Source organism: Cetorhinus maximus, chromosome 5 (assembly GCF_964194155.1).
Source record: "Cetorhinus maximus chromosome 5, sCetMax3.hap1.1, whole genome shotgun sequence".
Lineage (NCBI taxonomy): Eukaryota > Metazoa > Chordata > Chondrichthyes > Lamniformes > Cetorhinidae > Cetorhinus > Cetorhinus maximus.
Window position 1 is genome coordinate 104520759 of NC_135883.1, and position 72089 is coordinate 104592847.

Here is a 72089-nt window from a genome sequence, read left to right on the forward strand (position 1 = left end):
GCAACACGAGTGGTATTCTCCACTAACAGTATTCTTCCTTCAAGCCAAAAATATGTTCTACCTATCACACAAGTTAGTAATGTGGTATATGAATTTCAGTGCCGGTGTGATGCCAGATATGTAGGCCGTACATCCCAATGACTAGCAGATTGTATCAAATAGCTGTTCGCAAAGGCAAAGTGCTGACTGTACCCAGCCAGCATGTGCTTGCAAAACTCAAAACAATGTGTCCAACATTTGATGTGATTCCACGATTGGACAACACTTGCTAAACAATCAAGCTTGTGCAAAGAATTACACTGAAATCAATTTAAGATTATCAGTTGGGCTTACAGAGTGGCTCACTTAGACATGCTAGAAGCCACATAAATTCACACACATGGCTCTATCCTTTGCAGACAGAAAGAGCATGTTCACAGATTGCATCTTTATCAATTAAACAAAAGCTTGGGGAACAGCCATTCCCTGGTTCATTCCCCATGGCAATGCCTTGACCAATTAGAATCGACCTGCCTGGTTTGAAATTGAGCAATTATTCATTTGTTCAGCTTTTAAAAGCTTGGCAGTTAACTGTTCTCTGCTTCATTCTCCATGGCAATGCCTCTACCAGAGTCCACTTGCCAACTAATTAACACTATCTTCTCATGCAGTTTAAACTGTTGTTCCTTTTACTGTTGGTTTATCTTGTGCACTGTCCTGATGAGTGCATGGCAAAAAGCTTCAATAGCATGACTCTTTTATCGGCAATACTCTAGTTCTGTACTACTAAACGACTAAGTGAACATTTATTAACACTATTTACAGAGATGGACTTTAGCAGGACTCTATTAGAACCTTCTTCCCTCAAGTTCCAATTACATGTGGCCTGACATCATCCGATGATGATGCACTCTGGCTATTAGCCTAGTTATTAACCCTTCATACTACACCTCACCCCCCAAGTCTTCTGTTCTAATCATTAACATTAACTATTTATGCATTCATTGTACTCCTACTCCACCACCCCACCCCACCCCAAACCACCCCCCCCCACCCCCCCACCGCCCCCCCCGCCAAACCCCCCAGACCTAGGACAACTCCTTATCACCCTGCATGAAAAGCTTTCTTTGCTTGCAAAATTCAGCCTGCCTGGCTAACTGTACTGCTCTGGACAAAGTGAGATCTTCTCTGATCTGCAAGAAGTCTGACATTGTTTCATCGATGACCCGCAATACGATGTAATCTCTGATAAGCGCCCCTCTCAATGGCCCCTATTCACAGTTCACTGCTAAGAAATCAAGGTCAATTATAAATGAACCAATATTCTCTCCAGATTCCTGGCTATGCCAGTTGAATTCTGCCCACTCTATTAAAATATTGCACCATAGACTAAAAGAGGAATCAAAGACTTTGTTGACCTCCTCGTATTTAGTAGTTATTTCCGCAACCGGTCTAGGATGTCATCTTGCAGTTGGCCATTTGTGTACCTGTCTCCCACTTCATCTATCTTTTCCTTGAAGAGAAATGATCGACAATATACATCTCTGGTTATAAGGATGGAGTTTTGTGTATGAAGACTGATTCACAGTGTTTTGAGTCAACTGGAGCTGCTTCTGCAACTGGTGAATAAAGAAGATGCAAAGCTTTACAAGTTTATCTGCTCAACAAACAACGATGTTGATTAGGAGTGACATATAGAGTATTGGTGAGCTCTATACCATTATACCAAAATGTAGCAGCCATCTCTCCTCATACCTTGATTGGAACATCTCCTGTGCTGTGAGGTCGATTGCTAGATGGCTGGAGAAATTCAGACTTCAGCCAACATGTGGTATCGGAAAGAATAGACACTCCTGCTCTTGTGTTCAGTTTAAAATTCATCTTCCGGCCATTAACCATGATATCTTAACAAGGGGGTGAAAGGATATTAGGGGAGGCAGGAATGTGGAGCTGAGGTTACATTCAGATCCGCCATGATCTTATTGAATGGCTGAGCAGACTCGAGGGACCAAGTGGCCTACTCTTGCTTCTAATTCATATGTTCGTATTTTCATGGTAGATGGCTGTTTTCCAGCCTGGAGGATGGTAGACAGAGGTGTTCCCAAAGGTCAGTGATCACTACTCTTTTTGCTGTATATTAATGACTTGGGTCTTTGAATGCAGAGGTAAATTTCAAAATTTGCCAGTTACTAAACTTGGAGGAGTGGCAAACAGTGAGGATTATATGAATTGCCTACAACAGGACATAGATAAGTTGACAGAATAGGCAGATAAGTGGCAGATGGAATTTAATACACAGAAGTGTGAGGTGAAGCAATATAGACTTAATGGTACAATTCTAAAGAGTGTGCAGGAACAGAGGTAGCTGGGAATGTATGGGTATCAATTTTTGAAGGTGGCAGAGTATATTGAGAGAGTGTTTAGCAAAACATGGGATTTTAGGCTTCATAAATAGAGTACAAAAGCAGGCAAGCTATGGTGAACCTTTAAAAAGCTCTGCTTAGGCTGCAACTAGAATATTGTGACTAATTATGGTCACCACACTTTAGAAAAGACGTGAAGGACCTTGAGAGTGAGCAGATGAGATTTATCAGAATAATTCCAGGGATGGAGGGTTTTGATTCAAGGTTAGATTGGAAATGCTGTGGTTGTTATCCTTGGAGCAAAGGAGATTGAGGGGAGATTTGATAGAGGTGCATAAGATTATGGCAGGCTTAGATAAGGTAGACAAGGAAAACTCCTCCTATTAATCTCAGCTGATGGTACAAGGACTAGATAACACAGAGTTAAGATTTTGGGCAAGAGATGCAGGGGAAATGTGTGGAACGATTTTTACACACAGCGAGTGGTAATGACCTGGCACTCAATTCCCACAAAGGTGGTCGGAGTGGAAATAATCACTGATTTCAAAAGGAAACTGAATGGGAACTTGAAGGAAATAAACTTGCAGGACTATAGGGATCGAGCAGGGGAGTCCATCTTTATAACCACAGAAGGATTGATTGAATTGCTCCCCGAGGAGCCGGCATGGACTCGATAGGCCAAATGACCTCCATCTGTGCCATAAATGGCTCTATGGCCCAGACTTTTGTGGAGTCATGGAGAAACCACAGAGCTGCCAAAATGGCAGGCAGGGCCCAGATGCAGAATTCCACCCCCATTTCCAATGGATCCGATTTTTGCTGGTAAGGAAATGGAGGCCTTGTGTGACTCACACATAAGGAAAACCTGAACTCTGTAGAGCCATTTGAACTCAGCGCTGAGTTCAAACAGATCCCATTTTGACTGTTGTAAGGCACTTAATCACAGTATAGGAGTCACAAATTTATGGAGTACATGTAAACACTCTTGAAGGGCAAGTAAGTTCTGTATAACTGTCATGACATTGTTATTTAAGCCCCCAGCCCTTAAAAAATGAGAAGCACAGGCTGCAGGTGTCAGTGGGAGTTACATAAAACTGTTCTAACAGTTTCAATATCTGTGCGGTGACATTTTCCTAAGCGCTCTTTATGAAAGCTTGGCTGATTTCCAAAAACTACAATTATCTCAACAGAGGATCCTGAGTTCACAGTATGATTGTCAGATTGAACAGGCTATTAAGGGATTAGCTGTCTTTGATGTGCAATATGAATCCAAGATTGTTTTTATAAGAGATTAACCACTTGAGATTTAAAAGGCTTGAATGGGATTTCAAGATTTTTTTTAATATAGTGAAGGCTGTATTAGGTTTTTTAAACTTTATTTTATTTCATCTCAACAGGGTTCCTGCAATTTGCCCATGGCGGACACTGGGTGAGTTGGCATGGGGGGTATAATGGACAAAGTGGTGTGGATGGATTGACATGAGTTGGCAAGGGTTGGAATGAGTTGGTATGGAGAGTATAAGGGGCCATGGGGGTGTTGATGGGGGACTTACTCTTTGTGGAGAATGTTGTCTTATACTCTTGCTTGCAATTGGAGAAATAAGAAATTAGGAGAAACTGTGTTGGGCTGATGCCTTTGGTGGGCAATTATTCAAAATAAGAATTTCTATTAATATATTTTTAAAAGCTTTTCTTGGCATGCGTGTAAGCAGCAAAGATGGTTTTAGTATCTTTGGTGAGGGGTAGAGGGCTTAAAATCTCACAATACAACTGGGATGAAGTCTCAGAGAACCGAGGTAGACCCGGTAATCAGTCCGCCTCAGCACTCTGCCATCCCTGTGGCCACCTATGCTCCATCCCAACTCCATCCCGCATCCACCACTCACTCCCTACACCTAAGACTCTATGATGAATTGTCCCTGACCTAAGAAATTGGGCTTGGGTCACAGAGCATATGTGTGGTGGTCCTGCCTATACTCTCCTAAAACTGATTCAGGTAAGTCAGTTTTAAAGCAACACAAACTAAAACTGCAAAGCTCTAAAGCAAAGAGCTAATATTATGGAAGGACAAATAATTAAAAGGTAATGCAAGTACATTGACAAAAAATGCCTTCTTTAAGAAACCTACACAAACATTTTAGATTGAAATTCCTTTGCAACTTCTGTTTCAAATGGGCTCTGAACACCTTGAGCACTGTTTAGGTACTTTAGGAGCATAATGGGGTTTTATTGCTAGTTGAGTGAAACTGAGGGCCTTTGTGAATTTTGCACAGAATCATTGCACAGGCTCAAAGCACTTCAAGAATCCTAGATCATATTCTATATGGTCTCCATGACTTGCCCTCCATGCTTCAAAGGACATAACCAACCCTTATATGCATTAACCTTAGTTGGTATCCAACTCTGTTTCACATTATAAGTCTGAATATATAGAATATATATATTTTCACGTATGTGAAATGTTGACTTGGAAACCTGTAGGTATTACAGGTAGCGGTGAATGTAACTTTAGAGTATTCATGTGAGCTCACTGTCAAGAACAATCACTGTATCTGCTGCTTTATAATTGCATAATAATGACTATTGCAAAAATGAATGACTATTCTGGAAGTTCGTTGATAACATTTGGCAATTGGAGAATCCATGAGTGTTCCTGCAAAATGGCCCCTCAGGGTAAATTGAATCAAGAAAGTATAAATCTGTTTCTGCATGGTTTCATGAGTCAAATGACTTATTTATATTCCATGCTTTTTTACCTTCCAAATGTGAAGAAAATTCTGTTTCAGGTTACATTAAAGATATCTTAAATGAATACGTGCAAACATCATGTGTACCGTGCACCCAAAGTTGAAACACGGCTTTGGACATGAAGGCCGGGATTTTCTGGCCCCACCTGCCATGGGACTGGAAATACCTGCCCAAAGTCAACAGACCTTTAGCTAGTCCATCAAAATTTCCCTCTCGCCCATGATGATTCCCGCCATAGGCGAGACCTGAAAATCTCGGCCAAAGAGTCTGAAAAGTTTAAATATTTGATTCCTGTAATTTGGGGCTAAAACAAAAACAGAGGACAGGGTGGAAAGTTATATCTGTGAGGTCCTTCAGGCAGATGTCAACTGCTCAGTTACTAAACTGATGATGGAAGATGCCATCAACTTCACCATCTTCCAAATGAGAACAAAAAAGACTTGCACTTATAAAGCACTGCTCAAAGCTACAGGATGTTCCAAAGTGCTTCACAGCCAATTAAGTACTTCTGAAATGTAGGACAGAATTTAATCCAGCCCATCATGGCAGGAACATGGCGGCCGGGCCCATTTAATCTTGGGAAAGGCAGCACGCCAGGCTCCCGCAGGTGGGAAACCTTCTGCAATTAGTTTGATGGCAGGAACGGACCCATGTGGGGAACTGACCTGCTCCTGGCGGGATGTCAATTAGGCTCATTATTGAGCCAATTGACACCAATTACCCCAGAGCCTGCTGGAATTTAGAGATGGCTCAGAGATTAAATGCAAGTGGCACTGCATTCCTGCGCCTTACGAAAGCCACCCTGTTGGTTTTACCTCAGTCCTTCTGTGAAGGGGTTCCCTCTTTCAAATACATTAAGTGCCCATTCAGGGGACCTGACATTGGGAAGAATAGAGTCATAGAGTCATAGAGGTCTACAGCACCGAAAAAGGCCCTTCGGCCCATCGAGTCTGCGCCAGTTGAACAAGTACCCAACTATTCTAATCCCATTTTCCAGCACTAGGCCCATAGCCTTGCATGCCATGGCATTGCAAGTGCACATCCAAATACTTCTTAAATGTTATGAGGGTATCTGCCTCTGCCACCCTTTCAGGCAGTGAGTTCCAGATTCCCACCACCTTCCTGGTGAAAAAATTCTTCCTCCCTCTAAACTTCCTGACCCTTGCCTTAAATCTATGCCCGCTGGTTATTGATCCCTCCACCAAGGGGAAAAGTTCCTTCCTGTCTACACTATCCATGCCTCTTATAATTTTATACACCTCAATCATGTCCCCCCTCAATCTCCTCTGCTCCAGGGAAACTAACCCTAGTCTATCCAATCTCACCTCGTAACTAAGACTCTCCAACTCAGGCAACATCCTGGTAAATCTCCTCTGCATTTTCTCCACTGTAACCACATCCTTCCTATAATGCGGATTCTAGAACTGCATGCAATACTCTAGCTGTGGCCTAACCAGCGTTTTATACAGTTCCAGCATAACCTCCCTGCTCTTAAATTCTATGCCTCGGCTAATAAAGGCAAATATCCCATATGCCTTCTCAACCACCTTATCTACCTGGCCCACTACCTTAAGGGACCGGTGGACATGCACACCAAGATACTTCCCAGGGTCCTACCATTCATCTTGTATTCTCGTGCCTTGTTTGTCCTGCCCAAGTGCATCACCTCACACTTATCCGGATTAAAATCCATTTTCCACGGATCTCACCAGCCCGTCTATATCCTCCTGTAGTCTAAGGCTATCTTCCTCACTATTTGCCACCCCGCAAATTCTCATTTCATCCGCGAACTTACTGATCAACCCTCTTACATTCAAGTCTCAATCGTTTACATATACCACAAACAGCAAGGGACCCAACACCAATCCCTGTGGAACCCCACTGGACACAGGCATCCAGTCACAAAAACACCCTTCGACCATCACCCTCTGCTTCCTGCCACTCAGCCAATTCTGGATCCAATTTGCCAAATAGCCTTAAAAACACCCTTCGACCATCACCCTCTGCTTCCTGCCACTCAGCCAATTCTGGATCCAATTTGCCAAATTGCCTTGGATCCCGTGGGCTCTTACCTTAGTTATTAGTCTCCCCTGTGGGAGCTTATCAAAAGCCTTGCTGAAGTCCAAGTAGACTATGTCAAATTCATTGCCCTCATCTACACACCTGGGGCAGAATTTTGCCTTCAGCGAGCAGGGGGCGTGGTCCGCTCACCGACGCGTAAAATGACGTGGGATAACGTCAGGCAGAACCCCCGACGTCATCCCGCCCCATTTAAATTTTCAGGAGGGTGGGGGTGCAGCAAAATTATCTGTGGGCCCGCCGACCTGTCAATGGCTAATTGAGGCCATTGACAGGATATTTTAACCAATTAAAGGACCTGCCCATCCAACCTTAAGGTTGGCGGGCAGGCCAGGAGCCCCAGCGGTAAATAGAGAAAACATGAAACCTCATCCAGCGGTGGGATGAGGTTTCATACAGGGTTTTTAAAATTTTAGTAAAGTTATGCAGTAAATTATGATCATGTCCCAACTCATGTGACACTGTCACATGAGGGGGACATGTAAGAGATTTTTTTTTTCTATTTTTAATATTTTTCAAAGTCCAGGTGATCTACCTGAAGCTGCACTTAGCCTCAGGGAGATGTGTGCTCTTTCGTGCGCATGCGCTCCCCGCCCGCTGGAGATTGGGTCGGACCCGTCCGCCCGACAGGCAGAAAATTCTGCCCCGGTCACCTCTTCAAAAAATTCAATTAAATTGGTCAGATATGAACACCCCTTAACAAAACCATGCTGACTGTCCTTCATTAATCCCCGCTTCTCCAAGTGTAGATTAATTTTATCCCTCAGAATTGCTTCCAATAGTTTCCCCACCACTGAGGTTAAACTGACTGGCTTGTACTTCCCTGGCTATCCCTTCCTCCCTTCTTGAATAATGGTACCACATTGGCTGTCCTACAGTCCTCTGGCACCTCTCCTGTGGGCAGAGAGGTATTGAAAATTATTGTCAGCACCCTTGCTATCTCCTCCCTTGCCTCATTCAACAATCTGTGATACATTTCATCCGCGCCTGGAGATTTGTCTACTTTTAAGCCTGCCAGACCACTTAGAGCCTCCTCCCTTTCTATGCTAATTTCTTTAATTATATCACAGTCCTTCCGCCTGATTTCCATACCCACATCATCCCACTCACTTGTGAACACCAACTCAAAGTATTCATTTAGGACCCGACCTATGTCTTCTGGCTCCACACACAAATTATCACTATGGTCCTTAATGGGCCCTACTCTTTCCCTCGTTATCCTCTTACACTTAATGTACTTGTAAAATAACTTTGGATTTTCCTTTATTTTACCTGCCAATGTATTTTCATGCCCCATTTTTGCTCTTCTAATTTCATTTTTACGTTCCCCCCTACACATTCTATACTCCTCTAAGGCTTTCGATGCTTTTAGCCCTGGGTATCTGCCATAAGCCTCCCTTTTTCTCTTTATCCAATCCTGTATATCCCTTGACACCAGAATTCCATGGATTTGTTGGTCCCACCCTTTGTCTTTACTGGAATATGTTGGCCCTGTATTCTCCCTATTTCCTTCTTGAATGAGTCCCACTGCTCTGACACAGATTTACCTAAAAGTAGCTGCTCCCAGTCCACTCTGGCCAAATCATATCTGATCTTATTAAAATCGGCCTTCCCCCAATTTAGAACTCTGATATCTGGCCCATCCTTGTCCTTTTCCATAACAACCTTGAATCTAACGGAGTTATGATCACTATCTGCGAAATGCTCCTCCATTGATACCTCTACCACTTGCCCAACTTTATTCCCTATTGCAGGACCGCCCCCTCACCTGCAGGACCTTCAACTTACTGGCTTTAAAAGCTCTCCTGGATGCATTTTAAGAATTCAGCTCCCTCTACACCTATCACAGTCTGACTAACCCAGTTAATGTTGGGGAAGTTGAAATCCCCCACTATTACTACCCTATTATTTTTACACTTCTCTGAAATTTGCCTACATATCTGCTCTTCTATATCTCTCTGACTGTTTGGGGGCCTATAGTACACTCCTGTTTGATTGCTCCTGTTTTGTTTATACGTTTTACCCATATGGCTTCATTTGAGGAGCCTTCTAAGAAGTCATCCCTCCTTAGTGCTGTAATTGATTGCTTGATCAATATTGCGATACTCCTTCCTCTTTTACTTCCTTTCCTGTCTCGCCTGAAGACCCTATATCCTGGAATATTGAGCTGCCAATCCTGCACCTCTCTCAACCATGTCTCTGTGACAGCAATTACATCATATTTCCATGTGTTAATTTGTGTCCTCAAATCATCTGCCTTATTCGTCAGACTCAGTGCATTAAAATAAATACCATCCAACCTTGCCAAACTCCCTTGTGCCTTAACTGACCTATAATTTCTATGCCTTCCAGACTCTCTTGCTCTCTCTTCCAATTTTGGCTGTGCTTCTCCCCCTGCTGAACCTCCTCTCAGGATCCCATCCCCCTGCCAAAATTGGTTTAAACCCTCCCCAACAGCACTAGCAAACCTCCCCACAAGGATGTTGGTCTCATTCCGGTTCAGGTGCAACCCGTCCGCCTTGTACAGGTCCCACTGCCCCCAGAAATGGCCCCAGTGTCCCAGAAATCTAAAGCCCTCCCTCTTGCACCATCTGTCCAGCCACGCATTCATCTGGACTAACCTCCTATTTCTATACTCACTAGCGCGTGGCACCGGCAGTAATCCAGAGATTGCTAACTTTGAGGTTCTGTTTTTTAATCTGCTTCCTAGCTCCCTAAATTCTGCTTGCAGGACCTCGTCCCTCTTTCTACCTATGTTTTTGGTACCAATATGTACCACAATCTCTGTCTGTTTGCCCTCCCCCTTTAGAATGCCCTGCAGCCGTTCAGTGACATCCTTGACCCTGGCACCAAGGAGGCAACATACCATCCCAGAGTCGCGTCTATGGCCGCAGAAATGCCAGTCTGTTCCCCTTACTGTCGAGTCTCCTATCACTATTGCTCTTCCTCTCTTTTTCCTACACCCCCCCCACCCTGTGCAGCTGAACCACTCTCAGTGCCATGAGTGTGGCTGCACTCCCCAGAGGAACCGTCACTCTCACTGTTCTACAGCACAGAAAAACAGTTCTTGAGTGAGATGTACCTTGGGGATTTCCTGACTACATGCCTGACACCTTTCTTCTAACTGATGGTCACCCATTCCCTCTCTGTCTGCACTTCCGTAAGCTGTAGGGTGACCACATCTGAAAACATGCTATCCACGAAAGTCTCAGCCTCACGGATGCACCTCAGTGCTCCCAGCTGCCGCTCAAGCTCTAAATCTCAGAGGTCAAGTAGCTGCAGCTGGTGATACTTCATGTACACATGGTCGGACAGGGCGCAAGGTGCGTCTAGGACTTCCTACATGTTGCAGGTGGTACATAACATGGGACTGAGCTGCCCTGCCATCCCTCTAGTTGGGAAAAAACCCTTACTTTAAGTTAAAGACAGTAAAAAATAGTTAAATTATTTATTAAATATAAACTAGAACTCTTATCTTTTCTTAGCTTAATCTATTTTAAACTGGAGAAAAACACTTACCCTACTCACCAATCAGCTCTCACCTTTGTGCTGACATCACTTTTTGAAGATTCCCCGCACTCACACTGGTTCTGATCTCTCCGCTGCTCTCTCGCGCTGTCTTGTGATGTCACTTGTTATTTTCAACATGAACTGACTGCAGGACACTCTTCCCAGATTGCTTCAACATGATGCTGACTGCAGGACACTCTTCCCAGACTGCTTCACCGTGATGCTGACTGCAGGACACTCTTCCCAGACTGCTTCACCATCATGCTGACTGTAGGACACTCTTCCCAGGCTGCTTCACCACAATGCTGACTGCAAGACACTCTTCCCGGCCAAGAAGGTTGGCCATTGAAAGCCAACCCCTTGCCCTTGCCTCTGACACCCCCATCCCCCCTGTCCCACAATCCCCTATGAATGACCCCATCCCACCCTCACTCACCTGAGTCCAACAATCCAGCTAAGATCCCTAATGAAGAGCCTGGAGCACTACCAGCAGCAGCCACCACTTTTGGTGGCACTGCCAGAAATAGACAGCTGACAGCCTCTAATTGGCCAGCAGTACTTGGTGGATGGGACCTCTGTCCCTGGGGTCCTAAATCCTAGAGAAGGTCCGACGTTAGCCCGTTAAGTGCCTGACAAGCGTTTAATTCGGCCGGGGCACACCACAGAAGTGACAAAGGTTTCCAACCAGTTCTCCAATTATTGGGCTGGACCTGTGTCAGGAACATTAAATTCTGTCCATAGTCACTGTTGTAATTTAGGAAACGTGACAGCCAATTTGCACACAGCAAATTACCTCAAACAACAATACGATAATCACCAGATATTCTGTTCTTTTTTAGTGATGCTTTTTGAGGGCTAGACATTAGCTAATATTAACATTGGGGTAACTCCACTGCTCTTTTTGACAGGGAAGATGGACCTTGTTTTAATGTCCTATCCAAAAGGCAGCACCTCCAATGGCACAGCATTGGAATAACAACATTGATCTTTCTGCTCAAGTCCTGGAATAGGACTTAAACTGAAAACCTTGTGCCTCAGAGACAAGAATGCTATCAACTGAGCCAGAGCTGCTGCGCATGGACTATTCCACAAAGCGAGTGAGTCATATAAGGCTGGGAATGCCCTTTCAGTGATCTGCCTTTGGTGGGCATAATACATCAAATTGTCCAGCAAGAAACCTGTGTAAATGAAGGGTGAGGTGACGAGTGCGTGCCAAGTAGCAAGGGGCGTTACATAATAAAAGATGTGATCGTACAAAGTATTAAACTAAAGGATAATACTTTCAGGTTGTGCATGCTGTGCTGTACATATCCCTCCAGGTAACACATTCCTGTGAAGCTTGTTGGAAAATACATCCAGCAGTCCATGCCATTGACCTTCACCCTCTTCAAGAAGGGCTTCGAGATCTAGATCAGCAAAGCTTTGTGTTTTTCTTTTGGCCGAGACCATGTCCTACTGCCCTCTGGGTACATTATTCTGTGAAGGCATGATAAAATATTGATAAGAAATGCAGTGATGTTATTAGCGAGTGAAGTGAAAGAGCCGAACACTGATTCTCTGTTACCAGTTTGCTGAAAATTGCAGCCTGAATTTTCTTTTTAATTGCTGCACAGGAGTTTCCAGATGGTTCAATTGGCTGCATCGATTTTACATAGGTTCCCAAGTATACCATGTGGGTAAGTTTCCACAAGGGATTGTTCACTGTAACTTAAGGAGAAGAGCTACATAAACCCTGGAAGAATGGTGTAAACAAGGTTTCTGCAATTCCTCTATTGAAGAACGCCCATGGAAATTTCCCCCTTATAATAATTACATTGGAACCACATGATTTTCAGAGAATCTGTAAATTTGCCAGGCTATTATCATCAATGGGGGAGCCAAATGTAACATCATTGAGCCACTCTGCACCAGGCATAATTCATGGTTCATTACTGAGCATATCAGTGGTGATGAAAGAAAGCATTATTACAATAAATATAACAATTAAGTTTTAATCAATTCCAATCGCCTAAGTTTCCTGTTAAATTAGATCAGCATAACATTTCATAAAACTATCTGAAAGTTGTCAGGAACTAATTTCATTTGTATCTGCTTTATTTTTCAGGGTAATGATCAAATCCCTGTAAGGGTGGTGAGATCATTTCCAATCCTCGATATTTGAAGTTAGTGTTACAATTGTTGCTGGATAGTAGAACTGAAGCTGACAGATATCCAAAGATATGTACTGTTGAAAGCACAATATTCATTTGCAGTAAGGATGGATTTAAAGGTGGTGCTTTGAACTACATTAGTTTCTCACCAGCAAGGAACATGTGGCATTGATGAGTTGTACTGGAAGATCTGCTTCTGCCATGAGACTGATATCAGATTACAGAGCATGCTCTCTTAAATGAAAATGTGACACTTGAAATAAAATTAACTTTGATGCAAAATACTGCGGATGCTGGAAATCTGAGCCAAAAACAGAAAATGCTGGAAAAACTCAGCAGATCCAGTAGTATCTGTGGAGAGAGAAACAAAATCGATGTTTCGAATCCGTATGACCATATGGACTCGAAACGTCAACTCTGTTTCTCTCTCCACGGATACTGCTGGCCTGCTGAGTTTTTTCAGCATTTTCTGTTTTTGACTTTATTTTTAACTTTGATGTGGACAATAATCAGTTGAATACAATGGGATGAATATTTGGCTCGTTGGGTGGGCTTGTGCCCAACCCGAAAGAGCATAAAATGATGCACGATGACGTCAGGCGAGCGTCCTAACGTCATCACGCACTTGTGCACCCCCGACAATTAAGCAGCCTATTAAGGCCCTTAATGAACTAATTGATTGAAATTTTTGGCTGCCTGTCCAACCGTTCAATTGGCGGGTGAGCAAAAGGCCAAGCGGCCATTGCATTTTCAGCAAAATCTCATCCACGGGCGGGATGAGGTTTCGACCAGTGTTTTTTAAAACATTTAAAACTTTTCAAACTGGTCTCTAACATATCCCTGCTCATGTGACAGAGTCACATGTGAAGACATGTTTTTAACATTTCTAATTTCTTTATTTTTTATTGTAAAAATCTTCAACTCCCTGAGGTAGCTCTGTGCCTCAGGGAGCTTTTACTGTGCGCAACTGCACGCACACGTGAACTTCAGCGCTCGCGCTCCTCCTGCCCCCACACCAGCAGCGCTGAGCACTACAGCGCGTGTTTCCGTGCTGGCTGGCTGTTAATTGGCTAGCCAGCATGTAATCGTGGTCAAGGCCCGATTGCGGGCGGCGGTCCGTTTCATGGCCGCTCCTGCTCGCACCCACCGAGCCCGCCCGACGGCCGGAAAACCCTGGCCAATGCAATTTAGATTTTGGGTTTCTTTCCACTTTCTTAGCCACTGACTGACCTGCAACTTGAAGCTTTGTAGTTTGCCTTCTTGTAACCTCTGTTGGACACCATAGGCTCACAAGTATTAGGAGCAGGAATAGGCCATTTGGCCCCTCGAACATGCTCCAATGTTTGATAAGATCATGTGGCCTCAACTCCACTTTCCTATCTGCCTCCGATAACTCTTGACTCCCTTGTTGATCAAAAAACTTTCTAACTCAGCCTTGAATCTATTTGATGACCCAGCCTCCACTGCTCTCTGAGGAAGAGAATTCCACACACTACGGCCTTCTGAGAGAAAAAAAATTCTCCTCATCGCAGTCTGTGTTGGGGGGAGGAGGGTGAGCACGAACTTCGCGCATGCGTGCGGGTGCGCATTGAAAAACTCCCCGAGGCATGGAGCTGCCTCAGGGAGATGAAGAGTTTTGAAAATTAAAAATAAAGACTCTAAAATGTTATAAAACACATCCCCTCATGTGACTCTGTCACAAGAGCAGGGACATGTTATTAATTAAGTTTTAACATTTTTATGTTACTTTTATTTGCTGTTGGAAGCCTCACCCCGCCCATGGATGAGGTTTCTGAAAAAATACAAAGGCCGCTTGGCCTTTTCACCTGCCCGCCAACCGCAAGGCTGGACAGGCAGCAAAAAATGTCATTCAATTACCCTTTTGATGGCCTTAATAGGCCTTTTAATTGTCGGTGGACACGCTGCAGACTCCGGCACATGCCCACTGACTGAAATATTGCATGAGTGCATGATGACTTCGGGATGCTTGCCCGACATCGATGCGTGTCATTTTACGCTCAGTTGGTCAGGCGCCTGCCCAGCTGATGTGCAGAAAATTCTCCCCAAAGAATCTACGGAGGGATATAGATAGGTTAAGTTGGAGCAAACATTTGGCAGATTGGGTATAATGTGTAAAAATGTGAGGTTATCCACTTTGTCAGAAAGAATAAAAAAGCAGCATTTTACTTAAATGGGGAGTGATTGCAGAACTCATTAGTACAGAGGGATCTGGGAGTCCTGGTACATGAATCACAAAAAGTTAGTATGCAGGTACAGCAAGTGATTAGGAAGGTAAATGGGATGTTGGCATTATTGCAAGGGAAATTGAATATAAAGGCAGGGAAGCTTTGCCTCAGCTCTATGGGGCCTTAGTGAGAGCACATCTGGAGTACTGTGTACAGTTTTGGTCTCCTTACCTATGAAAAAATGTGGTTGCATTTGAAGCAGTTCAGAGAAAGTTCACTCAAATGATTCCTGGGATGAAAGGGTTAGCTTATGAGGAAAGATTGAGCAGGTTTGGCCTGTATCCATTGGAGTTTAGAAGAATGAGAGATGATCGTATTGGAACATATAAGATCCTGAGAGGACTTAACAAGGTGGATGCTGAGAGGACGTTTCCCCTTGTGAAGGAGTCTAGAACTAGGGGATGCAGTCTAAAAATAAAGGATCTCCCATTTTAGACTGCAATGAGGAGAATTTTTTTTCTCTCAGAAGGCCGTTAGTGTGTGGAATTCTCTTCCTCAGAGAGCAGTGGGGGCTGCGTCATCGAATATATTCAAGGCTGAGTTAGAAAGATTTTTGATCAACAAGGGAGTCAAGGGTTATGGGAGGCAGATAGGAAAGTGGAGTTGAGGCCAAATGATCTTATCAAACGGTGGAGCATGTTCGAGGGGCCAAATGGCCTATTCCTGCTCCTAATACTTGTGAGCCTATGGTGTCCAACAGAGGTTACAAGAAGGCAAACTACAAAGCTTCAAGTTGCAGGTCAGTCAGGCTTCTCGACCGCCCCTGCCAACCCTGCCCGATGAGAGAAAAATCCTCCCCTTTATGTCCTCTTGTCAACTTACTTTCCTACCTGCTTTTGTGTCATCAGCAAATTTAGCAACTATACATTTGGTCCCTTCACCCAAGTCATTGATGTAAGTTGTAAATAGTTGAGGCCCCAGCACTGATCACTGTGGCACTCCACTAGTCACAGCTTGCTAACCTGAAAATTACCCATTTATTTCTACTCCCTGCTTCCTGTGAGTTAACCAATCCTCCAAGCATGTTAATATATTGCTCACTACACCATGAGCTCTTATTTTTGAAGTAACCTTTCATGTGGCACATTATCAAATGTCTTTCAGAAATGCATGTACACGACATCCACAGGTTTCCCTTTATCCATCTTGCTTGTTGCTTTCTCAAAAAACTCTAATAAATGAGTCTCTTTCTTTTTCACAAAAGCATGTTGACTCTGTCTGATTGTATTAAGGATAATACATTCCAACAAGTAAGAAAAAGTCCAAGTGGCATCACATCATCCGTGGTTAACTGGAAAGGTAAAAGATAATATCAAACTTAAAGAAAAAGTATATAATTGTGCAAAGATAGGTGGAAGGCCAGAAGATTGGACAGGCTATAAGGAAAAGCAAACAATGATTAAAAGATTAATAAAGAGGGAAAAATTAGAGTACGAGAAAAAGCTAGCCAGAAATATAAAAACAGATAGTAAGAATTTCTGTAAATATTTAAACTTGAAACAAGTTAACTAAGTGAGCATTGGTCCTATAGAAAGTGAGTCTGGAGAATTAATAATGGAAAACAAGGAGATGATAGATGAATTGAACATGTATTTTTCATCAGTCTTCACTATAGAGGATACAATTACCATTCCAGAAGCAGCTGTAAATCAGGAGATAGAAGGGAGGGAGGAACTCAGGAAAATTACAATCGCCAGAGAAGTAGGACTGAGAAAATTGTTGCACCTGTGAGTTGACAAGTGCCTGGGTCCCGATGGACTTCATCCTAGGTCTTAAAAGTAGTGACTAGTGAGATAGTTGATGCGTTGGATTTAATTTTCCAAAACTCCCTAGATTTGGGGAAGGTCCCATTAGATTAGAAGATAGCAAATATAACTGCATTATTCAAAAAGGGCGGGGGACAGAAAGCAGGAAACTACAGGCCAGTTAGCTTAACATCTGTCATAGGGAAAATGTTAGAAGCTATTATTAAAGAAGCCATAGCAGGGTACTTGGATAAATTCAAGGTAATCAGGCAGAGTCAACAGGGTTTTATGAAAGGGAAATCATGTTAAACCAACTTATTGTAGTCGTTTGAGGGAGTAACATGTGCTGTGGATAAAGGGGAACCGGTGGATGTACTGTACTTAGATTTCCAGAAGGCATTTGATAAAGTGCCACATCAAAGGTTATTGCAGAAAATAAAAGTTCCTAGTATAGGGGGTAACATATTGGTATGGTTAGAAGATTGGTTAGCTAACAGGAAGCAGAGAGTACTCATAAATGGGTCTTTTACAGTTTGGCAAGATGTAACGAGTGGTGTGCCACAGGGATCAGTGCTGGGAGCTGAACTGTTTACAATTTATATAAACATCCTGCTAATACCTCTTTAATAATGGATTCTAGCAATTTCCCTATGACAATGTTAGGCTAACTGCGATATAGATCACTGCTTTCTGTCTCCCTCCTTTCTTGAATAGACGTGTCACATTTGCAATTTTGCAGACTGCTGGGACCTTTCTAGAATCTAGGGAATTTTGGAAGATCAATGCAACTACTGTCACTGTTGTCACTTCTTATAAGACCCCAGGAGACTTGTTGGCCTTTAGTTCTCGTAGTGATTGCGATTTTTTTAAAGCTCCTCCCTCCCTTTTAACTCTTGGTTTCTAACTATTCTTGGGATTTTTTTTGTATCTTCTACATGAGGATAGGCACAAAATACCTGATCAATGTTTCTGCCATCTCCTTGTTTCCCAATATTAATTCCCCAGTATCACCCGCCAAGGGACCACTGCTCATCTTAGCTTTTCTTTTTCTTCTTTAATGCTTATATAAATTCTTACTATCTGTTTTATATTTCTAGCTAGCTTTCTCTCATACTCTAATTTCTTCCAGGTTTTTTTTAGTCATTCTTTGCTTGTTTCTAAAATCTGCCCAATCTTCTGACCCACCACTAATCTCCACATGCTAATCTTCATATGCTCTTCTTTCAATTAAATACTATCCTTAACCTAATTAGTTAGCCAGTGATATCTCATCCTTCTCATAGATTCTTTCTTTCTTAATGGAATATATTTTTGCTGAGGGTTATGAAATATCTCCTTAAATGTCTGCCACTTCTGTTCTACTATCCTACCTCTTAACCTATTTTCCCAGTTCACTTTAACCAACTCTTCCTTCATACCCTTCTAACAATCTTTATTTAAGTTCAAGACAGTTTTAAATCCACTTTTCTCACCCTCAAACTGAATGCAAAATTCCATCATGTTATGATCACTGTTGCCTAGAGGTTCCTTTACACTGCTGATGTAACTGGATCATCACAAGCAAGCCAGAACTCCTTGAGGTCAACTATTCCCTTTATTCAAGTCCTGTTTTATGAACCTGCAAGCATCAACTTCTCCTTCAAAAGCCCACCCTTTACCATTTCATCCTTCACCTTCTCTTCCCTTATTTCACACCTCAGTGGAACATGCTTTTCACATTAAAGCTGTTATATAAATGCAAGTTGTTTTTAACTGACTTTGCAAAAGGAACAAAAAAGCAGTGCATTTGTGAAGCTCAAAGAAGGAACAGATACAGTAAGAAAAGATAAAAATGCAAAAATGGTAGTAAAAGCCAATTCAAAATAAAGGGGAGTAATTCTTCTGCTTGTTATTTTTAGTGCAAGATGTGATTATAAAGTACTGTTGTATTCAAGCAATCTGGTTTGATAAAAATAATAGAAGAAAAGATATTGGCGCAAGCAGATAATTTACAGCTTTGAGACAGCCAGCATTACTGCCTGCATCAAACACAAGGAATGACAATGTGGATGTGATAACTGTGACATCATAAACCATAGGGGTCAGCAAGCTGCATTTTCCTGCAACAGTATTTTAAGAAGGACAGGACTTCCACCCACCCTTCCCACACTCCCAACAATCCCATCGATTTTCTTGGTCATGGCTCATTATGCAAGCCCTGTGAACAGTGCCACAAGGAAACTCCGAACAACTCCAAAGATTTCAGAGACACAAACTAGGTGAATAGGAGTCAAATTGGAGAGAGTAAACTACCCCAGGCATACAGTCATCTACCGTCATCTAGTCCCGGAAAGCACAGTTAAAAGGAGTGATTGGAGGGAAATGGAATGGAAGACCAAGCCCTTCCACCTTTCCAGTATTTACATTCAAGGTCCCTCTTGGCAGATTGGTACAGAAGGTAAAGTTGCACAGGATCAGAGGTGAGCTGGCAAGATGGATACAGAATTGGCTTGGTCATAGAAGACAGAGGGTAGCAGTGGAAGGGTGCTTTTCTGAATGGAGAGCTGTGACTAGTGGAGTTCCGCAGGGATCAGTGCTGGGACCTTTGCTGTTTGTAGTACACATAAATAATTTGGAGGAAAATGTAACTGGGCTAATTAGCAGACGACACTAAGTTTGGAGGAGTTGCAGATAGTGAAGAGGACTGTCAAAGGATACAACGGGATGTAGATCGTTTGGAGACTTGAGCGGAGAAATGGCAGATGGAGTTTAATCCGGACAAATGCGAGGTAATGCATTTTGGAAGGTCTAATACAGGCAGGAATTATACAGTAAATGGCAGAACCCTTAAGTGCATTGACGGGCAGAGGGATCTGGGTGTACAGGTCCACAGATCACTGAAAGTGGCAACACAGGTGGAAACGGTAGTCAGCAAGGCATACGGCATGCTTGCCTTCATTGGCAGGGGTATTGAGTATAAAAGCTGGGAAGTCATGCTGCAGCTGTATAGAACCTTGGTTAGGCCACACTTGGAATATTGCGTGCAATTCTGGTCACCACATTACCAGAAGGATATGGAGGCGTTGGAGAGGGTGCAGAGGAGGTTTACCAGGACGCTGCCTGGTCTGGAGGTTATTAGCTATGAGGAGAGGTTGGAGAAACTCGGATTGTTCTCACTAGAGCGACGGAGATTGAGGGGCGACTTGATAGAAGTTTACAAAATTATGAGTAGCATGGACAGAGTAGATAGTCAGAAGCTTTTTCCCAGGGTGGAAGAGTCAATTACTAGGGGACATAGATTTAAGGTGAGAGGAGAAAACTATAGAGGAGATGTGCAGGGCAAGTTTTTTTATACAGAGGGTAGTGAGTGTCTCGAATTCGCTGCCAGAGGAGGTGGTGGAAGCAGGTACGATAATGGTGTTTAAGAGGCAGCTTGACAAGTACATGAATAGGATGGGAATAAAGGGATACGGACCCCAGAAGTGCAAAATGTTTTAGTTGACGGGCAATATGATCGGCGCAGGCCAGGAGGGCCAAAGGACCTGTTCCTGTGCTGTACTTTTCTTCGTTCTTTGTTCTTTGAGTGTAGAGAGGGTGGTTAGCAAGTGGCCAAGCAAGGGCAAGGGGGGGAAAATTGAGGTCAGGTTGAGGAGACAAGTGTACACTTTTGGCCTGCTGTTTCCAAGGTTGTGGAGAATAGCCAAGGACCAGTTAGCTCAGCATCTACACAGAAACTGGAGGTATAAAAGAGTGTAAATAAATTTTCAACAGGACAACAGGCACAATGGCTGCCTCTCTCTGGTATTTTTTTTATGAGATTGGCATTTCAGTGGTAATGTAACCAAGTCATGATGTCAAGAAGTAAGTCAATTGTTTCCCTTTCCTCCCCCCAGATACATGGCATATTTGACTGTAAAATCGCCATCTTCATAATTAGTCCTCAGTACTCATACCTCTGTGATATTTACTCAAAACTGCTCACGGAAAACTATGACAAAGACATCATTATTTCAGTCATGTCAATAAAAAGCTAAGGCAGTATTAAGGCAACAATGAATTTTAGTGGTTTGTCTGAAGATTTTGGGAGAGTCTTAGTGACACTGCTAGCCCAATCAAATCGGAGGTTGTTGACAAGTTTGCAACTGTATCACTCTGTAGACTATTCCTTTCAACCAGCTTTCTGGAATTGTGTTCTGAAGTTATTGGAAAGAAAGCCAGTTTAACAGTCTAATCAGCATTCCCTCGTCTGCTTACTGTTTAATGGATTGCTCTTTGAGGTTTAATGGGGAAGTGTTGCCTATTAAAGCACCATGTGAGGAATGTAAACAGAGAATTGTGTGGTAATTAAAGGCAACACGCATTGCACTGAATTGCTTCTCCCCAAAGCTTTTAATTTCAATTGTTTCACTTTACAGTAAAATAATAAGCTGGCAATAAAAATAAATCTATAAACTAAATTCTGAAAATATGCACTTACCCCAAAAACCAATGTGGAGAATAGGCTTGACATAGAATTCAAGATGCTTCCAGCTATTTAGCTTGTAGTGATAATGGGGTGTAATTTCCTATTTCGACAAAAAGAATGAACAAAGTGCTTATACTTTTTTATCAAAATGAATTAATTACTAATACAAAGACAGTGACACACATTTTTGAAAATGTGTTTTCAATTTGTGGTAGTGATAAAATATCAGCTAATTGCCAATCACCTGCCAATATGACACTTTAATGCTTCTTAAACAGGCAGCGGGCCATTTAATCAGCAAACATTAAAACATTTGTACATCTGCTTGTGCACTGCACAATTATAATCAGATATGGCTGAATAATAGCAGATCTCAATTTATCAATGCAAGTGCTCAAGTCCATTTTGACCTCCTCCATATTAATATTTGACTTGCTTTTCTCTTATAGTCCTCCTCCACAGTTTACCGTACATCTCTGTACTTTGAATGAAATGAAGCTCAGGTTTCCACCACAATGAATCAATTATGATCACTACAGCGTTATGTAGAAGGACACCTCTGACATCAGTGCTTGGCTCACCTGCCTCTATCGACTTGAACAATCTGCCCGCCAGAGCTGAAAAGTTTATTTTGATTGATCATTACGTTCATCTGACTCTGTGAATGTGCCAGTTCAGTAAGCAAAACCAAGATAGGCAGGTTCACATTTTATTGGACCCACTAGGGCTATCTGTACCTTTATTATCACATTCCTTAGATAATATCACCAGCTTCAACACCTCTTTGATCTTTTGTCTATGACATCTTTTGGTTATCTCCACCTATCATTGGCCCTCTATCCAGCTCTACCTGTCCCACCCGCCACCCTCCCCCCCCCTACTTAAACCAGCTTATATTTCACCTCTTTTCTATTTTTCCTTAGTTCTGTTGAAGAGTCATACAGACTCGAAACGTTAACTGTATTCCTCTCTGCAGATGCTGTCAGACCTGCTGAGTTTTTCCAGGTATTTTTGTTTTTGTGTTGGATTTGCAGCATCCGCAGTTTGTGGCTTTTATCACATTTTATTGGATTTAATTTAAGACTTCCTCTCACTGGAGGATGGGATTCATTTCTTTAACAGGCAGGTGTTTGAATTTTTCCTGAAAAATCAACTCTGTAAGTGAATTGCAACTATACATCAATCATAAATTATATGATAATGCAGAACTGGCTTAAAGTAATATTACTATAACATAAGAATTATCATTGAGACAGATCCTTTATTAAGTATAAATATAATAAAATTTATACAAAATACATGGAATGCACTGCACAGAAACAGGTAATTTGGATCAACTGGTGCAAGCTCCACAAGAGTCTCTTCCCACTTATCTTCATCTAACCCTATCACCGAGCCTTCTATTCTCCTTTCTCCCTCGTCTGTTTATCCTGCATCCTCTAAATGCACCTACGCATTCACCTCAAATACTCCAGGTGGTACTGAGTTTCACATCCTCTAACCTCTCTGTAAAGAGGTTTCTCCTGAACTCCTTTTTAAATTTATTAATGATTATCTTATAGCTATGGACCCCAGTTTTGACCTATAAATAAGCAGAATAAATTTTCTGCTCCATTTTAGTGGACAGAAAGTATCTGATTTCCTGTTACACACTCACACTGCACAAGACCTTACACTGGCAGAATTTTGCCCTTGGCGTGTGGGCTCGGTGGGAACGGCCAGGGGCGGTCAGGAAGCTGACCGCCGCCCGCAATTGGGCTCAGAAGGCAATTTCATGCTGGTGGGCCAATTAAGGCCACCCAGCGTGAAACGCAGGCGGCAGCGCTGAACGCTGCCTTGTTCAGGGAGTGGGGGAGTGCGAGCCGGGTAAGCACAACCTTTGCACATGCACACGAGTGCGCACTTTATAGTCTCCCTGAGGCAGAGGGCTGTTTCAGGGAGATGATTTGATTTCAAAAGAAATATTAAAGATTTTATAAATGATATTATACATGTCCCTGCTTGTGTGACTCTGTCACATGAGCAGGGACATGTTATTAATGAAAAACTAAAGTTTTTGTTTGATTTTTATTTGCTTTTTGAAAGCTCATCATCTGCCATGGAGGATTACTGCATACCAAATTTGGTATTCTACGGTTAGCTGAGCATGGGAACCCACCGCCAACTGTAAGGTTGGATGGGCAGTGAAAAATTTCTTTTAATTAGCTTGTTAATGGCCTTAATAGGCCTTTTCATTGCCAGCAGGTGTGCTGCTGACTCCAGCGCGTGCGCGCCAACTGAAACATCGCGCGAGTGCGCAACAACATCGGGATGCACACCCGATGTAATCGCTTGTCATTTTACGCTCGGTCGGGTCAGGCATGCGCCCGCCCGCTGAGCTAAAAATTGTACCCTAAGAGTGTATATTTGGGCCTTGATCAGCCCAACATCCAAACTTTCTGGGTGGACTCTCAACTCCCTAATTTTGCTCATGAGCATTAGCTTCAAATACTTAAATTCACTACTCCAAGCTGATTTCAGTTTAAGCTAAAACAACAGTTGCCTATTTGATTAACCGCTTTTACAACATTGTCTTCACTTCTGATTTTCTCCATGTGTGCCCTTCACCTGCTGTATGTGTCATGCCTCTCTCTCTCTCTCTCTCTCCCCTGCTTCTCTTCAGTCATTGTCTGCTCCTTTCTCTTTATGCCACACTTCTCTCTTCCCTCCTCTACCTCTTCCATTTCATCACTCAATCTGTTCCCCTCTTTCCCTCTGTTCCTTCCCTTTTGCCTTTTTCCTCCTCTACTCCTTCCTTCCCTCCATTCTTCCCATCTTACTCTCTGAGCTCATTTCCTTCCATCTTCCACCATGTTTTTGAACCTGTCTCTCTTATTCATTTTTCATTTGTCTTTCATTCTTTTCTTTCTACCTCCTTTCCTTTCTCTCCCTTTCTGCCTTCTGATCTCTTTTTCCTCTTTGCCTTCTATTTCATTCCCATCCTTCTCCATCCTCCTTTCCTTGTTTCTCTTCCTTTCTGTTTCTCAGTGGCTCCACCCCCCACCTCTTTTGTTTTCTCTCTCTTTTATTTTGTCTCTGTCCCCTCTTATGTTTCTTTGTCTTCACCAATTTCTCTTTCTCATTTATAGTTTGCAGTCTGTCTCTCCCAGTTGTGATTCTCTTCCTCCCCTGCTGTTTCTCTTTCATTCTTTACTCTTCATCATCCCTTTTGTTTTACCTCTCCGCCTTCTGTTTCATTCTGCATGAGGAGATATCAAATTGGGAAGGAAGTGAGTCACTGAAGAAGCAGAATGGAAATTGATAAGAGGAGGCTGGGACCTCCATACAACAGTAAATGAAGCAAGAGGGATTTGGCCAAAGGCTGTTATAACATGAGCACAGGCTCAGATAATCTCCCTGAAATGTTTTGGGAACTCAAAAGGTCAAAAATCAAAAGTGCACAAATGTGATGAGGGAACTGGATTATTGTGACTGATACAAATTTTAGCCAATCAGAAATAAATAAGGTAACACCACCCTAGTTATTATGTTATATTATCCCAAGCTTGCAGAGCCAGATAGCCCTCAGCAATGTGTTACCACATCATCATTTCTCTAACCTAATGGGCACTATTTGGAAGATGCTGAGTAGCTGTTGAATAAACTCTGTCACAAAATAGTTCTGTGGAATTGACCTTTGAGTCACACAGGAAATGAGTTTATATCCAGTACCTTACAATAGGAAGTCCTATTTTGGATGCTAATCTTTATGGGATATGGTAACAAGCCAAGTTTCAGGTCTTTGTGCTGTGGTTAGAAACCTCTTGAGCTCAGTTTTAAACTTTTAGAATCATATTACTCCTGATTCCCTTTTCAGGTATTCCTAGCAAGGAAAAAGGTTTGCATGGAACACTGTTTGGGAAATTGAAGCCCCACAGTGCCTTATATTCTGTTCACTAATGGAAATGGACTGAAAATCAGAGGCTATGGACCTGTGATCTCCTGATCAACATTGCCTATGTGCACCATTTCTCATTGGGAACTCGCCATCTGGGAATCAATCCCATAATCACTATGAGGAGAATCATACAAAGACCCAATGTGCTATATAATCAAATTCAAGAAGATCCCCGCAGACAGAACAAGGAAGTGTTCATTGACCTCACCAAGGCATGTAACAAAATAAATGATGAAAGCCTGTGAAAGCTACTGTATAAATATGGCTGCACTGAAAAAACGATCAGAGTCATCCATTCAGTTCATGATGAAATGATGGTCAGCGCGATGCAGAATGGTGTCTTAACCTGGTGCCTTTCCTGTCATCAATGACACCAAGCAAAGCTGCATAACGACTCGAGTTCTGTTTGACATTTACTTTTCATGCTGATGTATACACTCAAAGACCTCAAAATAGGAGTGTACATTCAGTTCAGGATAGACAGCAACCCCTTCAACCCAGAATGGCTCAAGGCTCGCACAAAGATCACAGAACAGCTACAAAGTGAATTCTTGCTTGCCGGCGACTGTGCTCTCAAAGCACATAATCCGGATAGCATTTAACTGCTTTTTAATTGTCTTACCTTAGCCTAAGAATGCTTTTACCTTAAAATAAATCAGACAAGACAGAGACCTTGTAGCAACCTGTCCCTGGCCATAAACTCCAAGACCCCAAAGTCACAATCAACAATACGCCCCTCGATTTAGTTTAGAAGCTCTGCTACCTTGAGAGTGTTCGCTCCAATCACACCACATTAGATGATAAAATCATCCAACGCCTGGCCAAAGCAACTTTAGCATTCAGCAGGCTCATCCATAGGCTTTGGAGAGACCACGGAGTTTGTCTCAAAACAAAGATCAAAGTCTACCAGGGCTGTTGTTCTCACATCACATCTCTGTGGCAGTGAGGCATGGACAGCCAACTGGTGTCACATAAAGCAGTTAGATGCATTCTACCTTCACTGCTTATGATCAACTGGCAGGACAAAATCCCTAACAACACAAGTTCTTGTAAGGTGATTCAGGCCTGGTATCAAAAGCATGTTCATCAGTGCTCAGCTTCGGTGGATCTGCCATGGAGGATTCCTGCATACCAAATGTGATATTCTACAGTTAGCTGAGCATGGGAACCCACACCATACAACGTCCCAAACTTAGATACAAAGACATTCTGAAGGCCAGTCTCAGAGCCTGTAAATTGGACCCCACTACGTAGGAAAAATGGTGTTCCCATGTTCCCATTTCAAATGTAATATTTCAATCAGATCTGCAAATCAAGATTTAATTTAACATCATACATTAGATGACACAAACCGAGACAGTGAACAACTGGTCTCCTTGCTGATCACTCATCTTTTGAGGCAATGGGAGAATCCATCATCATAGTCTATGGTGCCACATGATTTGTACAAGTGTATTTTTAAAGGAACTATCAAGGAATTCATCCTTTATCCCTCTGTGGCAGTTAATGTACTGGAAAAGTGGGAATGTCTCTATCACTTTTTAATGCTGACTTCACATAAAACCTCCTGCAGACTTAATGCACACCATTACGCAATAAGATTGAACTCATGACTTCACCATTTTAGCTTGAAGTTACTGTTGTCACAAACTTTATGGGTTAAAACCCATAAATTGTATGTGGATCATCAAAAATTAACAATTGCGCAGGGTGAATTTAAAGCAGTAATCTAACCTAGGAGTTCAGATCCAATTAATGAACAGCTCAAACTTTACTTTCAGAGTTAATGATGTCGGTTACCAATCATTTAATTTGTTTACTGTCTCATGCATTGTAATTGTTCCCCAGTGTTCAATTATATTCTCCTTAAATAGTAGGGGTGATCTTCTGTTTTTGTGTTCTCAGCATAGCACAGTGCATAGCCAGAAGCACATGTCCGAACATTACATACATTTAAGTATTCTTAACATATATTGTAATGTTCATTTTATAATTTTTTTCTCAACTGTAATGACATTACTACCAAACTACTGCTTTGATGTACGAGTCCTAATCAGCCAACTGACTTTGAATTATATACCTATTTTAATATAGTGCTAATTGATAAGATCCTTCTCAATAGTGCCCGCTGATATACTACCTTCTCACAGATTTCTTACACTATTTTACCTCTCCCTTTTTAAAAGACAAGCCATACAATATTCTTCTTCTTGAGTTCTCTGCCCAAAGGCAGGTCTGTGGTGATTATTTGCTTAACCATGGCAAAATACCATGATATGTTACTACAGGTAGGATGAGGAGGCAGGCCTTACCTGGAACAGCGATCGAATCCTATGCTGTTGATGCTAATCTGATTCATTTGTCAAATGTGTAAGCTAACTGGCTATCCATGCCATATACTAGAATTCAGAAATTCCTAAAGAACTGCTTCCTTGACAGAAGAAAGCTGAGAAGATGGGCCTGACTCCCATTCCAACACCCAAGGTTTTATCAGCATCAGACACTCTGAGACCATTATGGAAGATGGGAGTGACACGATGGGTAAAGCAAGAGGCCAGAGAATGTCCCAGTGATAAAGTAAGTTTTCATTACCTTTGGGATCCATTGGCTGGTGAGTGTTTGGGCTGAATGCTGCTTACCCTGTTTCTCCCCTGGCAAGAGTTCTGAGGCCCTATCAGGGTGGATAGGACAGAAGTACAAAGGGTAATAGGGACATTGGTGCTGTGTTGTCCAGTGGGCTGCAAAGCCCTAGTTCAAAGCCCAGCATGGCAGTTTGAAAATTTGAATTAAGTTTTCAAAAAAAGCTGATATCAGTAAAACAAAATGATCATCAAAAAATGACCACTTTGTAGTAAAAGTCCAATTGATTCACTAATCCTATTTAAGGAAGAAAATCTGTCATCTTTTCCTAGATTTGCACATATGTGGCTCCTAGCTGCCCTCTGAAGTGGTCTGCTATGCCACTCAGTTTTATCAGACAGTTCCAAAGAATAAAGGAACTGAACAAACTTAACAGTATTGTGTTATCATCTTCACCACATGAACGTCCTACAGCAGTTCAAAAAGGCAGTCCACCTTTAGCTTCTGAGGACAACTAATGCATGGGCAATTGCTGACAACCTTGCCAGAGATGCTAACACCTCAAATAAAAAAAACCTCAGAAACACTCCTTGACATGGGATGAGAAATGTGCAGAATAATGAAAGACATGTATTTAGTAAGGGCAGGATTTTCGGGTCATCGGGCGGGCGAGGTGGGTGGGCCCAGGAGCGGCCGGGAAATGAGCCATCGCCTGTGATCAGCCTCCAACCATGAACCCATGCTTGGTGGCCAATTAATAGCCAGCAAGCGTGAAACGCATGCTGAAAGGCTCAGCACTGCCAGGTTAGGGGCAGAAGGAGGGTGAGCGCTAAAGTCTGCACTGGCGTGGGGGAGCGCACAATGAAAGCTCCCTGAAGGCAGAGAGCTGCCTCAAGGAGCTGAAGAATTTTAAACCATGAAATAACAGATTTGGAAGTGCAGGACAAAATGTCCACACATCAGACTCCCTCACAGGAACATATAGATTATAGAAATTCTGTCAAAACATTTTTTTAAAAATTAATACCGGAAACCTCATCCCGCCCGTGGATGAGGTTTCCTCAAAAATCCAAAGGCTGCCTGGCCGATTCGCCTGCCAACTGTAACGTTGGATGGGCAGTGAAACATCACACATAATTAATACATTAATGGCCTTAATAGGCCTCTTAATTGTCGGCAGGCGCACTGCCGACTCTCGCGCGCGGCCGTCTACCAAAACATCGCACCAGTGCACAGTGACATCGGGGCACTCGCCCGACGTCATCATGCACTATTTTACGCCCGATTGGGTCGTGTGCGCGCCCGCCCGCGTGATGTAGAATTCTGTCCATAGATGGCTTCAGGATATCCTAATATGTTTTACGGTCAATGATGTATGTTTTGAAGCGTAATCACATTTTTAATGTTGGAAACATGGTAACCAGTTTGTGCACAGAAAGGTCACATAACAATCTAATAATACACAGCAGTCTAATAATGATCAGATAATCTGTTTTCAAGGTGTCTGTTGAGGAATAAATATTGTTCAGGATACGGGAAAACTTCCCAGCTAGTTTTTCAGTAGAACCAACTAACCGAGCCTGGTTTCAATGACTCATCTAAAAAACAGCACCTCCAACCATGCAGCACTCCCTCAGCACCCTACTGAAATGTTGGCCTGGATTATGTGCTCAACCCTTTGAAATGGAACTTGGACCTACAATCTTCCAATGTATAGGTGACAGTGCTAATACTGAAACAAGGCCAACAACCACAGATTGATTCATTTTCCCCAAATGAGAAAAATCTCGGCTGAAGCAGGTTTCACACTGAATTTCAGTTCTGACCCAGCAGTTAACACTGGAGAAGTCCACTAACAACACCTTGGAATTCACCACTGATGAGACACTATGACTACAAGACTGAAGCAGCATACTCCAAGACCAATGACTCACCTTCTGATCCCTCAAAATGTCTCCACTATCTAAAAGCTGTTTGCAGTGTGTTGAAATGCACATGACTCCCCTAGCTGAGTGCAGCCACAACAACAATTAAGGTCAAAATTATCCTGATGGAGCAGTTTGCATGATTGATGACCCTGACAATGAGCTCAATATCCATCCATCCGGCCACAGGCTGAACATACAAAGAAAGAGAGAGAGAGATTTCAGAGGCAGAAAGAAACAGGAAGAGAAAAAAAAATTAGTGGGGAACAAGAGAGAGAGTTAATCCAGAGGACAGAATTAGTGATGCAAAGATTTGGGGGTAGAGGGCTTTTGGTGAATTACGCCACTTATGATTTACTATTTGACATGAAATTTCTTTACCTGTTATTTTATGCTTAAATCCAAATTAAACAACCATTAGACCCTTTTTAATAGATTGGGGGAATAGGTGGAAACTACAACCTTTGTAGTGACTGTGTAAAAATGAAACTCATAAATTAATAACCTTTCCTCAGCCCATAGTTATGTTAACACATATTTAATGTATTCTGTCACTTGTGTTGTACCTTATTAAATTATCCTGTTCACCAGCTGTAGGTGTGGAGGAATTTTTTCTCTCAGAGGCTTGTGTGACTTTGGAACTCTCTGCCTCAGAAGGTGGTGGAGGCGGGGTCATTGAATATTTTTAAGGCAGAGGTAGATAGATTCTTGTTAGGCAAGGGAATCAAAGATTATTGGGGATAGATGGGAATATGGAATTCAAAACACAAACAGATCAGCCATGATCTGATTGAATGGGTGGAGCAGGCTCACGGGACCAAATGGCTTAATTTTGCTCCTATTTCGCATGTTCTTATGTATCAATGTATGTCTGAGCTATCAAAGGGCATATTAGCCAGTTTATTTATTTATTTATTAATTCACAGAAGAAGACACAGATAACTTCCCAGAGATGCTAGGGAACTAAGGGTCTAGTCAGCGGGAGGAATTTAAGAGGAATTTAGTTTCAGTAACAAAATAGAGCTGGAGAAATTAATGGGACTGAAAGCCAATACATCCCCAGGGCCTGATGATCTACATCCCAGGGTACTAAAGGAAGTGGCAATGGAAATTGTGGATGCGTTGGTTGTCATCTTCCAAAAGTTTGTAGATTCTATAACAGTCCTGGCAGATTGGAGGGCGGCCAATGTAACCCCACTATTTAAAGAAGGAGGGAGGGAAAGAATAGCGAATTACAGACTGGTTAGCCTAACATCAGTGGTAGGGAAAATGCTAGAGTCTACTATAAAGGATGTGATAACAGGGCCCTTCGAAAATATCAACGCTATTAGACAAAATCAGTGTGGATTCATGAAAGGGAAATCATGTTTGACAAACCTACTGGAGTTTTTTGAGAATATAATAGTAGAATAGATGAGGGAGAGCCAGTGGATGTGGTGTATTTGGATTTGCAGAAAGCTTTTGATAAAGTTCCACATAAGAGGTTAGTGTGCAAAAGTAAAGCACATGGGATTATGTTAATATATTGGCATGGGTTGAGAATTGGTTAATAGACAGGACACAAAGGGTAGGAATAAATGATGCAGTGTGGCAGGCAGTGACTAATGGGTGCCGCAGGGATTAGTGCTTGGGCCCCAGCTATTCACAATATATATCAATAATTTGCATGAGGGAACTGAATGTAATATTTCCAAGTTTGCTGACGACACAAAACCAGGTGGGAACACGAGTGACGGAAAGGATGTAAAACGACTTCAAGGTGATTTAGACGAGTTGAGTGAGTGGGCAATTGCATGGCAGATGCAGCATAATGTGGATAAGTGTGAATTTGCCACTTTGCTAGGAAAAACAGAATGGCAAAGTATTATTTAAATGGTGATAGATTGGGAAATGTTGATGTGCAGAGGGGCCTGGGTGTCCTCGTACACCAATCATTGAAAGCAAACATGCAGGTGCAGCAAACAGTTAAGAAGGCAAATGGTATGTTGGCCTTCATTGCGAGAGGATTTGAGTGCAGGAGCAAGGATGTCTTACTGCAGCTGTACAGGATCTTGGTGAGACCACACCTGGAATATTGTGTGCAGTTTTGGTCTCCTTACCTAAGGAAGGATATATTTGCCATAGAGGGAATGCAGCAAAGGTTCACCAGACTGATTCCTGGGATGGCAGGATTGTCGTATGAGGAGAGATTGGGTTGCCTGGGCCTGTATTCACTGGAGTTCAGAAGAATAAGAGGGGGGTCTCATTGAAACATATAAAACCCTGACAGAGCTGGACAGACTGGATGCAGGGATGTGTTTCCTCTGGCTGGGGATTCCAGAACAAGCGGTCACAGTCTCAAGATACAGGCCATTTAGACTGAGATGAGGAGACATTTCATCTCTCAGAAGGTGGTGAACCTGTGGAATTCTCTCCCATAGGAGGCTGTAGAGGCCAAGTCATTGAATATATTTAAGAAGAAAAAGATAGATTTCTAGACTCTAAAGGCATCAAGGGGTATGGGGAGAGTGGGAGTGTGGCGTTGAGATAGAGGATCAGCCGTGATCATATTGAATGGAGGAGCAGGCTCGAAGAGCTGATGACCTACTCCTGCACCTATTTTCTATGTTTTTATGCCAATATTTAAGGACACAGTAACATCTGGCAATGGTTATATATGTGCCTTTTAGAAACCTTTTATCATTGCTCTGGTGCAGGAGATGATTCCCAGGTTAATCTCAGAGAAGATAATAAGGACCTTCCATTGTATTAGCTCAGACTGGTGCATAATATATGTTCTAGGTACAGTTTTTTATCCATAGGGAATGGATGAAAATGTTCAGTGCTGTATATCTGGTTTTCATTAAAATTGTGAAGGATACACACCATGACATCAGTTCCCCAGAATGTCACTCCCCCATTGGCAGCCATCATTCCAGTGGTGGTGATTAATCAATTAGCAAACCAGTGATGGCAGTATCTAGTCTGTCTGGCAGTAAATATTTCGATATGATGGCAACTTGAAAAGGAATTCAATACTCCAAGGATTAAAAACGGGAAATAGTATTAAAATAGTAGCATGCCTTAGTTGTGTTATTATGATAAAAAGCAGTCAATATTGATCTTGGCAAATTTTGTAAAACTGCATTGAAAAAGAATTAAATGGGGCATTTTTTTTTAAAAGAGGAGAAAGAAGTCCAAGTGTATTAATCAGTGCTGTAATTCTGCTTCTTAATCGTGCACTGTCCAATGCCTGTTCACAATTAGGAAGCAGCCAATTATTTTTTTCTCCTAGAGCATTTTGTGCGATGGGGTAGCTCTATGAAAGGGAAATGATATTTCTGTCTGAAAAAGAAATCAAACAAAGCCATACACTGAAAGATAGCTGCCTAAACAGTTTTTGCATTATTAAAACCAACAAGTGATTGCATCTTGGAACGCATAGGCAGGGAATCGAACATTTGTTCCTTTTCTATCATTGTCAGCCAGAAGAGCAAATTGGCAGTATCACCAGTGACCCAGGGCAAGGCAGCACCTCCCAGCATCCTCCAATCTTCTCATTAATATTTGCAACAAATAGCACAGCAGCACACATCCTAGCTAGTGAATCTGAGAAGGCAGCAACGGTTGATCAAGCGGTGGTAGAGGAGAAGTAGAAACTCGCTGCACCGTTGAGAATGTGACGGCCATCAAAGGCCTCCGGCACTTTGATCAGCGTAGCAATGTTGTGACATTTGGCAATGGTGTCATGCCCCTGTTGCTATTTGCTGAGAAAAGGAGGCGAAGGTTCCGAGTGACTTCACAGTCATTTGTTGGCAAATGTCTGTGCAACATATTTGGTGGTACTGAAATTGATCCATAATCTTCTGGCAAGAAGGTGCTAACAGAACTTATTTATTTTTATTCATTAGTGGGGTTTGGGCTTCGCTGGTTGGGCCAGCATTCATTGCCCATCCCTAGTTTCCCTTGAGAAGGTGGTGGTGAGCTGCCTTCATGAACCACTGCAGTCCATGTAGTGTAGGTACATCCACAGTGCTGTTAGGGAGAGAGTTCCAGGATTTTGACCCAGCGACAATGAAGAAACAGTGATATATTTCCAAGTCAGGATGGTGACTGACTTGGAGTGGAACTTCCAGGTGGTGGTGTTCCCATTTAGCTGCTGCCCTTGTCATTCTAAATGAGAGTGGTTATGGGTTTGGAAGGTGTTGTCAAAGGTGAATTCCTGCGGTGCAGTACACACTGCTGCCACTGTGCGTCGGTGGTGGAGGGAGTGAATGTTTGTGGATGCGGTGCCAATCAAGCGGGTTGCTTTGTCCTGGATGGTATCAAGCTTCTTGAGTGTTGTGGAAGTTGCATTCACCAAGGCAAGTGGGAGTATTCCGTCAGATTTGTAACTTGTAGATAGTGGACACGCTTGGGGTAGTCAGGAGGTGAGTTACTCATTGAACGATTCCTAGCCTCTGACCTGCTCTTGTAGCCACAGTGTTTATACGGCTAGTCCAGTTCAGTTCCTGGTCAATGGTAAGCCCCAGGATGTTGATAATGGTGGATTCAGCGATGGTAATGCTATTGATTGTCAAGGGGCAATGGTTGGATTCTCTCTTGTTGGAGATGGCCGTTGCCTGACACTTGTGTGGTACAAATGTTACTTGTCACTTGTCATCCCAAGCCTGGATATTGTCCAGATCTTGCTGCATTTGGACATGGACTGCTTCAGTATCTGAGGAGTCACAAATGGTGCTGAACATTGTGCAATCATCAATGCATTTCCCCGCTTCTGATCTTATGATGGAAGGAAAGTCATTGATGAAGAAGCCGAAGATGGTTGGGCCAAGGACCAATGTTGGTGGAGGTGATGATTTATAATGTAACAGGTAATGCTGCCTTTCTGACGGAGTTTGGCTCAGGTCTGTAATTGCCTGAACCAGTTTGTTTCTGTATTGTACATGTACCAAGATCTGCAGGTTAGATGGTGGCATAATTGTGGGTGAAAGCAGTCTATTTCTAGTGCCTGCTGATACGCCTGGTAAGCCTTCTTCCATCTTGCACCAGTTGAATAAGTGCTAGTTTGACAGAGGTTTTACCTTTCTGGTAAACTGAAGCCCTGTATGACTGATCTGATCCCATCCTAAACAGTTAAAAGAAATTGTGCTACATTTAATTTGAATACATTATGATAGTTAAATGAAAGTGTCACCCACGATGGTGCTTCAGAACTGCTTTAATTACCTTCTCAGGTTCAATGATATTAATTGCTCACAGAAGAGCAGCTTTCACATCTTTCATGTTGGAGTAGATTCACAATCCCCTGTTCTGTTGAAGGGTCATAAGGACTCGAAACGTCAACTCTTCTCCACCGATGCTGCCAGACCTGCTGAGTTTTTCCAGGTAATTCTGTTTTTGTTTTGGATTTTCAGCATCCGCAGTTTTTTGTTTTTATCACAATCCCCAATACCTGATTGTACCTTCATGTAATCAGAGATATATCAATAGTACCCCTTTGTGATCTGAGCTAGACATTTGTGCTTTTCACATGTCCCTCACATGTCTCTCCTAACATTGGAAAGGTGAATCAAGAGAATAGCTGATAAGATGACGCCAATAAGGTGAAGTGAGAGTGACCGCCTTTGGCATCAAGAGAGGTTGGATAGACTTGGGTTGTTTTCATTGGAGCAGAGAAGATTGAGGGGCGACCTGATCGAGGTGTACAAGATTATGAGGGGCATGGACAGGGTGGATGGGGAGAAGCTGTTCCCCTTAGTTGAAGGGTCAGTCACAAGGGGGCATAAGTTCAAGGTGAGGGGCAGGAGGTTGAGGGGGGATGTGAGGAAAAACTTTTTTACCTAGAGAGTGGTGACAGTCTGGAATGCACTGCCTGGGAGGGTGGTGGAGGCGGGTTGCCTCATATCCTTCAAAAAGTACCTGGATAAGCACTTGGCACATCATAACATTCAAGGTTATGGGCCATGTGCTGGTAAATGGGATTGGGTAGGTAGGTCAGGTGTTTCTCACATGTCGGTGCAGACTCGATGGGCCGAGGGGCCTCTTCTGCACTGTGATTCTGTGATTTTGTGTGACTGAGTGTGGAATCAAGGAGCCCTAGCAAAACTGGAGTCAATGCGATCAGGGGGAAAAATCTCCACTGGTCGGAGTCATACCTAGCACAAGCAAAGATGGTTGTGGTTATTGGATGTCAATCTTCTCAGCTCCAGGGCATCACTGCAGGAGCTCCTCAGGATAGTGTTCTTGGCCCAACCATCTTCAGCTGCTTCATCAATGGCTTCCTTCCATCATAAGGCCAGAAGTGGGGATGTTCGCTGATGATTGCAGTGATCAGCACCATTCACGACTCTCAGATACTGAAACAGTTCATGTCCAAATGCAGCAAGAAATGAACAATACCCAGGCTTGGGCTGGAAAGTGGCAAGTAGCAATCATGCTACTGTAGCAAACACTGTGGCTATAAGAGCAGGTCAGAGGCTAGGAATCCTGCGACGAGTAACTCAACTTTGGACTCCTCAAAGCCTGTCCACCATCTACAAGGCACAAGTCAGGAGTGTGACGGAATACTCTCCACTTGCCAGGACAAGTGCAGCTCTAACAACACTCATGAAGCTTGACACCATTCAGGACAAAGCAGCCCACTTAATTGGCACCCCATCCACAAACATTCACCGCCTCCACCACCAACACACAGTGGCAGCAGTATGTACCATTTACAAGATGCACTGCAGGAACTCACCAAGGCTCCTTAGACAGCACTTTCCAAATCCACGACTGTCACTATCTAACAGGGCAAGGGCAGCAATTAGATGGGAACACTACTACCTGGAAGGTCCCCTCCAAGTCACTCATCATCCTGACTTGGAAATATATCGTTGTTCCTTCACAGTCTCTGGGTCAAAATCCTGGAACTCCCACCCTAACAGCACTGTGGGTGTACCTATGCCACGTAGACTGCAGTGGTTCAAGAAGGCAGCTCACCACCACCTTCTCAAGGGCAATTAGGGATGGGCAATAAATGCTGGTATAGCCAGTGATGCCCACCTCCCATGAATGAATAAAACAATTAATAATTAAGTTGCTTTATTTCTCAGCAAGTGAGTAAATGAAACAATTGCTGTGATCAAGCTTCTCATTTCAATTAGTACAAGTCAACTATGTAAAATATAAAAATAATGAAATTGCTATGTTTCCTCAATGCCAATTTTCAGGATAATCACTATTAACTACCCTCCTAAACGTTTCTGCTGAGACTAGCCACAGCTTAATATCACAGATTCCAGTTTAAAACCTGACTGTTAGTGCAGCCTTTATGGAACCTGATATTTAAGTGCAGGCAGAATTTTCCAGTCCCGCCAGTGCTGGGAATCATGGTGGGTGGGACTGGAAAGTTTGAAGTAAGGCCAAAAGTCAAAAATCCTCCAGTGGAAAACAAGTGGCAATCTTCCCCTCAGCACTTTCATGGCTGATTCATTGCGAGTTGTCTTTCCCACTGGTGAACGTTGGGATCATAATCTGCATGTCATGAATGCTCAATATCGGGACTACAGACTGGAATCTTGTGTCTCTGTGAAATCCCCTGCCCCGCCAGTGGGAAATCAGACCGTCCTGTTAGATACTTAAATAAGGAAAGGGTGAATAAAGTGAGTGTTGGTCCTATAGAGAGTATATCTGGGGAGTTGATAATGGAAAGTGGGGAGATGGCAGATGAATTAAAAAAATATTTTGCTTCAGTCTTCACTATAGAGGACACAAGTAACACCCCAGAAAGAGCTGTAAATCAGGAAATGGAAGGGAGGGTGGAACTCGGGGAAATTACAATCACCAGGGAAGTGGTATTGAGAAAATTGTTGGGGCTGCGTGCTGACAAATCCCAAAGTCTTTATGGGCCTCACCCGAGGGTCTTGAAGGAAGTGGCTAGTGAAATAATTGATGCACTGGTTTTAATTTTCCAAAGTTCCCTAGATTTGGGGAAGGTCCCGTTAGATTGGAAAATAGAAAATATAACTCCTTTATTCAAAAAAGTAGGGAGACAGAAAGCTGGAAACTATTGACCAGTTAGTCTAACATCTGTCATGGGGAAAATGTTAGAAACTATCATTAAAGATGTTATAACAGGGCACTTAGAAAACTTCAGGCAATCAGGCAGAGCCAACATGGTTTTGTAAAAGGAAAATCATGTTTAACCAATTTATTGAAGGAGTCACATGTGCTGTGGATAAAGGGGAAGCAGTGGATGTACTGTACTTAGATTTCCAGAAGGCATTTGATAAAGTGCCACATCAAAGGTTATTGCAGACAATAAAAGTTCATGGTGTAGGGGGTAACATATTGGCATGGATAGAAGATTAGCTAGCTAACAGGAAGCAGAGAGATGGCATAAATGGGTCTTTTTCAGGTTGGCAGGATGTGACAAGTGGTGTGCAACAGGGATCAGTGCTGGGGCCTCAACGTTTTACAATTTATATAAATGACTTGGATAAAGGAACCAAAGGAATGGTTGCTAAATTTGTTTGGTGACTAAGGGAATTCGATGAGAAGGTGCTCCTTTCTGTTTCTACCTTTCCTCGGAAAGAAGAGCAGAGGTCTTGGTAAGTAGGAACTGGTGAGTAAATTAGAAAAGTGTAATATTTTAAACAAGTTGCTATACTTGGTTTTAACTGAGAAGCGCCAGGAATAAGGGAAATTTAGGTCCAATATAATAAAGTAATATAAATAATCCAAAGTAGAATAAAGTTAACATAAGGGAAGTAGAGTTTAGACATGGAAGGGCAGCTCAGTCAAGTGGAATGCGTTTCCTGTAATAAGTGCAAAATCATGGACTCTACTGGTGTCCTAGCTGACCACATGTGCAGGAAGTGCTGTCAGTTGCTTAAACTTGAACTCCAGGTTTCAGAGCTCGAGTGGTGGCTGGAGTCACTGTGGTGCATCAGTGAGGTTGAGAGCTACTTGAATAGCACGTTCAAAGAGTGGTCACGCCGCAGCTTAAAGGCCTGGAGACAGAGAGGTAATGGGTGACCACCAAGCAGTACAACAGAAGCAGGCAGGTAGTGCAGGAGTCCCCTGAGATCCCACTCACAAATCGATTTTCTGTTTTGAAAGCTGGTGAGGGCACTGATTCCTCAGAGGAGTGCAGTCAGAGCCAAGTTTGTGGCACCACGAGTGGCTCAGCTGTCCAGGAAGGGAGGAAGAAGAAAGGAAGAGCCCAAGTGATAGGGGATTCATTGGTTAGGGGAACAGACAGGCATTTCTGTTTCTGTAGATGTGACTCCACGATGGCATGTTGCTTCCCTGGTGCCAGGGTCAAGGATATCGCAGAGCAGCTGCAAGACATTCTTCTGGGGGAGGGTAATCAGCCAGAGGCCGTGGTCCACATTGGGACCAATGACTTAGGTAGGAAGGGGAATATCGTCCTGCCATCAGAATTTAGGGAGCTAGGTAGAAAATTAGCAAGCAGGACCTCAAATGTAGTAATCTCCGGATTACTCCCAGTGCCATGTGCCAGTGAGTACAGAAATAGGAGGATAAGGCAGATGAATGCGTGGCTGGAAAGATGGTGCAGGAGGGAGGGCTTTAGATTCCTGGGACACTGGGACAGGCTCTGGGGGAGATGGCGCCTCTACAAGTCGGACGGGTTGCACCTGAACAGAGCTGGGACTGAGTTCCTTGCGGGGCGTTTTGCTAGTGCTGTTGGGAACGCTTTAAACTAGCTTGGCAGCGGTGTGGGAACCAAGAAAAAACATTGGAGAGGAATACCAGGACGCACAAAATACTGGGAGGGACAGATCTCACTTATATAGAGCATAGTAAATTAATAGGCAAAGTTGGGGCAAGGGAGAAAGTAACAAAATCTAAATCAGGTTTACTATGTATGCATGTGAATACGCAGAGTATAGTAAATAAGCTTGGGGAGTTACAGGTGCAAATTGCCATGTGGGAATATGGGAGAGGATCTTCCAGTCAGCGAGCGGGAGGCGGGGCCCACTCACCAATGCGTAAAATGACGCGGGATGCCGTTGGGTGGAACTCCCGACGTCACCCCGTGTCATTTCCATTTTCAGGTCGGCGGGGGCGCAGTCGAGTCAGCTGTGCGCCTGCTGACCTGTCAACAGCCTATTGAGGCCATTGAGAAACCAATTTAAGTTATTGACAGGGCTGCCCATCCAACCTTAGCACTCCCCGCCCCGCCCCATCGGGGGGAAAATTTTTCCCATGATGTTGTGGTGATAACTGAGACCTGGCTCAAGGAAGGGGAGAACTGGGTGTTAGATATTCCCGGGTACAAGGTGTTCAGAAGAGATAGGAAAGGAGGGCTGGCGGTATTGGTTAAGGAGAGCATTGCAGTTCTGGAGAAAGAGGATGTCCCAGAGGGTTCAAGGACAGAATCAATTTGGCTAAAGCTAAGAAACAAAAAGGATGCAATTACATTGCTCGGTGTAGTTTATAGACTGCCAAATAGTGCGAAGGACGTAGAACAAATCTGCAGGGAAATTACACAGATGCAAGCATTATAGGGTAGTTATAATGGGGGACTTTAATCACCCGAATGTAGACTGGGACAGGGGTAGTGTAAAAGGTGGAGAGGGGCAAAAGTTCCTAGATTGTGTTCAGGAGAATATTCAACAGCAGTATTTGTCCAATCCAACAAGAAAAGACTGGTTCTTGGAAATGAGGTGGGCCAAGTGTCATTTGGGTAACATTTAGGAGACAGTGATCATTGTATTGTATGTTTTAGGATGATGATAGAAAAGGATGATAGGCAATGCAGGGTAAAAATAATTAACTGGACAAGAGCTGACTTCGATGGGGCAAGAACGGAGCCTGGCCAGATAGACTGGAACGAAAGATTAGCAGGAAAAATTGTAGCTGAACAATGGGCTACCTTCAAAAAAAAACTGGTTCAGGCACAGTCAAGGTATATTCCATTGAAAGAGAAAGGTAAGGCAAACAACTCCAGAGCTCCCTGGATGAAAAAGGAGATTGAAATTAAGATAAAGAGGAAAAAGTGTGCTTATGACAGATGTCAGGTAGAAAATGCAATTGAGAACCAAGAGATATACAAAGTTAAAAGGGGAGGTGGAAAAAGCATATTAGAGAAGCGAAGAGGAATTATGAGAAAAGACTGGCAGCCAAAATAAAGGGGAATCCCAAAGTGTTCTATAGACATATAAATAGTAAAAGAGTGGTAAAAGGAGGAGTAGGGCCGATTAGGGACCTAAAAGGGAATTTATGCATGGATGAAGGGAACATGGCTGAGGTATTAAATGAATAGTTTGGATCCATCTTTACGAAGGAGCTGGATGCTACCCAGACCATGGTGACAGACGAAGAAACTCTGTCACCAGAAGGATTCAAAGTTGATAAGGAGGAAGTGTTGAATAAAATGTCGGTACTTCAAGGCACCAGGACAAGATGAGATGCATCCAAGGATATTGAAGAAAGTGAGAGTAGAAATTGCACGGGGACTGGACATAATCTTTCAGTCTTCCCTAGATTCAGATGGTGCCAGAGGACTGGAGAATTTCAAACGTTACACCCTTGTTCAAAAATTGTTGTAAGGATTATCCCAGCAATTACAGATCAGTTTGTTTAACTTCAGTGGTGGGCAAGATTCTAGAAACAATTATTTGGGATAGAATTAGTAGTCACATGGAAAAATATGGCTTGACAAGGAAGAGCTAGCATGGATTTCTAAAGGGGAAATTGTGTTTAAATAACTTGCTGGAGTTTTTTGAAGAGGTAACATAAAAAATCAAGGAGGGTAATGCTATTGATATGATGCGCATGGACTTTCAAAAGGCATTTGACACAGTGCCATATACAGACTTGTGTGAAAAGTTATTGCTCATGAAATAAAAAGGACAGTAGCAACATGGATACAAAATTGGCTGAAAAATAGGTAGCAGTGAGTAATGGTCAATGGATATGTTTTGGGCTGGAGGAAGGTTTATAGTGGAGTTCCCCAGGGGTTGGTGTTGGGACCCTTGCTTTTCCTGATATATAGAATGATCTAGATCTTGGTGTGCAGGGGACAATTTCAAAGTTTGTGGATGATACGAAGCTTGGGAGGGTTGTGAACTGTGAGGAGGATGGTGTGGAATTCAAGAGGACATAGACAAGCTGGTGGAGTGGGAGGATAGGTAGCAGATGAATTTCAATGTGGAGAAGTGTGAAGTGATTCATTTTGGTAGGAAGACCATGGACAGACAATATAAAATAAGGGGTGAAATTTTGAAGAGGGTGCAGGAACAGAAAGACTTGGGTGTATATGTGCATAGATCATTGAAGGTGGCAGGACAGGTGGAGAGAGCAGTTAACAAAGCATATAGTATCCTGGGCTTTATTAATAGGGGCATAGAGTACAAGAGCAGGAAGATTATGCTGAATTTATATAATTTTTTAAAAAATTCATCCACGGGATGCGGGCTTCGCTGGCTGGGCCATCCCTAGTTGACCTTGAAAAGGTGATGGTGAGCTGCCTTCTTGAGCCGCTGCAGTCCATGTGTTGTAGGTCCACCCACAGTGCTGTTAGGGAGCTCCAGGATTTTGATCCAGCGACAGTGAAGGAACGGCAATATATTTCCAAGTCAGGATGGTGAGCGACTTGGAGAGGAACTTCCAAGTGGTGGTGTTCCCATCTATCTGCTGCCCTTGTCCTTCTAGATGGTAGTGGTCATGGGCTTGTAAAGTGCTGTTGAAGGAGTCTTGGTGAATTCCTGCAATGTATCTTGTAGATGGTACACACTGCTGTTACTGCACATCAGTGGTGGAGGAGGTGAATGTTTGTGGATGTGATGCCAATAAAATGGGCTGCTTTATCCTGGATGGTGTCAAGCTTCTTCAGTGTTGGGGGAGCTGCACTCATCCAGCCAAGTGGGGAGTATTCCATTAAACTCTGAGTTGTGCCTTGTAGATAGTGGACAGCCTTTGGGGAGTCAGGAGGTGAGTTACCCGTCACAAAATTCCTAGTCTCTGACCTGCTCTTGTAGCCACAGAATTTAGATGGCTAGTCCAGTTCAGTTTCTGGTCAATGGTAACCCCCAGGATGTTGATAGTGGGGGATTCAGTGATAGTAATGCCATTGAACATCAAGGGGCGATGGTTGGATTCTCTCTTGTTGGAGGTGATCTTTGCCTGACACTTGTGTGGTGCGAATGTTACTTGCCACTTATTAGCCAAAGCCTGGATATTGTCCAGGTCTTGCTGCATATGGACATGGACTACTTCAGTGTCTGAGGGGTCATGAATGGTGCTGAACATTGTGGAATCATCAGTGAACTTCCCCACCTTATGATGGAAGGAAAGTCATTGATGAAGCAGCTGGGGATTGTTGGGCCGAGGACACTACCCTGAGGAACTCCTGCAGTGATGCCCTGGAGCTGAGATGACTGACCTCCAACAACCACAACCATTTTCCTTTGTGCTAGGTATGACTCCAACCAGCGAAGAGTTTCCCCCCTGATACCCATGCACTCCAGTTTTGCTAGGACTCCTCCTTGCCATACTCGGTCAAGTGCTGCCTTGATGTCAAGGGCAGTCACTCTCACCTCACCTCGGGAGTTCAGCTCTTTTGTCCATGTGTGAACCAAGGCTGTAATGAGGTTAGGAGCTGAGTGGCCCGGGTGGAACCCAAACTGGGCATCAGCGAGCAGGTTGTTGCTACGTAAGTGCCGCTTGATAGCACTGTTGATGACCCCTTCCATTACTTTACTGATGATCGAGAGTAGACTGATGGGGCGGTAATTGGCCAGGTTGGATTTTTCCTGCTTGGCTGATGGTGCACCAAGCTTTTCCAGTACAGCTACAACACTGGCATCTACCCAGCTATGTGGAAAATTGCCCAGGTATGTCCTGTACACAAAATGCAGAATAAGACACTCTTTAGACCTCAGCTGGAACATTGTGTACAATTCTGGGTGCCACATTATAGTAAGGATGTGAACACATTGGAGAGAGTGCAGAAGAGGTTTACAAGAGTGGTTCCAGGGATGAGAAACTTTAGCTCTGAGGATGGATTGGAGAGGTTGGAACTGTTCTCCTTGGAGAGAAGAAGGCTAAGAGGAGATTTGATAGAGATGTTCAAAATCATGAGGGGGCTGGACAGAGCAGATAGGGAGAAGCTGTTCTTGGTCATAAAAGGATCAAGAACAAGAGGGCACAGATTTAAAGTGATTTGCAAAGGAAGAAAATATGATGTGAGAAAAAACTTTTTTACACAACGAGTGGTTCAGGTCTGGAATGTGCTGCCTGGAAGTGTGGTGGAGGCAGGTTCAATTGAGGCATTCAAGAGGTGGGGTTGGATGATTATTTGAATAAAAATGATGTGCAAGGGTATGGGGAAAAGGCAGGGCAATGGCAATAAGTCATAATGCTCATTTGGAGACCCAGTGCAGACATGATGTGCTGAATGGCCTCCTTCTGTGTCATTAAAATTCTGTGATTCTGTGGATATAGTTGGTTTGAAAACAAACATTTAAAAGTAACTGTTCTTTCAAATCCTTTATGTGGAATAATATTCAACAAATACCAATTTAAATGCCTAAAGTCTATCTGCAAGAACCAGTGGCGTGGGGCAGACGTGGATGGGGTTTCGGGCAGCCACGCAGCGCACTAAACTCTGGCCATCCAAGAGGTGGCCAGCACTCTCCAGGATGCATTAAGAGGCCTTCAGCCTTAAACAAAAGAGGTTCTTAGAACACCCAAGCTAACCCACGCATCTCTCTCTTTCATCCTGCAGAAGGAATACATCAGGATCATGGAGCCTGGTGAACAACCTGTATGCCTTATGGTGTACAGAGAGCAAAGATGACAGGGAAGAGAGCGATGGAGGTGCCTGGTTGTACAGAGGGAGGAGCAGCACCCTCAGGAAGAAGGGGCAGCTGAGGCCCCCGCACACGCCGCCGAAGAGCCACAGCGAGCTGTTATTGGTTGGCGCCTAGCTAGACACAGGCTCTATAAATGCCGCCTTTCATTCTTGCAGATGACCAAAAACCAATGTCGCCAAAGACTGTACATGTCTAGGGAACTGGTCAGTCACATCCATGAAGTCACGGATGCCATCTCCACGAGGGCACACAACTTTGTGCATTTTACCCAGGACCAGGAGAGACAGGATGTAAGAGCAATTGGATTTGCCCAGAACTCAGGTTTCCAACAGGCGCAGGGTGCCATCGACTGCACTCACATGGCACTCAGATCTCCATCGCAACAAGCAGTCAACTTTTTTGAACCACAAGGGCTTCCATTCACTGAATATCTAGCTGGTGTGAGACCACCACAAACGCATCCTGCAGGTCTGTGCAGTTTCCAGGGGCTGTGCGTGACTCCTACATTCTCAGTCAGTCATAGATCACTGACATCTTCCATGGTCCACAGAGGCTGCAGGGTTGGCTCCTTGGGCACAAGGGGTACCAACAGAGGCCGTGGCTAATAACACTTGTGCGGCAGCCTCAGACTGCAGTGGTATAATAAGGCTCATGCTGCAGCACACAACTTGGTGGAGCAGACCATCGGGATGCTGAAGGTGAGGTTCCAGTGCCTGGATCGGTCTGACAGTGCCCTGCAATACAGTCCGCAGAGGGTGTCACGCATCGTGGTCTCCTGCTGAGCCCTTTACAACCTGGCACTGCAACCGGGACAAGTGTTGGCAGAGGGGGAGATGGTGGAGTTGGAAGTCTCCTGAGATGAAAAGGACGTCAATGGTGATGAGGATGAGGAGGTCCTCGAAGGCGACAATGACAGAGATTTGGCCCTCGCACTGGCTCAACAAGGCATGTGAGCTCAGGAGGCCCTCATTGCTGCTAGATTTGTGGAGGATGATGATGATATGCAGTGAGCAGACACCATAGATCCTCACATTGCATCTGTAAATGTTTGGCTCTAGTCTGGCTGATAGCAGCACCAATACCTTCTGTGATAAGGCTCCTGTCATGGAAATGCAGTGGAGCCCCTAATAGTCGCTCGATTGCAGGAGGATGATGACAACATGCAGTGAGGACACTCGATAGATGTTCACACGGCCTCTGAGAATGTCTGACTCCTGTCTGGCTGACAGATCTTGTGCTCTGTGATCAGAGTCATAGCATAGAGACACAGCCATGAAACTTTAGAAACATCTGATCCTTTGTCCACATTCAGCACCTGAGCCCTTCAGCAGCATAGTGTCACTGGCAACAGATGCTGAAGAGATGGGAACCAGCCCCACCTTAAAGGTGCTGAGAGCACACAGAGAGAATGACAGAACTCAGTGACGCCTGCCCACGACATTCTGGCAGCAATGACCAGCACCGTCGAGGTGCAGGCATCAGTAATGTGTCCAGTGAGTGTGAGGCTGGACCATCACTTTGGTCTGAAGGTTACACACTGCACAGGGAAGAGGCCCTGGACTGAGACACCTGCCTTTATCTTGTGCAGAAATGTTTCACATCTGAGTGACATGAACACTGCTCATCAGAACAAGGAGCCATAGGCAAGGAGACATTGTTGAGAGTTTATTTATGATAGTAAACATTATGTACAAGTGGTTAACAACTGTGCCCAAGCTGTACAACTACATCTTCTTAACTTTCCTTACCCGGCCACTATGTCTTGGTGCTCCCTGGACATCCACAGAGGAGGTGGAGGCAGCCTGCTGACTGCTACGCCCTGTCTATGATGACCTTGATGGGCGTCCTCTGGAGAGCCGATGCATGGAGGACTGTGGTCTGCTTTTGAGGTCCTGCTGTGTGGCAGTGGCACCCTCCTCGAGCTGTGGAGCTGGAGCTGGAGCTGCTGAGGATTCAGATGGGCTGGACACTCCTGGAGTCACCTGGGTGGATGGCTCCGGGGCATTCACCTGCTGATCCTCCTCCTAATGGGTGCCCAAGGGCCGCTGGCTGACTCCTTGAGGAGAAGAGGAAGCTGGAGTGAGATCAGACTGCCCTGTACCCGACTCGCATACACATTGTTGGAGGCAACTATGGTGTCAGCAATGGAGTTCAGCCGCCCATCAGTGCAGGAGCGATGTCCTGGACCAAGGTCTTCATGGCGGCCACCATCCTACAAGTGTTAACCTTGGTGTGTTGGCATGCCAGCGCTATCACCTCAGCCTGGAGGTGGACAGACTCCTCCATCGTGCCTTGCAATCTGAGGAGTGTAGCGGACATCCCTTCCTGTTGTTCCCAAATTTGCCTTTGCAGCTCCAGCAACTCAGACATGACCGAGTCCAGAGGCTTGTCATCTGATTTGGATGCAGCAAATTTCAGGCCTCCAGAAATCCTCCCAGTGCTGGGGGCCTGGGAAGTCCCTGCTGCCAACTGCCGTGAATCAGAAAATGCAATGTGCTCACCAGATTGTGATCCCAAGGCTACTCTAAAGCTAGGTCTCACCAAGGTGTGTGCCTCGGAGGTGTGGGTGAGCGCTGTGATGGGACTTCAAGGAGGATGCCTTCAGCTTCCTCTTCAGAGGTTTCTTCGGGGCTTGATTGGAGGCCCTGGGTTGTGCACTCCGTCGTCTGTTTCCCAGATCTGCCTGTGAAAGTAAGGGGAGATAATTAGTGCATGGCAGTGGCCTGTGAAACAGGACACATCACTCACAGCATGGTTATCTGATGGATGTTGTACTGCTGGATCCTCACTTGGTAGAGCAGTGCCAACCTCACCATTAGCACAGGAACGGACCTGATCCTCGCTGCCAGCTGGATGGCTCTGTTTTCAAAGTCTGTGAGGACCTTGATATCAGGCATTCTTCCATCAATCTGCGACCTCTCCCTCTTGTTGTGTGCTAGCTTGTCCTGCATGAATAGAGATGGAGAGAATGTAAGCAAGACACCTGCCGGGCCAGATGATAAGAACGCCTGGCCTGTGTGGGCGGTGAGTGGTCCCATGGACGGGATGAGGACAATGGCAGTGAGTGTGAGACAGTGAATGGCGATGTCCCTTGAACTGGCAGTGAGTGAGGGCCCTGTGGATATGTGATGGGTTTGTGAGTGTGTGAGTTGAGAGTGATGAGAAGAGTGACTTACCCTGGTGGAACGGAGGAGATTATTCATCCTCTTGCCGCACTGGGTGGCTGTCCTCTTCTGCAGGGCGTTGGCACTGATCACCATTACCACCGCTGCCACTGCCTCCCAGACCAGATTGGTGATGTTACTGCTCATCCTGTGGCCAGAGTTGGGGTAGAGGACATCATGGCAGGACTCCACTGCATCCAAAAGGCGCTCAAGGGATGTATCATTAAACCTTTTTTTGCAATGCTTTTGCCTTTCGGGGCCATGTCTTCCGTGCAGCAGTCGTGGTCTGGAAGCACTGAGGGGTGTGCGCGGCTGCACCTCAAATATAGCGTCCGGCGTGATGAAGCAGTGAGGTGATAGCATGGCGGGCGAATGACAGCCTTCCCCTTATCAGCATGTTTCCTGGGAATGCGTAATTAATGCGGCGAGTTTGGGACGATATGGCGTGAGAAGCCGCCATTGCGGCCAACGGAAAAACCATAGTTTTCCCCATCCGCTATCGCACTTAGTGCAAATCTGGGATGATCTCACCCTTAGAGTCATTCTCACTCAATAACAAACTGTAAGGTGCATTTTGCTTCTGATGCTGAGCAGTTTTAAACAAAGCACCTGAGTTGAATGTAAAAATCAGTAGTATTTTAGATCATACCGGAGGACTTTAAAGCTAACCTAAGAACAGCATCAAGTAAATGGCAAAGGTCATGGATCAAAAAGATCTTGTGCTCCAACTTGACCTTTAATAAATATTTGCACAGCTTCCTCATATAACTCACTGAGCCACGAAGGTACATGCACCTATCCTTGGTTTTGAATAATTTCTGGATCAATAATCATGTCATTACAGGACTCAACAACTTTTAGGTTAGGAATAATAGTATTGCGTCTGGCCTTTCCATGACTTGCCTGTGAATTTGAATGGTACAGCAATTTCTGGACTCCAGTATACCTTATGGATTTTATCAATTAGCACAGAAGGCTGGAAATCTCAAATTAAATCTCTTTATGTTGGACATAGATCTGAAGTATTTTAGACAGATATTTTCCATACGTTTGATGGATTCAGCCAGTTCTTGGCAACAGAAACTCTCTTACAGAAAATGTCATTAGGCTGATATAAACTAGCTCCAGACTTCATCATGGCACATGTGATTTCATGAGCCACTTCCTTTTCCATCATCAGATTTCCTTTTGAATCTAATGATTGTTTCAACAAGGGACATCTGGCTGGACCCATGCTCATCTTTGTTTGATTCTTAGGTCTGGCATGTGTCTGTATGGGTTTCAGTTTTTCCAGTGACATATAGTAATGTTATATTTCAATACTAATGTATCTAAGCTCTCTCATCACTCATAAATTCAGCAGTACAATGAGGACGATCACCATAACCTTTCAGGGTAGGGTCTGTGTTGTATTTCTGTACTGGAATTTGGTATTTCATAGATCTGTAATGAGTCATTGTGCCATTAATGACTAGAGGAGTAGATAATTAATTCAGAAAAGGAAATATGAAGATGAAACTCTTACCATGAGTTACCTTGTGTGATTGCACAAGCAGGAGTTAGATGTTTTAGTTAGGCTGCGGAGAGCCCTTTCTGAGAATGTTTCATGAGTCCTTTCTGTTTTCTTTTTGGTATCTTTTTATGAGTATGAGTTTAATGAGTGTCATTCCCAGTCCCTTTCCCAGAGACTGTATTAGAAGAGTGCAGACCATTTCCTGTGCTAGGCTACTGTGCACGCACATTAGGTAGACTGAGTCATTATTCCAGGGCTTACACTGTGGGTCAGGGTGGAGTGTGGAAGGGTTGTGGGGAAATGGTCATTGGTGGAAACAATAGCATAGCTGCAGGCAATGTTCCAGCTAAGCTGCAAATGTGCACAACATGCACATGTGCACCAAAGGCCTTATTCCATGTTAAGTGTCATGCCTATGCCTCGTGGTTGTGCAAAAAAAAAATTAATGTCTCACACTTTGAAAAATCTGGCAAGGCACAACAACAAAATTTCACAGGGCACATTGGCTGAGATTGACCATTGGCCTTAGGGCCTTCTAACTGTTGTTAGAGGACTGCAGCCATAAAGCCTTCAGGTCCAAAGATCTACTGGGAGCTTGCAAATGAATGTTGCTTTGCTGCCTGGCCCATTCAGACTCTTTGACCGAAGATGGGGAGTTGTGGTGGTCCCAGGCATCTTGCCCAACTTCAGCCTCTTGAAGTGACTCCATAAATCCCCACCACCAACCCCACCCCCGCACCCCACACAGACACACACACACCGACACAAACACACAGACACACACATACACTCAGATGAAGAATATAGAATTTGAAACAGCAGGACCAGCGGTGCCATTGCCCATCTCCATTACCATGGCTGTTCTGACTCTATGCCTATTGTATGTATATGCCCAGCTCTGTTCCTTGAGGAAGCTACATAAATTCCAAGGCAATGTAAAAGGAGTGCAGATCCAGTGTATCAGATCTCTGCCCCCTCCTCCTGAACTTTGTGCTTGGAGAATAATCTTTCCCCAACTGGCTACCACATAAAAATTAACCACACTGCTGCAATATTTTATGGCTTTCAGGTTAAGTTCAATAAATCCAAATACCAGAAATCAAATATGTGTTTTTAATATGACAGAAAACAGGTTGAGCAGTTCTTTCAATGGTGCTGTGGATAAATTTACCATATGGGGCATAAGTTGATGAGGACAGAATTCAGTGGTCCATTGATGCCAATGGCCACTGAGGTAAAAGATACCAGTCCCTCCGGCAACATATCCTGGTATGAATTGCTGTCTGGAAAAGAGGCGGCAAGGAGGGGAGAAATTCTGATGGAAAATCAGACAAGTAAGATTTATTGGGGATTGAAGTGATTGGACACATAGCATAGAGAGCACATTACATCTTTAAAGGCAGCAAGAAAAGTTTTATAGTTGTTGCCATGGCTATAAGCTTGGGGACTATTTAAATTGTTCATTTAGTTTTGTGTTCATTGATGACAGTGTGATTTCTAAAAGCATACTTGGTTTCTAGAGAGTAATACTTTGCAGCTCATGATTGAAGGGACCCAGCTGTTTGTTTTGAAAAGTGAAATGATCTATTATGACTGTACATAAAGTGAAATAGGCTTGTAAAGAATACATCTCATGAATGGCGTTTCCTGGACTGAGCAATGCAGCCCATGATGTACGGGAGAGTTGGGAGCTACATAGCAGAAATTGAACAATAAATGATTACTAACTCTTAGATCAGTATGTTAAATTTAGTTGTTTCCCAGTAGAATTGTTTTCCTGTGTAATGCAATAAGATATGCAAGACTGTCATTCTGAGTGTCCAAATACAATCATTCAATTCTGTAAAAATATACCAAATTTAATCTTAGACTCATATTAAACTGAATTTGCACTTATTATCAATAATAATTTTAGTCAAATAAATATTCAATCGGCTAGACTGAAATAACAAGAAAATTAAATAACCTTGTAGGAAAGATGAGTGACAGGGCTCCAATATAATTTCTCATAACCTGAACAACTGTTGGGACACATCCCGTATCCTGAAAATCCCTGCCAAACATTCTTTACTTAAACATGGATCTTAGAAACCCTGGGAAGGGTTCATTGTGGACTCTTGTTCAGTTTGTCAAGTAATTAATCTTTACGCTATAATCTTCAGCCTGGGGAGTAAGATGGAACAATGGCCGTGTAGACAGGAACTACAGGTAATAACACAATCAATAGATTCAGATGAAATTGTAAACCTCGTGAGTGAAGCTCATGTAGTTCGTCTGCATTCTCTTAACTAGGAGCTTGTGTCACTACCTTGATTCCCTCCTAACTACCATTTTTAAAATATTGTCAAATCCACACACAATTTTGATTTTGTGTAATGGTGCAAAATGGGTTGCATCAAGTCAGCAATCCGATTTATGCCTTTCCTGTTTTTCACCTCAATGGAATGAGTACGTTGGGCTGATAATTCGTTCTCACCCATTTTACACTATCCTACCAAGTCAGAGGGCAGAACTTTTCATCCCATGGGCGGGCACACACCCGACCCAATCAGGAGTAAAATGGTGCACGATGACGTCGGGCGAGCATCCGGACATAATCGCGCACTCACGCGATATTTCACTCGGGCACGCGCAGGTGCCGGATCGGCGCCCGCCATTAATTAAGCGGCCACTTAAGGCCCTTAACAGTCCAACTGACGTGATTTTTCCTTGCCTGTGCAATTTTCTTCTCTTCGCACGGGCAAAACGGGCAGGCGGGCAGCCGGCATTTTCACAAGTCTCATCCAAGAGCGGGATAAAAAGGGATTGCCAGTGTGAGTAGTGATGAGTTTTGGAGATCGTTTGCAGCTGCTTGCTTATTGGAACTTGGCAGATTCAACTCTGTTAGGGGCTTCATCCTTAGCATTTCCAGGCTTCATTTCTGGACTCATTGCTATCTGCCAGGCCCCCAGAGGATTCAGACAGTGTGGACCCTTCCAGGTATCAGACAGCCTTCCCTTATCCTGGTAATGGGGATTGTGGTCTCCACTGGAGGCTCCTCCTCTGAGGAACAAGAGAGGGGCAGAAGGATGGGGAGGTCATACGTCCCTATGCATCTTCCAGGGGAGGGACCTATGGAAAGAGAGGCACAGGCACAAGGGGCGCAGGGCCTGTAGGTAGTCCAAGGCAGAAGGGACCTAAGAAGACGAGACTATCCTGCTGCCATGGTTTACAGGCAGCGATACAGCTCGCTTAATATATCTGAGGTGCAATACCGAAGGAGGCTGCACCTCTCAAGGGAGCGCATGACCTCCATTTGCGAGATGATCGGGCCTAAGATCAGCTCTGACTGGGTGGGTGGACACCCCTTGCCAGTGGATCTGAAGGTCACAGTGGCCCTCAACCTCTATGACTCTGGCTCTTTCCCGGGTTCAGTGGGGGATCTTTGCGGAGTCTCCCAGTCAGCTGTCCACAGTTGCACCAAGCTGGTGACAGAAGCTCTGTTCAGGCCGGTACTGACATTTATTCTTTAACATATGGACGAGGCCAGCCAGGCTAAGCGAGCCAGAGGTTTCGTGGCCATTGCTGGCTTCCCCCGCGTCCAGGGTGCAATAGGCTGCACACATGTGGCCATCAAGGCACCAGCAGGTGAGCCCGGTGCCTTCATCAATAGGAAGGGCTTCCACTCCATGAATGTGCAGATAGTGTGTGATCACAGGATGCTGATTCTGCAAGTATGTGCAAGGTACCCTGGCAGCTCCTATGACGCTTACATCCTGAGACACTCCCAGGTGCAGGGGCTCTTCAGTGCTCCAGCCCGACTGGATGGATGGCTGCTGGGTGTCAAGGACTATCCGTTGAAGAGGTGGCTCATGTCGTGTCTCCACCACCCAAGAACAGAGGCAGAAAAGCATTAGAGTACAGGTCATGCCTCCACAAGGCCAGTGGTAGAGTGGGCAATAGGTCTTCTCAAGATGCGCTTCCGATGCCTGGACCGTTCTTCGACTACAATCCCCACCAGAGTGGGTGTCACTGATGGTGGTTGCATGCTGCACTCTCCACAACCTGGCACTGGCAAGGGGGGAGCCAGAGGAGGAAGAGGATCTTGATGCAGCTCCACTGCCAACAGATGGTGAGTCCAATAGTGAGTCCAAAGAGGAGCACAGTGAGGAGAATGCTGAGGGTGTGGAGCCAGACCTTCATAACCTGCAGGGAGGCAGGGACACAAGGGACACCTTGATCCAATGCTCCTTCAGCTGGGCTACCAAAGATCAGCATCAAACTCATGCCAGGGCTCCCCCCTCCATCCCGGATGTCTGAAAGGACCCTTTCAGTTGAACCCAAAGAACACTCAGCCCCTGTGCAATAAAGTTCAGAGCCACCTATGTCCAGCATTACATACTGGCGTTCCCCAAACCAATGAAATAAAAAGGTGAAGCTCAGGCCATGACGACAAAAACACAATTTATGTTATTCTGATATTTCAGTTCAATAATCTTAACAGAAATGTTTCTGGTATTCAACATCAGACCAGTATACATAAAGTAAACAAAAATGCACATAAAATCACCTGTGACCAGTCCCCTTTGTGTTCATGGTGCCTTTAGCTTATGTTTGCAGGTGTTATGTCTAAGTGCTCCCCGCTTGCTGGCACCAGCATTGGTGACAGCTTGCTGACTGTGCTGCCTTGCTGGCCTTGATTACCTTGGAGGTTGTCCTCTGATCTGTGGAGTCTGTGCTGGCCATACCTGGGAGGGAGTGACCACTGCCATGGCTGGCATCTCCCCAGTCGCTGCATCCTCATCAGGTGCCATGCTCACTGGCAGAGGGGTGGAGGAGCTGCTGCCACCATCCACAGCACCCTGAGCCGGCAGAGACAACAGGCAGCTTGTGCACCATCGTCCGGTTGCTCATGGACCTACATGCACACCACTAATGGACGGGCACCTAGCTGGGATATTGGGTGCCTCAGCCATCTCCCACACTGACACTGACCAGCTGAGGTTAGTGCCTGTGTGAGGGCTTGCAGGTCCGAGCACAACCCCAGAAACCCCTCATTCTGTCCCTGGAGCTGCCTCTCTATGAGAGTGGCCACTTTCTCAATGGAGGAGGCAGTGTGCTCGGCCATGACGGTCAACACAGTGCTCATGCTCCACATGGACTCCTCCATCACCGAAACCATGGCACGCACACCCTCATGGATCTCTGCCAGATTCTCCCACACATCCTGCTGGACATCCAGCATCTGCTGCCTAATGGATGACTCCAGGGGCTCAGCATCAGCCTTCGACTGAGCACATCGTCCTGGTCTCCAGCCGTCCTCCGACTGCCAGCGCCCTGGGCACTCTCTACCTCCTCTTGCACCTCAAGCGATTGTGATACTAGCCGCCACTCTAATGGCCAGACACATCCGAGTTGTGGCCCTCGAGCTGCAAGGCACTCAGTCCAAGCAGCCAGGGCTCACCCCCTTGGCCAGCTCCAGCGTGATTGACAGTTGGCTCTCAGACCCTAGCACCCCTGAGGTCCATGGGGTACAGCCAGACTCTAACACATCTGCACACTGACCCATACCAACATAATACTCACCCCTCCTGAGCTCATCAGGTCATTGAAGTGCTTCCGGCACTGCACCCAGGAGTAGAACACCACTTCATGGCTGCTGATCAGGGCTGCCACCTCCTCCCATTCCCTCTTTGTGAGGCACGGTGGCCCCCTCCTCCCATCCTTGGGGACAATGATGTCCCTCCTGGCAGCCACGTCCTCCAGGAGGACAGTGAGGCACTCAAAAGAAAAGCAGGGGCCGAGTGCACACCCAACCTGCCGTCCCGCCTGCCATGTCCAGCTGCACTCGGGTCCATAGTGCCTGCTCAGGGAACATCCTCCATGGCAGCCTTCCAGGGGCTGTCTGGGCCGCTTTTAAACTGACTGCCGGATCGCCACTGGACCTGGCAGCTTACAGGCCCCCGCCCCTGCACGCCGCTTGCCGACCAGGGAAGAGCCGCCTTTCACGCTGGGCGGGCCTTAATTGGCCAACGTGAAATCGCAGTCGGAGCCCAATATTGGGCAGTGGCCCGTTTCGCAGCCCTTCCCGGGCCTGCCCACCCGACACAGGGGAGACCCTGCCCAGAATTACTCAAGTGGTTTCAAAAGAATCACCCCATCAGTGAAGTCTTAACAAATGCAAACCCTCAATGCTGCTCCTTGCACAATCACTAATTACATGCTCTGCACTCAGCCGTGTTGGCCAAAGTACAAAGAAGTAAACATTTTGTCCATGGGATCTGTAAATTCTTATTAACATGCTGCACTGTCTCTGACCATTCTAGCATGACTTGCGTATACAGCGTATAATGCAAATTTTTGTAATGTAAGAAAATGCATACAGTATTCGGCTGGCAGAAGGTTGTCACAAGGTCTTTTTAACAGCAATTTCATTATCGAACTGCACTATATTGTACAACATCTGAACGCATGATATATTAGCTCTTGGTAGCCAAGCAGAACTGCATCTGCCATCACTGAGACTGAAGCGTTTACTTTACCAAAAACACATCAATTCAATTTCAAAGAAATATTTTTGGAATTCTTAAATTGCAAGAGAAACTGGCCTCATTTCTTGAAAGCAGAGTTGAAACATGAAAAGGAGGAAAGAGCTTTGAAGTCTTGAATCAGATGTGTGAACTCTGTGGACTCTTGCCTGTTTTATGAATATCCAAGGAGACTGTTATCTGTTTGTAAAATCTTCAAGCTTTTAAACGTTGAGAGTTATTTTATTATTTATTTGATCTTTGACATTTTCATGCTTTTAATGTCCGCAAAATGCTAACCCTCTTTCTGTATTCTCTGGATATTTTTACCACAGGAAGCGTGCACTTCCTGTAAATGTGAATTGTCACACTTCCTTGTTTTATAAACATTCATTTACCCAGAATAAAATGGCAAAACTCAAGAAACAGTGCTACTTTCTATACAGGGTGGGGCCTATTTTGAGTGCTGCCATCTGACATTGTCAGGTGGTTATGGTCTCAAAAAGGGGTCAGTAGGCTTGCAACCCCCTTAACAGTGTTGATATAACCAACTCCATTTCAAAGAGACCTACTTCCAAGTACCCACATGTCCCAAGCTCCTTTCGAATGGAAATTGAGGTCCAATCAAATTGTGATTTTAGATAGGAACTGACCTTTGTTTGAGAAGCTTCCCCATAACATATAAAACAAACACACCATAAATCTTGCAAGTGGCTGTTTCATGAAGAATCCATAGTTTGTAACATCTCTGAGGAGAATTAGGTAATGCCTGACAGGGTTTTGCAGAACATCAAGTTCAGTTTGTAACAGTGGAGCCAAAACTGAGCTGAGGAGAAATTTCTTCAGCCAGAGAGTGGTGAGCCTGTGGAATTCGCTGCCACAGAAAGTAGTTGAGGCCAAAACATTGTATGTTTTCAAAAAGGAGTTAGATATAGCTCTTGAGGTGAAAGGGATCAAAGGATATGGGGGGAAATTGGGACCAGGCTATTGAGTTGGATGATCAGCCATGATCATAATGAATGGCGGTGGAGGCACGAAGGGCCGAATGGCCTACTCCTGCTCCTATTTTCTTTGTTTCTATGAAACCACCTGCACATTGTTCAGTTTCATCCAAGGCCTTCAACTCCTCAAGTTCTGGGGAACTGATGTATTCATAGATCGATTCGGGTATTTGATCACCTTTTTTAACTTCAAAATTTTCCTGGCCAAAGTCGAACAGAACCACACCAACATTTCCAATGCAATCCTCATCAATAACACCAGCTCCAGTGTAAACAGAGTGTTTTGCTGACGATCCAGACCTTGTAGTCAGTGCTAGGATCATCCATCACATTTCATTTACACTGTTTAAAAAAATATGAGCCACTACCAACCCTGGACCAACCACCCATCCCTCTCCTGGCCACACCCCTCACCTCAAATCACCGCAGCACCACCAACCCAGGACAACTTACCTTACTGGCAGTGGATCAGGCCCAATTTTTAGTCTTCAATATAATGAGCTGCCTTTTTTGGCATCCTGCTGTTGCTTGTGTTATGGACAGGAGAAAAAGGCAAATTCAACTTCTTTCCTCTCACCAACTGTCCATAAGCAGAAGGTGTTTTGAAATATTTTTAAAGTAGACTATGGCATGGTTTCCTAAACTCTCAGTTTGTGTGATCCAATTTACTAATAACTTTCAGCAAACTTGAGTTATGCTTAACTCACAAGGTTAGTTTATTCACATTCGAACCCAGAGGAACCCACTCCACTGCACACACACACACACACACACACACAAGGGGGTTAGAAAAAAGGAAAGTTTTACAACTATGGTAGTAACAGTAAAAGAACCACAAAATGAATATTAGTTCACGTGATTATCAAAGTCCAGAGTTAGAGTCCAGTGAGGAGTTCTTGCATGTAGGAGTTTGAGTTCAGCTGGCTGAAGACCAAGAGTTCTCTTTACAGTTGGTGCTGATACGGCAGCTGAAGTTGGCACACAGGACCTGGGTCAGTTCTGCAAGAAATGGTCGGGAATCTTCCAGCAGAGACAGGCTTTGAGGAGCAGGCTGTTGTTCAGCCTGGAGTTCTGCTCCCTGATGTTCATTTCTTGGATGTTAAACAGCAGATTGAGAATTTTGCAGTTCTCAAAGGAATATAGAGATTTCAAAATGGTCACTCGGGTCATATGAACTTCTTTCCCCACAATGATTTCAGAAGAAATGTTTATCTAGCATCTGGAACTGGCTTTGATTTCAGGACGGATAATGTCCCAGCCATTAACTTTTGAAAGAGTTACCATCCATATTGAGAGTCTTGTGTTGGAAAGCCATTGTCTAGGCAGACCGTCTGGCTCCACTAGAGGGGTAAGCTTATCAAGATGCAAACGATGCCTATTGTTCCCTCAATGGTTCCCTTTTGAAATGGACCTGAACAGTCCCAGGTGTGAGATGAGTCTGTTAGCAACGCTGAAGAAGTAATGAGTTTCAACCTGCGAGTCCCCTGGTTTCTTGATTATGTTGTCCTCACTATTGGGTGGAAGATTCCATGACGGTGTGAGGAGGAATCTTTTATTCTGGTAACTCCTGCTGGCAGCTTCCAGGACAAAGGGCCAATCCTGTGATCCTGTGACTTGTAGCAACCATCTTTTCTGGTTCAGTGGAAAGTCCATTTTTAAAAAATAACAAAAAAACAAAAGTTTTGATGCATACAGTTTATGATTTATTTTCATTCTTATTGACCCAACACTTGCCTGAATTGAAATAGAATTGAATCACAAAATTACTCAGTTGGCCAGGCATGCAAAAGTCAAAATCTACCTCAGTGCATTTGACTACAAAACTGTAAATACTATTTCAGGAAATATATAAGCCTTTCTCAAGTCATGAACTGGCAGTTAATTTTCAATTTAGTGCATAAAATTAAGCAGGGTGTAAACCAGGCAGAGTGTAAATTATGTTAGGTTAAAATCAGAGTTTTAAGTTAGGTAAAATTAAACCTTTAAACCTGGTGCAACCATATATTTACTTTTAAACAGCTGCAGTCTGTACAAAACTACACTTCATTCTGAATTCACACTTAGTTCCATAAAGCATATGATTAAAGGATCATGTACTAAGAAAACCATTTTTTTTTTGCTTCAAGGGGCATAGCACTAGAGTTTACCGACACTGGTTTCTCATAAAATTAAAGCTATCTCGCAAGGGCTTCCTCCACCAACATTGCCTAGCCCCAAATAATATATGCATCGTTGAAGTCAGGGTAGTCAGGTGCTTGCAGCCTAGGGTGTAGGGTGTCGGGGAGCCTTTTATCCTCAAAAAGAATATGCTAATATGCCAAAGAAAGCAAAAATAAATGTAAATATTTGCACCAAGACCAACAGGTGGGCTCCACTTCAATGTACCAGGCAGGCATTTGGAAATACTTGGAAAGCCATCAGATTTTTGGCCCCATTAGCTTTTGCATAGAATGTACTTGAATAAGATGTTACTACATATACGACCTAAATGAAATGTTGCACATGGTATTTTTCACAGTTCAGCTATGTTCATCATTGGTCACCTGGTGAGCAGGGCAGCAGGTCAGTAGACTGTCTGGTGAATCTGCTACTGGGCTTGGCAAAATCTGCTCGCACATGTCAAGGATGCTTAAGTTCACTAGGACAAATGTGTCTGAGTGCTTGCCAATATTTTGATCATTGTGCCCACAGAATGCAATCAGACATTTCACTCAAAGCTTTCCACACCGTATAAGTATCGGAATAAATGTATTATTGCTCCGGATTATGATATCAAGGTTTGATATGCATACATTTTTCATTTGAACAGCTGGTCTATTTTTATTAGTAGTGCCCCCTTTCTTTAAGGGGTGCATGCAGATGCCCTGATGTCATTAGTCTTGACCAATGCCACTCTGCTGACCTGAACAAAAGAGTAGACCCTGTTGTTATGGGTTATTATTTATAAAATTTAAAAACATAATTCCTTTTTCTGACAGGATTTCAGACATCACAGTCCAGTGTATTTCCTACACCAGCTCACAAATTTCTCCAAAAAAGACTAGTAAAATAACAGAAAATCCAGGTTAACAAGTACTGAAATCTCTCTCATTTTTAGTAACAGTTTAAAATAAACAGGTTAACGCTTCTGCTAAAATTGCAGTGAGAGGTATTTCCAAGGAATACCTTAAACATTCATTGGCTAGTTACTTATGCCATGGGGATCATGTATAAATTCGAATCACCCTGCAGCTCAATGCTTTCAAATGTAGCCAACAAGGCAGGGAAACACACAACAGAATGCGCCTACAACAATCAATTCCTTCACTGAAACATAGGAAATAATCTAAGAATATTTCATAAGCTTTATCCTGTATTGCTTTACCTGTAGTGCTAGTACACCTAAGACCATCCATAGCTAACAGGCAGATAAATGGTTTGTGATTTATCTCTATGTAGAACTGAATACCACTGTGATAGTCCTTGAACTCCTCACAAGCCATGAAAACCCTCAGGCTTTCTTTTCCATTTGTATGTAACACAGTTCAATGCCAGATAAAGCTGTTGATGTATATGCAGCCCATTTCCAGACACCACAGCATTCTTTACAGCTGTGTGATTCCTATTCCAAGCAAAGGAGCATCTGCTAATATCTTTGTATCCTTACTGAGATGTTACAAGTTCATACACCGGCACTCGAGTGAGCTCTTCAAAGTTTGAGAGTTATACTTTTTCTGTTTGGCGTAGTGTTGGACAAAACAATGAATGGAGGCTTGCCAGTGCAATTGTCAGCAAGTAAAATTGACTTATTCACTCCCTCCCAGATGTTTACAGATATTGTTGCATACACCCTGGTAAGGGCTGCAGAGAAGTGCCTTCACAGCGTATAGTTCACTAGAGCCAGATATAGAGCTCTGCTACCTACCTTAAGGACATCTGCAGCTACCACACTCCTAATACCCTCAAGGTTTCCTTTGCTTCCAGTATTGTTGTCGCTTCCTTAATTCTTTGGGGAATCTGTGTGTGGACCCAGAAGACATAGGTACAGTCCTCAATGAATACTTTATGTCGGTCATCACAATGGAAAAGGATGATGCAAGTATAGACATCAGGGTGGAGGACTGTGAAATAGTCGAGGAAATTAACATAGAGAGAGAGGAGGTACTAGTGGGTTTAGCGGCCTGAAAAGCAGATAAATCTGCAGGCCCGGATGAGATGTATCCCAGGTTGTTGAGGGAGGCAAAGGAAGAGATATCAGGGGCCCTGGCAATAATTTTCAAATCCTCTCTGGCCACAGGTATGATGCCAGAGGACTGGAGGACTGTTAATGTCCCACTATTTAAAAAGGGAGGAAGGGATAGGCCAGGAAATTACAGGCCAGAGAGTTTAATCTCGGTGGTGGGGAAGTTACTAGAAAAAATTCTGAGGGACAGGATATATCTACACTTAGAGAGACACGGATTAATCAGGGATAATCAGCATGGATTTGTTAAGGGAAGGTTGTGTCTGAAAAATTTGATTGAATTTTTTGAGGATGTAACCAGGAGTGTTGATGAGGGTAATGCATTTGATGTGATCTGCATGGACTTTAGCAAGGCTTTTGATTAGGTCCCTCATGGCAGACTGGTCAAGAAAGTAAGAGCCCATGGTATCCAAGGCAAAGTGGCACGCTGGATCCAAAATTGGCTGAGAGGCAGGAAGCAGAGTGTGATGATAGAGGGATGTTTCTGTGACTGGAAGTCTGTTTTCAGTGGGGTTCCACATAAATGATTTGGACTTAAATGTAGGGGGTATAATCTAAAAGTTTGTGGATGACACGAAAATTGGTAGTGTCGTAAATAGCTGTAAACTGCAGGAAGACATCAATGGGCTGGTCAGGTGCGCAGAGCAGTGACAAATGGAATTCAACCCAGAAAAGTGTGAGGTAATGCACTTGGTGGGGGTGGGGGGGGTTGGTGCTGCTAACAAGACAAGGTATTGCACTATCAATGGTAGGACCCTGGAAAGTATTGAAAATCAGAGGGACCTTGTTGTGCATATCCACAGATCTCTCAAGGTAGCAGGACAGATAGATAAGGTGGTTAAGAAGGTATATGGGATACTTGCCTTTATTAGACGAGGTGTAGAATACAAGAGCAGGGAGGTTATGCTGGAACTGTATATAATGCTGGTTAGGCCACAACTGGAGTACTAAGTGCAGTTCTGGTCACCACATTATAGGAAGGATGTGATTGTACTGGAGACGATGCAGAGGAGATTTTCCAGGATACTATCTTGGCTGGAGGGTCTGAGCTTTGAGGAAAGATTGGATAGACTGGGGTTGTTTTCCTTGGAGCAGCGAAGGTTGAGAGGGGACCTGATAGAGGTGTATAAGATTATGAGGAGCATAGATAGGGTGGATAGGAAGGCACTTTTTCCATTAGTAGAGGGGTTAATAACCTGGGATCATAGATTTAAGGTAAGATTAGAGGGCTGAGAGGGGAGTTGAGGAGAAACTTTTTCACCCAGCGGGTGGCAGGAGTCTGGAACTCACTGCCTGAAATAGTAGTTGAGTCAGAAACTCTCATAACATTTAAGAAGTATTTAGATATTCACTTGCATTGCCATAGCCTCCAGGGCTATGGGCCAAGCGCTGGAAAATGGGATTAGTGTAATCTGTTCTTTGTTGACCAGCTCAGACATGATGGGCCAAAAGGCCTCCTTCTGTGCTGTAGACATCCATGAGTCTATGAGACCTTCAGCCTTGGCGAAGTTTGTTAATTGATTGAAATACCTTCTGAATCTTTGCAAAGAATTTCAACATTTTTGTTCTCACCCAACCCTTTAAATTTTACTTACATTCAAATTTTGTCTCCTACTACTAATGTGATCACTACACTTGACCCAGTGTAGATTTGTGAAAAATGTTGCAACTGAGTTGGCCAAGGAAATAATTGTCACATTATCATTCATTCTCATTTAATCTTTTGGACACAAATTGCAGCAAAAGAGGAAATTTCAGTTCCCACACCTTTGGCTTGGGAGTGCCACCATGCATCTGTATGTTTTTGGTGGGTATTTAACTTCCAAATCTGTGAGTTTGCACTCACATAATACTAATTTGTCTTTTGAGATTTTAACCATACAGGCAATAGGAGACAATGTATTGATGTAATTCATGAAACGTTTATTAAGCAACTAAAGTAATACCTAACAACCTAGGCTATGACTTTACTGGCTCAACGCAGTTCCTGCTTCCTGATTCAGCCTAAGGTGCGAGGCGACATGTGATCTTCTCTCTCTCTCTCTCTCTCTCTGTCAGTTCTGTAGTCTTCTGTTCCCAGTTGGAAAACAGTCTCTTGTCTTCAGTTTTCAAATTCAGCACACCTGGCAGCTCAAAGCTGGTGCTTTTTAACTCTTTTCAAACCATAACCCATGTGCATGATCAGCCATGTTCCTGAATTCTGATTGGCTCAGGCAGCATATGACCTGATTGGTTTAGGTGATGCGTGATCTGTTTCAGATCGGTTTCTTGAGGGTGATTGTCATTTATTGATTTTGTTTCCTGTTATCTCCTGACTGGGCCTCTAATGCATCAGTTATAGGTAGGACTGCCCCCCTCATTATAGCTTTGCCTGTTATTTCATTACATTTTATGACATTCTACTAAGATAATGGGGTGCCTTTAGATATTCCCTTTGCCTGCTTATTTGAGATAAGAGAACGTGTGACGTCAAGCTCTAATGATCAACATTTTGACTCATAGTTTCAAATGTCTAATTGATGTATAGATGTATATCCTGTAGAATTCTCATTAGGGCAGGTGCCTATTGATATATTTTGGTTACAGAAACAGCTTTGCTATTATACATTTCGGTCGTACATGCCAATGCTTGGTATATGTTAATTAAGAATAGTAAAGGAGTACGAATGGTACATAGCCTTAAACTAATACAGAAATTACAGTTACAGAAATATCATAAAGCCTGTATAAAATACAAATAAAATCAGTGCATAGAGATGATTGGTATGTTAAAGTTGAAGCAACAAGATACACTTAAAAATACAGCATGACACATTCAGCTAACATATATTCCTAAGTACCAAAAGTCAAGAGAGCTACATAGATACAAAACTGATTACAGATCTTAATTCTAAGCTTACAGAAACAAAGATAGTTCCATGTTGTGAAGGGAAGCGACTGATTATCTTTTGAAGCATTACAAGTTAAAACTCCATTAATTTAGGACATAAGGCACTTTGTAGCTGTTTTTTTTTACACAATAGGCCTTTCTAATTCCCCTCTGAGTCATAGGTATGAGCACCACTGATAAGTTTTAATTGCCAGGGAGTGCGATGGTCCCAAACCCAGATTGCTCAACCTTGACGGTTTTGCAACATTTGCTCTGTAAGTAGATGGTGAAAGCATAACTTTACATGGCTTGGGGCCATGTGGTGTTTCGCATTTGTCAAGTGTAGATGCGACTGCTAACAAAGAGCTAGTCATCTGACGTATTAGTGTCCTGCATTGACTACAATTAAGCAGAATAGGTTAATTAATTAATATACTTTGATTACTTGATCATTACATGTAACTGAACTACAAACTAATTTAAAATAATTATTAAAACTAAACTTTTCTACAGATCAGATGGACTTCTACATCATAAATGTACATTTTCTCTCAGATCGCTAGGTGGTTCCACTGAAGTGCAATGGTGGCTATAGTGAATCATTGTAGCTTGTCCTTTTGACTTTTGGGAAAATATCCAATGACAGGTTTGGTGCAGCCAGAATTGGGCCATGCCCGGAAACATATTGAAATATTTACTTACAGGTTATGTCACCGGTAGTGGTAGTGATGGTAGTAAGCATAATATCACACAAAAAAAGTATTATGGGCAGCATTAAAATGATAGATCAGTATGTATATCTACAGAGTAGCTTAGCCACCTTGCCCATCCAAATTGATTTTACCAAGCCAAATTGGTTCCCTGTGCCCTAATGGATTGATATCAAAATCTTTGTCCTCATTTACAAACCTCTCATTTCCTCGCTTCACCCTACCTGCACAATTTTCTTCGGTTGTTGCCAGGGCTTGAAAATTGCAGCTATGAGGAGAGATTGGATAGGCTGGGGTTGTTTTCCTTAGAACAGAGGAGGCTGAGGGGTGACCTAATTAAGGTGTACAAAATTATGAAAGGCCTAGATAGGGTAGACAGGAAAGACCTGTTTCCTCTAGCTGAGGTGTCAATGACCAAGGGGCACAGACTTAAGGTGATTGGTAGAAGGATTAGAGGGGATATGAGGAAAAACGTTTTCACCCAGAGGGTGGTGGGCTGGCTGAAACACTCAACTCATTTAAAAGGCACCTGGATCTGCATCTGAAATGTTGTAACCTGCAAGGCTATGGACCAGAAGCTGAAAAGTAGGATTAAAATGAGCAGCTAGTTTATTTTTTCTCTTTTTCGGCTGGCATAGACATGATGGGCTGAATGGCCTCTTCCTGCACCTTATCGTTTCTATGGTTCTATGGTTCGTTTGTCCATAGATACATTCTTTGCCAATTAACTGCTCTGCTCCACTGTGCCCACTCCGTTATACGTGACTAATATTTCAATTGCTCCTCTTTGCAATTCTGTCAAAATCTCTTTGGTTTGCTGCCTCTCAGTGAGTTTTCAGAAGTCTCCTAAAAATCATTCTCTTTAACCAAGCCTTTGACTCCAAAACTCTTTTATCCTCTTTTCTGCTCGAAGTCTCCCTTTCTCCCTATGAAATGGCTTTGTACGGAGTTAATTGCTTTCAGCCACGACATCTACAGAGGGACCACAGTCGATCTAAGCATCCATAGGTTGTGGCAGACAAAATTATCCCGGTGCCTCTCATCCATTAATCGTTGTTTCCAGTGCATGTTGTAAATATCAAGGACAACATTAGATTTGGTATGATCTCCATAAAGTCAAATTGCTGATCCACACTTATGATCAAGGCTGACACATGATTAGTGGCATTACAGGAGTACTAGTGTTTGTAGAAATGCACCCCAGCAAAGAGTTAATGATTTTAGAAGAAGGAAGTATAAGAATATGCTGAATACATCTGGTGATAACACTGGCGTTTGAAATTTCAGATCTGACTTGTCCTGCTGATTCTCAATCTTCGTTTGCTGAATTTCTTTTTGAAGCAGATAAAATTGTCAATTCCTGGGGTCCCCCTGAGCATTGTTCCTAAAAGTGGCTCATGGCTTTCAATCACTTCCAGCTGTCTGGCCGTATCAGATATCTTTTCTAACTCAATTCTTAAAGAAATACACTGACCTAATATCTCTCACACTATTAGGACATTGTTTTGAATGAGTCATGCAAACTGTTGGGCAATTAAATCATAAGTAAAATGCAAATCTAGATTTATAAAATTTCTGAACAAATCCTCCCAGATTTGCAGGAAAAGATATTAATGTTAATACGTGAAATAGTTTTTTTCTTCATCATTAACAATACCAACAATGTCACCTCTCTCTCACACAGAAACTCAACTGCATTAGGAAAGTCTGTTGTTATGGGTTAGTGCACTTACTTTCACTTCTTTCTCCTGGGTTCAATCCAACTCCAACTGACAAGATTGAAATCTCTCTGCAGGCTGTAAGGGTCATATATCAAGTGGGTTTGGGCCACATCAATTACAGGGATTGCAGACAATCTTCACAAAACTGGCCACAGGTCAACACTAACTTGACACCCTCACTCTTGTGAGACCACAAGGAACACAATAACACAAACTGTACATGGACCATTGGAAGGATTTTGATAAGTTACAAAGCTTGTTTCTTGTTTTCTTGCAGTTTTAAGGATAGTTAGTATTAGAAATCTCACAAGAGTGCAGTGAAATTTGTGCTTCAGGAGCAGAATTTATTTTTATCCATTCATGGGATGAAGGGGGTCACTGGTTAGGCCAGCATTTATTCCCTATCCCTAGTTGCCCTTTAGAAGGTGGTGGTGAGCTGCCTTCTTGAACCGCTGCAGTCCATGTGGTGTAGGTACACCCACAGTGCTGTTAGGACTTTCCCTTCGTCGGGAAGGCGTGGCAGGCGGGAGCATGTGCGGCCACGAAATGGATCGCCACCCGCAATCGGGCCCCGGCCACGATTTCACATTGGTGGGCCAATTAAGGCCCACCCAGCATAAAAAAATGTCACCCCATGCTGGCCGGGAAGGGCTGAGTGGAGGTGGGGGCCTGTCAGGTCCAATGGTGACCCTGTGGCCGGTTTAAAAGTGGCCCAGACAGCCCCTGGAAGGCTGCCACAGAGGATGTTCCCTGAGCAGGCACTATGGACCCGAGTGCAACTGGACACAAGAGGCGGGAGGGCAGGTTGGGTGGGCACTTGGCCTCCTGCTTCACTGATGAGTGCCTCGCCGTCCTCCTGGAGGAGGTGGCTGCCAGGAGGGACATCCTTGTCCCCAGGGATGGGAGGAGGAGGCCACCGCACCTGACCAAGAGTGCATTGGAGGAGATGGCAGCGCTGGTCAGCAGCCACGGTGTGGTGCGGCGCTCCTGGGTGCCAGAAGCGCTTCAATGACCTGCGCTCAGGAAGGGTACCATGTTGGCATGGGTCAGTGTACAGAAATGTTAAGGTCTGGCCGTCCCACCATGGACCTCAGGGGTGCTAGTCTGAGAGCCAACTGCCAATCACACTGGAGCTTGCTAAGGGGGTGAGCCCTGGGTGCTTGGACTGAGTGCCTTGTGGCTCAAGGGCCATGACTTGGATGGTCCCTGCCAGGTGCTCCTCAGGAGGGGTTGGCCAGGCTGCAATGGTGCTGCAGGTACAGAGTGTACTAATCAATACTCCTCTGTTGTTTCAGGAGAAGACGGCCCACAACAATATAGAAAGATTGCAGACCGACAGAGGCCCTGCTAGACTCCTAATCCTCTCGAGGTATGAGTAAGATGCCCTAGAGCTCAAGAGCTGGCATGCCCCACGTGCAACCGGGCATGAAGAGGTGGGGGTGCCAGGCAAAGGTAAGAGTCCAAAGCACAGATGTAAGAATTTTTGGCTTGTGAAACCACTCTAGTGTAGTCTTTTCATTGATGTGAGCCTCAATCCTGGAGTCCCCATTGATCATTGGAAACAATGGCACTATGATTTCAATGCTGGTCTGGACTTTCCTCTGTTTAGAACCTGTATTAGATATAATTTCAGTATTAAAGAAACAAAAATGATACAGGTCTCCATTGTCTCACCCGTGTGTCTGGCATGCACAGTGACAGTGTGACAACTTTAACTAATGACATGTCCTTCTTCTCCCTTTTAGGCTCGCCAATGGGCGTTCGATCTCTGGACCCCGAAGGGCCACCCCTGACACCAAAGGATCACCAGGTGTCATTTGCACCTGTGTCACACCCGCCTGTGAACCAGGCACCAGCGGAGATACCAGCACCTCGGTGGGCATTAGAGCAGCGGCTAGAATCTCGGTACACATTGGTGAGGGCACTTCACAATCACTTGAGGAGCAGGCAGAGTCAGAGGCTGCCCAGGGGGACTGCTGGGAACCAGGATGATGCTCAGTCGAAGGCTGTTGATGAGCCTCTAGAGTTGTCCATTAGGCGGCAGATGCTGGATGTCTAGTGAGATGTGCGGGAGGATATGGCAGAGATCCATGAGGGTCTGCATTCCATGCTCTCTGTGATGGAGGAGCAAATGCAGAGTGAGAGCACTGCATTGACCGTCATGATCGAGCGCATTGCCTCCTCCATTGATAGAGTGGTGAGTCTCATGGAGAGGCAGTTGCAGGGACAGAATGAGGGGTTTCTGGAGTTGTGCTCGGACCTGCAAGCCCTCACACAGGCAATGGCCTCAATTGGTCAGTGTCAGTGTGGGAGATGGATGAGGCACCTAGTATCCCAGCTAGGTATCCGTCCATCAATAGTGTGCAGGAAGCTCCAAAGTGACATCACATTGGCACACGTGCTGTCTGTCGTCTCTGCGGGCTCCTCTCAGGGTGCTGTGGATGATGGCAGCAGCTCCTCCACCCCTCTGCCAGTGACCGTGGCATCTGATGAGGCTGTGGAGACTGGGGAGATGGCAGCCGTGACACTAGCTGCTCCCTCCCAGGCGGGGAAAGCACAGGCTCCACAGGCCGGAGGACAACCTCCATGATCATCAAGGCCAACAAGACAGCAGGGTTAGCAGGCTGTCTCCAATGCCAGTGACAGCGAGAGGGAAAGTAGCACTAGCAAACATAAGTTAAAGACACCATAAGCACAAGAGGGACAAGTCACGGGTGATTTTATGTTCATTTTTGTTTACTTTATGTATAATGGTCTGACGTTGAATACCAGAAATATCTCTGTTAATATTATTAAACTGTGAGAATGACGTGAATTGTGTTTTTGTCATCATGGCCTGAGTATGCTTCACCTTTTTATTTCATTGGTTCGGGGAACGCCAGTATGTAATGCTGGACGTAGGTAGCTCTGAATTTTATTGCACATGGGCTGAGTGTTCTTTATATTCAAACGAAAGTGTCCTTTCAGAGCATCTGGGATGAAGGAGACAGCCTTGACATGGGTCGAAGCTGATCTTTGGTAGCCTAGCTGAAGGAGCGTTGGATCAAGGCATCCCTGGTGTCCCTGCCTCCCTGTAGGTTACTGAAACCTGGCTTCACGCCCTCAGCATTCTCTGCACCATGCTCCTCTTCGGACTCACTATTGGACTCACCATCTGTGGCCTTTGGAGCTGCGTCAAGATCCTCTTCTCCCTCTGGGTCCCCCCTTGCCAGTGCCAGATCGTGGTGAGCGTAGCATGCAACCACCATCAGTGACACCTACTCTGGGGGGTATTATAGTGCTCCACATGGAGTGGAAGCCCTTCCTGTTGACAAAGACACCTGGTTGACCCACTGACGCCTTGATGACCACATATGTGCAGTCGATGGTACCCTGGACACGGGGGAACCCAGCAATCGCTGTAAAGCCTGTGGCTCACTCAGTCTGACTGGCCTCATCCATACAGTAAAGAATAAAGGTCAGTACCCACCTGAACAGAGCTTCTGTCACCAGCTTGATGCAGCTGTGGACAGCTGATTGGGAGACTCCACACAGATTCCCCACTGACCCCTGGAAAGAGCCGGAGGCATAGAAGCTGAAGGCCACTGTGATCTTCAGAGCCACTGACAAGGGGTGTCCACCCACACAGTCGGAGCTGATCTCAGGCCCAATCATCTGGCAAATGGAGGTCACTCTCTCCCTTGAGAGGTGAAGCCTTCTTCGGCATTGCACGTCAGACAAATTGAGATAGCTGCATCGCCGCATGTAAACCCTGGGAGTAGGATAGTAGCATCTTCTGTGGCCCCTTCCACCTTGGATTACCTGCTGACCCTGCACCCCTTGTGCCTGCGCCTCTCCTCCCACAGGTCCCTCCCCTGGCCTCCTCTCCCTTCTGCCCCTCTCTTCCTCCTCAGATGAAGTGCTACCAGTGGACACCACAATCCCTATTACCAGGGTAAGGGAAGGTTGTCCGATACCTGGAAGGCTCCACACAGTCTAAATCCTCCGGGGGCCTGGCAGACAGCAATGAGTCCAGAAATGAAGCTTGGAAATGCTAAAAATGAAGCCCCAAACAGAGGTGAAGCTGCCAAGTGCCAATAAGCAACCAGCTGCAACTGTCTCCAAAACTCCTCATTACTCACACTGGCAATGCTGCTGACCCTTTTTATCCCGTCCTTGGATGAGCCTCGTGAAAATGTCAGCTAGCCGCCTGCAGGTTTTGCCCATGTGATGAGCAGAAAACCACATTGGGAAGGAAAAATCACAGTCAATTGGATTGTTGAGGGCCCTAAGTGGCCGCTTAATTAATGGCGGGCACCGCTCCGGTACCCATGCACGCCTGCCGAGCAAAATATCGCGCAAGTGCGCAATGACGTCGGAATGCTCCCCCGATGTCACCGCGCACTATTTTACTCCCATTCGGGTCGGGCGCGCACCCACCCCCGGGACGAAAAATACTGCCCAGTGCTGTTAGGAGGGGGTACCAAGATTTTCACCATGTGACAGTGAAGAAATGGCGATATATTTCCAAGTCAGGATGGTGAACAGCTTGGTGGGGAACTTCCAGCTAATGGTGTTCCCATGCTGCCCTTGTTCTTCTAGATGGTAACTGTTGTGAGTTTGAACGGTGCTGTCTGAGAAGCCTTGGTGAATTCCTGCTGTACATCTTGTAGATGGTACACACTGCTGCTACTCTACGTCAGTGGTGGAGGGACTGAGTGTTTGTGGATGCGGTGGCAATCAAGTGGACTGCATTGTCCTGGATGGTGTCGAGCTTCTTGAGCATTTTTGGAGCTGCACTCATCCAGGAAAGTGGACAGTATTCCATCACACTCCTGACCTGTACTTTGTAGATGAGGGGCAGGCTTTGGGGAGTTAGGAGGTGAGTTACTCACCGTAGGATTCCTAGCCTCTGACCTGCTCTTGTAGCCACAGTATTTATCTGGCTAGTCCAGTTCAGTTTCTGGTTAATGTTAACCCCCAGGATGTTGATAGTGGAGGATTCAATGATGGTAATGGCATTGAATTTCGAGGGTGTTGGTTGGATTCTCTCTTTTTGGAGATGGTCATTGCCTGGCATTTGTGAGGTGCGAATGTTACTTGCCACTTGTCACGCCAAGCCTGGATATTGTCCAGATCTTGCTGCATTTGGACATGGACTGCTTCAGTGTCTGATGAGCCACAAATGATGCTGAACATGGTACAATCATCAGCAAACATTCCCACTTCTGACCTTATGATGGAAGGAAGGTCATTGATAAAGCAGCTGAAGATGGCTGGGCCGAGGACAACTGAGGAAGTGAGATATTCCTGTGTTCGACCAGTGACATATCAGAGTTAAGTGCAAAATATGGCAAAATGTTGCATGTTCAAACAGAGCAAATATTGAGGCTCTGCGATTGAATATGGACCAGTCTGCCAGCATAGGTATGGTGGAACTGAGCCCCCATCCAGCTGTCAGTGAGGGCACTGAGCACGTCCCATACTTGGAGGCATTTGCATGATCAGTTTGGCTGTCGCAAGGGAATTTCAGTGGCATCCACCCCCAATCCCTGATAAATGCTCAATCAACACACAGACATTTCAACAGGAGGCAAGGAAGAGAGAAAGAGAGAGGGAGGGAGGGAGTAAGGGAGGAAGGAAGGAAGGTAGGTAGGAGGTAGGCAGGTCTTTTTGGCATATTGGCAGCATCTTGTTAGTGGCGAATACCACTCGTGTTGCTACTGCATAGTAGCAACGCGCAAACTAATTAATGGGCCTAAGGCCATCACTTGCAGCCCAGAAAAGTGTCCAGTCTGCCTCTGATTACCCTGGACGGTAATCAAAAATTTGGGCAACGGGTGAAGCTAGCTGTTTCACGCTGCGACTATGCGGTAGCAACACGAGTGGTA